A 72089-nucleotide genomic window follows, 5' to 3' on the forward strand; every position below is an offset into this window, starting at 1 on the left:
TGGGAGTGATATTTGGGAGATTTTTTGATCATAGGGCTTTCTCAAAGGGGGATGTACCTGACACCTTCTGGACTCACCTTTCATTATAACTTTTTTTTAAAAAAAGGTTCCCCAGAGTAATGATAGTCATGATAGTAATGATGGTCAAAGAGTTGCAGCTCTGCCTGCATCTGCTACAGTGGTCCTGTCCTTCTCCTCCAAATATTTGGGCAGCCATTAGTGAAAGAAAGGCATGCCATCAGTGAAAGAAAGCATGCTGTGCAATAGTGGTGCCCCATATGTCCGAGGTGAAGTGGATTGATTTGTCCAGCTGCCTTGGGCATCTTGGCCTTCAACAATGACACAGAAGACTGGTAAAGGGAGGACACTACAGTCCTGCTGAAAGTGGTGCAACAGGGGAGGCAGTAGTTGGGAGCGAGGGCCTCTAGCAGCTGCCTGAAGCGCTCCCTCTTAATCTTGGAGAAGGAAGCATGCAGCAGTCGTGTCACCTAATTTGACTGCTGCTTTGACATACCCCTTGAATGGAAATCCCCAAAGTGGTAGGCTGGTGAAGTGGGTGTTTGTGTCTCACCTATCTCTGGGAATCAGTCACACTGCTCAAGAAGGCTGAGGCTTCACCACTCCCATTGCTTATGCAGCTGCTGCAGGTGGTGGTGGCTGTTATAAGTTTGTTGTTGTCGCCAATGCCTTCAGTTCCCCCTTGAAGCAAAGCTGCACTGTGGTGTGTACGTATGTGTTGATTCATTCCAGAATTGGTGAAATGTCCATTCACCTTACCCCTACTCACTACCTTACAAAGCAACTTACACTCTACCCATCTCCCATTGTCTCATAATTCTCTCACATTTTACTATGACATTGCCCACCAGAGGTAGCAGTAGCATTAGTTTTTTGTTCTTTTTTTCCATAAATGCATTCGTGATGGTCATGCCAGTGCATGAAGGGTGAAACTGTGGCATAGGTATGCTGCTGCTGCTTCTGAACATAGAACACATTCAACAGAGAAACTAGAAGATGTGTCTCTTGCCTCCTTGTCTGACTCACAAACTAAATCCAGGTCACTGTCATCATCAACATTGTCATCAAAGATGACCATATAGTTTTCCACTTGGGTCCACACCTGCTGCAAGAATAGACCTTCCTTCTTGTTCCTCGCTATCTTCTAGGGCAAAAATAGATCTGCTTCTATCATCCGACAGTACCACTGTGTCACGCGCGCCACGGCTCCTACCTCTGCCGCTGTCACGCGCGCCGCGGCTCCTACCTCCGCCGCTGTCACGCGCGCCGCGGCTCCCATCGCTGCCGCTCACGCCGGCTTGTGAGACGCCGGCAAACCCGCCTTCGTCTCCTCCTGGAGGAAAGTAGCAGAATATGTTTGAAACATATTTTTATCTGATATTGTGAATAAAAAAAGTTACCATTTAAAATGTATCTTGTTAACCCCCTAGCAAGGTGGGTTGATTTAAATAATTGGTGAAACATGAATGTAACAAGGAATAAGTATTCTATAAATTCTCAGTCTGTCTTTTTTGACTGTTTTAGTAGGTAGTATGCCAGATTTTTCTTTAAATGGAAGACTTTAATTTAGACATACCAATAGATGGTATTGTTGAGCTGTTTTTTTAAATGCCAACTGATAGATTGTCCTGTTGATTTTAGCATATTAGGTTGGCATGTTTCACCTGACCAGCAGGGGATACTTGCAGAGTTATAGGCTCTAATTAGAAGTAGATAAGCTGGCCTTGTCGCTGGTTCAAATGTACCAAACCAAGTAAGGATAGTCTTGTTGATCTGAGCTGGACTCTCCTGCAAGATACTGGAGGTCTTCATATATGTTTGTATGGATGCATACCAGGGGACAGCTGGCAATTGCCCCATGGGCTGGTCTGATTTATCTAAAGAGTAAGAAAAATCTTAGATGGTATTTCTGTCATAACTGAATCCTTTTTCCTCACATTTAATAGGTTCTGTATACATTTTCTACTACCTTATTAAAAGACGTTTTGCTGGACCTGTCCCCCGGGGTGAATCTGGCCAGCCATCCCCTGATGCATGAAGGGCCAAAAAAAAAAGGAAGCATTTAAACTAACACTGCTCAAAGGCATTGGGAGAGATCCTGGCCTCAGCGCATTACATTTATTTATATAGAACCAACAGTTCAAAAATTGGTACAAAAGAAGAAGAGGTCCCTGCTCTTGCGAGCTTACAATATAGTTGGTTGTTGAGGGGTAAGTGAGATGATTGCTTGGACGTGGGTGATCTGTAGTGGATGTTGGTCATTCAGATAGCTTGATTTGGATGCTGGCTGAATGTTAGAAAGAAAGGTTTTACACTTCTCGAAAAATGTGGGTTTTCAAAGAGTTTTTGAAATTTGCGTACAAGGGAAAAAGAGCAGGTAAGGGAATTCCAGAGAAGGGGTACAGCACAAGTGAAATCCAGAATACGGAAGTGGGAAGACGTAATGAGATTAGAAAAGAGATGGCAGTTCATGAGAGGAACGAAGGGGGCAGTTTGGGGTGTATTTGTATAAGAAGGGAATGCAGAGTTGTTAAGGGCTCTGTAGGTCAGGGTAAGAAGTTTGAATTTCATTCTAGAGGTTATGGGGAGCCAATAGAGCGATTTGCACGTTGAAGCAGCAGATGAGGAACAGTGACAGAGAAAAGATTAGTTTAGCTGTAGCTGCAGAGGATGGATTAGAAGTGAAAGGTAGGAGAGGGGAGTTTATAGAATCCAGATGAGACATCACAAGGGAATGGATTCATATTTTGGTTGTTTCTTGCGGTTGTTTCTTGTGTGAGGACAGTTGGTGAGACAAAAAGAGAGGGTCAAAAGTCAGGAAAATGTAGAGGAATTTCAGAGGAAATGTAGATTAGGGTGTTGTCTGCGTATGGGTGCAGTGGGGCAAAAAAGTATTTAGTCAGCCACCAATTGTGCAAGTTCTCCCACTTAAAAAGATGAGAGAGGCCTGTAATGTTCACAATAGGTACACTTCAACTATGAGAGCCAGAATGGGGGGAAAGAATACAGGAAATCACATTGTAGGGTTTCTAATGAATTTATTGGTAAATTCCTTGGTAAAATAAGTATTTGGTCACCTACAAACAAGCAAGATATCTGGCTCTCACAGACCTGTAACATCTTCTTTAAGAGTCTCCTCTGTCATCCACTCATTACCTGTATTAATGGCACCTGTTTGAACTTGTTATCAGTATAAAAGACACCTGTCCACAACCTCAAACAGTCACACTCCAAACCCCACTATGGCCAAGACCAAAGAGCTGTCGAAGGACACCAGAAACAAAATTGTAGACCTGCACCAGGCTGGGAAGACTGAATCTGCAATAGGCAAGCAGCTTGGTGTGAAGAAATCAACTGTGGGAGCAATTATTCAAAAATGGAAGATATACAGGACCACTGATAATCTCCCTCGATCTGGGGCTCCACGCAAGATCTCACCCCGTGGTGTCAAAATGATCACAAGAACGGTGAGCAAAGATCCCAGAACCACACGGGGGGACCTAGTGAACGACCTGCAGAGAGCTGGGACCAAAGTAACAAAGGCTACCATCAGTAACACACTACGCCACCAGGGACTCAAATCATGCAGTGCCAGACGTGTCCCCCTGCTTAAGCCAGTACATGTCCGGGCCCGTCTGAAGTTTGCTAGAGAGCATTTGGATGATCCAAACGAGGATTGGGTGAATGTCATATGGTCAGAAGAAACCAAGGTAGAACTTTTTGGTAGAAACTCAACTCGTCGTGTTTGGAGGAGAAAGAATGCTGAGTTGCTGGAAACATCATGCTTTGGGGCTGTTTTTCTGCAAAGGGACCAGGACGACTGATCCGTGTAAAGGAAAGAATGAATGGGGCCATGTATCGTGAGATTTTGAGTGAAAACCTCCTTCCTTCAGCAAGGGCATTGAAGATGAAACGTGGCTGGGTCTTTCAGCATGACAATGATCCCAAACACACCGCCCGGGCAACGAAGGAGTGGCTTCGTAAGAAGAATTTCGAGGTCCTGGAGTGGCCTAGACAGTCTCCAGATCTCAACCCCATAGAAAACCTTTGGAGGGAGTTGAAAGTCCGTGTTGCCCAGCGACAGCCCCAAAACATCACTGCTCTAGAGGAGATCTGCATGGAAGTGTGGTCCAAAATACCAGCAACAGTGTGTGAAAACCTTGTGAAGACTTACAGAAAACGTTTGACCTCTGTCATTGCCAACAAAGGGTATATAACAAAGTATTGATATGAACTTTTGTTATTGACCAAATACTTATTTTCCACCATAATTTGCAAATAAATTCTTTAACAATCAGACAATGTGATTTATGGACTTTGTTGTCTCATTCTGTCTCTCATAGTTGAAGTGTACCTATGGTGAAAATTACGGGCCTCTCTCATCTTTGTAAGTGGGAGAACTTGCACAATTGGTGGCTGACTAAATACTTTTTTGCCCCACTGTATTGGAAGCCAAAGGATGATATGAGTCCTCTAAGAGAAGAGGTGTGAATGGAGGAGAGTAGAGCCCTATGAGCTGAGGGTGCAGAGTCAGGACAAGGACAGCAGAAGGACTGCGCAGAAATTTTAGATTTGATTGTTTCAATTTTATTTGAAGTATGTGGCAGAGGCAGTAGAGTTAGTGGAAAGGGTAGTGTGACGGAAGCCTCCATCACTGGGGCCACTGGAGAAGCCTGACTGCCAGCCTCCTCCCTATTGACTATGGGCCCTGGGTTTGTAAAGACTTCTGTGGCTACCCCCAGCAGTATCATCTCATCACTGGCTGAGGGGATTATCTCCAGCAGACAGCCAGGATCTGCAACCAGGGAGTGACCACCATTCTTTGATGTTTAATGTTGTATAAATCAGTCTCCCCCTATTGTATTGTTAATCCCGTTACTGCCCCTGTTGTCTCTGAGAGGCAGATTAAGGGGGCGGTTTGTGTCCCAATATCTTGTTTTATGTTAATGTGTGTTTTGCTGGATATATCCAGCTCTGTGTGTCTAAAATAAATCAGTCTTCATTTGGTTTTACCCTACACTGAGTCTCGGCTAGTGACTGGGGAACCGGGGAAAGTGTTGTCCTAGTCTAAGGGAGCACAAGACAGCGGAGGTAGTCGGTCGGACTAGCCAGCTCCGTGACAGGTAGTTATAGGGTGAAGAAGGGAATTGAAAGAATTGAAGATGCATTAAGGGTTATGAGATGGAAGAGATAACTGATGTGAAGTAGTTTCCTTAGCAAGGGGGAGAGCAGAGTAGTAGGAAAGTAGCATACATTTATAATGCAGGAAATCAGACACAAAATGAGACTTCTGCCACCTATGTTCAGCAGTGCTGGAACAATGTCAAAGGTGTTGGGTTAGTGTCGCTTGCCAGGGTTGGAAACACGACAGGGCTAGGGGGACGGTAAAACAGCCATGCATAAAAAGACAGGATAAAAATAGCTGGATTGCATGAACCTCAAATGAGCAGACAGAGGGAGTAGGTTGAAAGGTGCAAGTTGTGGAGAGTAGGAATCCTATACAACCAACTTGGGAGTGTGAGTGAGGTAAGAATGCTAAATGCTTTTTTGAGGTTGTATAGTCAGTAGGGTATTTAGTAGACTTGTGCATTTGTATTTGGGCGTTTTCATTGTTTAGCCCAAATACCGAACATATGAACATGGCAGCAGCAAAACGTATATGAAGACGAGGACACACAACACGAAGAATCTTCTTGTTCGTCTTCGTCTACGAATCTCCCTGGTCCCTTTCCCATCTAGCCTACCTTATCTACGCAGCATCGCAGGGGTTAATGGGAGCGGAAATCCATAGGTTGGTTGATGCCAGAGGAGGCCCCTGCAGGCGACTAATAGGCTCACTCGCACAGCCCTTTAACTACTGACGGCGTAACTTGGCCTGGGGAGACCATGCTCCAAGAGTAATGGTCTTTTGTATGGACCTTTAACTCTTGGAGCCAAGTTGCGGCACCAGGATTTTAAAAGTCTGTTCGAGCGATTCTATTGGTCGCCGGCAGGGGGCTCGTCTGCCATCAACCAATGGTCTCCCCAGGCCAAGTTCCGTGTCAGGAGTTAAAGGGCAATGCGACTGACTCCATTAGTCGCCTGCAGGGGCCCTGTCAGTGACCAATAGAGTTGTTCTTATGGCCCTTTAACTCCTGACGGTAAACCTACGGATTTCCACTGCCGTTAATCCCTGCGATGCTGCGTAGATGACGGGAAATCAGTAGGTTCACCGTCAGGAGTTAAAGACCTTTAATTCTTGTAGAGGGGAGACAGGCCAAGTTGCGCCATCAGGAGTTAAAGGGCTGTGCGAGCAACTCTATTGGTCGTCTGCAGGGGCCTCCCCTGGCATCAACCAATTGTATGGTACAACACCATACAAAACCATACCAAACTCATACACACATGCACTGGCTTACACTATAATATATATATACAGTATCTCACAAAAGTTAGTACGCCCCTCACATTTTTGAAAAAAAAAAATATCTTTTCATGTAACAACACTGAAGAAATGTCACTCTGCTACAATGTACAGCCATTAATGTCTAAACCTTGGCAACAAAAGTGAATACACCCCTAAGTGGAAATGTCCAGATTGGGCCCAAAGTGTCAATATTTTGTGTGGCCACCATTATTTTCCAGCACTACCTTAACCCTCTAGGGCTTGGCGTTCACCAGAGCTTCACAGATGGAGTCCTCTGCCACTCTTCCATGACGACATCATGGAGCTGGTGGATGTTAGACACCTTGCGCTCCCCCACCTTCCATTTGAGGATGTCCCAGAGATGCTCAATTGGGTTTAGGTCTGGAGACATGCTTGGCCAGTCCATCACCTTTACCCTCAGCTTCTTTAGCAAGGCAGTGGTCGTCTTGGAGGTGTGTTTGGTGTCGTTATCATGTTGGAATACTGCCCTGTGGCCCAGTCTCCGAAGGGAGGGGATCATGCTCTGCTTCAGCATGTCACAGTACACGTTGGCATTCACGGTTCCCTCAATGAACTGTAGCTCCCCAGTGCCGGCAGCACTCATGGAGGCCCAAACTATGACACTCCCACCACCATGCTTGACTGTAGGCAAGACACACTTGTCTTTGTACTCCTCACCTCGCTGCTGCCACACAAGCTTGACACCATCTGAATCAAATAAGTTTATCTTGGTCTCATTGGACCATAGGACATGATTCCAGTAATCCATGTCCTTAGTCTGCTTGTCTCCAGCAAACTGTTTGCGGGCTTTCTTGTGCATCATCTTTAAAAGAGGCTTCCTTCTGGGACGACAGCTAGGCAGACCAATTTGATGCAGTGTGCGGCGTATGGTCTGAGCACTGACAGGCTGATGCCCATCCCTTCAACCTCTGCAGCAATGCTGGCAGCATTCATACATCTATTGACCAAAGACAACCTCTGGATATGACGCTGAGCACGTGCACTCAACTTCTTTGGTCGACCATGGCAAGGCCTGTTCTGAGTGGAACCTGTCCTGTGAAACCGCTGTATGGTCTTGCCCACCATGCTGCAGCTCAGTTTCAGGGTCTTGGCAATCTTTATGTAGAGCAACAATTCTTTTTTTCAGATCCTCAGAGAGTTATTTGCCATCAGGTGCCATGTTGAACTTCCAGTGCCCAGTATGAGAAAGTTTGAGAGCGAAAGCAACAAATTTATTACACCTGCTCCCCATTCACACCTGAATGTAACATGTAACACTAACTGCTCCCCATTCACACCTGAATGTAACATGTAACAATAACAAGTCACATGACACCGGGGAGGGAAAATGGCTAATTGGGCCCAATTTGGAAATTTCCACTTAGGGGTGTACTCACTTTTGTTGCCAAGGTTTAGACATTAATGGCTGTGTGTTGAGTTATTTTGAGGGGACAGCAAATTTACACTGTTATACAGGCTGTACATTCATTACTTTACATTGTAGCAGTGTGTCATTTCTTGTGTCACATGAAAAGATATAATAAAATATTTTCAAAAATGTGAGGGGTGTATATACTTTTGTGAGATACTGTGTATATATATATATATATATATATACACACAAATAAAAATACACAATAACATTATGCACTACAATACAGTAGACATCTGGCACTATACATTACACACACTGACACTACATTACATACGCACATATACGCACATACACACTGACTCTGACACTACAGTATACACTACTCCTCCTCTCACCTTGTGGAGACCTGGCACGCCGCTGCCTATCTAATGCCAGTATCCTATGCTTTCTTGCAGGGAGCGGTGAAGCAGTTGCATTACGTGACCCTGCTGAGTGCCTCACAGCACTTGCTTCACCACACACCCGCTGGAAAGCATAGGATGCATTTTTTCACAATGGCAGCCCCTGCCAGTTTTTACCCCTTGCCTTGCAAAACCCAGGAAATGGTTTCTCCCTCCCCTGCTGCTGCTTCAGTGGGCCTCTTCGAAGACCCATGCCTTTTACTGTGCTGTGCAATATGATCTTTCTATATAAATGAATACAAAATAATAATTCTCAACTAAATGCACAAAAACAGAGAAAAACAGGCTAAGTATTTCAAATTTAACTCCAGGTCCCATCAAGTAAATAAGATCATTCACCTGTAAACTAAACACGTTGTGGTGCTTAGTTAAACACCACCTTTTTAGTGGCAGAGAAAAGTGAAGCAAATTCATTTTCTTTACTGACCTATTTATTAAAAAAATAAATAAATAAAGACTTTACTACCATTTCAAGGTCTAAGATTTGCAACTATGTTGAAAAGACAGGTTTGAACACTAAGGGTGGGTAATTAAGGCAACAGTATTCGATGATGTAAAGAGTGATGCAGTGTAAATTATTTTAAACAATGTAGGCATCATCCAGCTTAGAAACACAAATTAAGAAATGGGACAAAAAATGTAGAATTAAAGTAAAAAAGGATATTAGGGTGGTGCGGAACGTGTGAATGCTAATCGTGAAAAGTATGTGAATAGCTTGTCAAATATGTTTATTGAATACAATCATAAATATTAATATTTTAATGTTTGTGGTTACTATAGAGCAGCGCAAACACAAAGGATAAAATTTACCAGTGTATTTCTAGCGTAAGACACAATTCATTACATAGCGTTATGGCTCCATCTGGTGGTTAACAAAACCTACTTTTCATTTCTCACTATGTAGGTGGAAGGTAGCTGGTTCTCCAATGCTTCTCTCTAATCTAAACTCGCTGGTGTCTTCTTCCTTGTTTTCTCCCTAGAAGCTTGTTGGGGTCAGTTAGTGTTATGTGTATATACATAAATATTTATATATAATATATTATACACCTATTAATTATTGAATTCAGGTGTTTCATCAGACCCATTGCCACATGTGTATAAAATGAACACCTAGCCATCCAGTCTGCATTTACAAACTTGTGGAGAAGAGGGAGAAGGAAGGGAGAGAAGGAGGAAAAAAAAAAAAAAAAAAAAAATCTCAAGCCTTGTACTGTAACAGGATGCTCCTTTTTTTTCAATAAGTAATTTAGTGAAATTTCATAGCTGCTACATATTCCACGGTCAACTGTAAGCGGTAGTATTGGAAAGTGGAAAAGCAGCAACTCAGCTACGAAGCAGAAGACCACGTGAAGTGGGACACTGAGTGCCGAGGCGCATGGTGTGGAAAAGTCACTAATGCCCTGCAGACTCCATCATTTTCCTGGCGGATCAGCTGCATGCAAGCCTCACATTACCAAGTATAATACCAAGCGGTGTAAAGCACTGGACTTTGGAGCAGTGGAAACGTATTCTATGGAGTGATGAATCACGCTTCTTTGTTTGGGAGTCTAATGTGCCAGTCTGGAGTGGTGAATGCCAAGAGAACGTTACCTGCCTGACTGCATACTGCCAACTGTAAAGTTTGGTGGAGGAGGGATAATGGTATGGAGCCGATTTTTTGTGTTTGGGCCCCTTACTTACCACAACACGCAAGAGATACAGTATACATTTCTTTTGTACAAAGATGCTATTGGACTAAAACGAAGACAGGCATGATTTTTCCTAATGATATTAGATGTTAATGGCATAAAGCAGATGTGAAAAAAAGACATCCAGCCACATAGTGAAGTTTATTATTATTATTTTTTTTACAATATAAGTCATAAAAAGATCTTTAATCAAACTGCCAACCAGATGAAACGGCATGTTGCACGTTAAGCAGTGTAACAGAATTACTTTGTGTACAGCACAAATTCCCTTTAAAGCAAAATGATTTTCATTGCATTTAAGACCCCCCTTCCCCAGTCCCTCTCATATATATATATTTATTTTTTGTTAGAAGGCATACAAGCATATGCACACACACACACAGCAGGAATAACTTTGTAATGTTCCCAGTCACACAATCCACTATTTTAATCTACTTATCTTGAGGCAATCATACAAACTCAGACAGGACAGAGAAAAAGACAAATAGAGAGGGAGATTAAACGCGTGTATAAACACACAGTCTACAGAAAGTATCACACACAATATATCCAGTTCTTAACCAAGATACAGATCATTCTGGTTGTAAATATGCTGTGTGCTCCAATGGCTGGTCTTCAACAGGCGCAATGACTGCTTCCTGGTGCGGGGGTCACAGAGGCGTTCCATTATGCGGCTGCATTAACCTACTTAGAAACGTTGAATCATCGACTCCCTGGATTTACCTACTCCAATCCATTTGACTGAGAAGAGAAAAAGTAATGTTTATTAAAAAGGAACTATAAAGTGTTGGGGGGGGGGGTTTACATGGAAAACAAAATTATACACAGCTAGAGCCAGTAAATAGACCCAAAATATATTTACTTGTCCAGATTTACCTATGATTTAATCTAGTTTGGCAGTTACTCTGTTCAGAATCCCAAAATTAGACTAAAAAAATTCAATTTTATTTTAAAAGAAAGACATACCAGAGTATGTACTAAAACTGTATATGGTCTTTTTGCCACCAGTATATGCCGGATGTATTTTAAATTGCCATTTTTCAACATCGGCAGGTTATTGATTCTATTTCTTTCACAAACCATATTTGGTTGCAGAAGCCTATTTTAGGAACTTATAAGGATTGAAGTGTTGTGGTATTGGGTATTTTTTTTTTTAAAAGAAAATTAGATGAAATAAAAGTGCACATAGGGGCCATGGTACATTAAACTAAGCAGGACATCTGTATTACCTGTGTCCTCAATGGCAGTTCGTTAGCTTATACTTGAAAAGCAAATCATTGAGGGGACATGTGGGAGACAGGAATCCTAAAGGCATGTATGCCAATATGTATTTATTTTAGAAAAATTACAGCTGTGAGATACAGCTTGAAGCAACTGGCAATGCAGAGCCCACACAGAACAGTGAGACTGTTTCCCCACAATGCCAATACTTGTAGCACACCCTGCAGCTTTTTTTGTGTGCATTTTATATATTTTTTTTGGTGTTGGGGGACTTACATTTTCTTTTGAGTCGCTGACATTCTATTAGGGTTTCTTGGAGAAATCACAGGACCAGAGGCCCACTGCTCTACCATCCCTAAAATGAATTGAAGGTGATCTGTGCACTTTATTTCAGGGTTACATGCATGATATATTTTCCCTTTCCTTAAATTAAGAATGAATTGTGGTTAGTATATAAATAAATGTAGTGTATATCTGAGGTTAGTTTTGGGGTAGTATGGCTCCTATGTCAAAAATTGAATGTAATGTCTGCGACACCAGAATCTCACACCAAAATCGTGTACCCCTCTTAGGCAGTGTACAACCACTCCATAATCCCAATAAATTAAGAAAACTGCAGTTTTTTCTTCTAATGCTAAACAAAATCTCCACTAATAACCCATAGGGTACAATACAAATATACTATTCCACGTAGCAGAAAAAAACAAATCTGTATATTTATGCTTTCTGAAGAGTAACTGGACACCCTGGGGTAGCACAGGGTGGGGAAAACCAAGTTAAAAAAGAACCAACACATTCAACAACAAAACATCTCAGAGCTGGGCAAAAAATGCTTTTCTGGTTGCTGTGGAAATTACCCATGGCTCAACTTTAATTTTGCTTCCAATTCTCTAGAGAGAAAGAATGGCAGGTTTAAACAATATGATAGATGAGCGAAGAACTAACTACTTACTAGGAACACCAAGCGTTTCTTCAATAAACTGGACGTATTTCTTAGCGTTTTCTGGCAACTCTTCAAATGTTCTGGCATTAGATGTGTCTTTATTCCATCCAGGGAGTGTTTCATACTCAACTTCAGCTTTGTTCAAAACTTCTTGATTTGCTGTGAAATTTTACATACAGAAAAGATTAGTTTAGAGCATAATCCTATAATAGCTTTCAAATGATACCGTATTGTCCCAATTATAGACTGCACTTAATGTTTACTCAAGGGGTGTGTCAGATATTTTATCATAGAAAACATGTATTCTATATATTCTGTATTTTACATGAGCACAAAATAGAGTCAGAGCCATTTTATTTTACTTAATCATATAATGATTATTTCTTTCTGTCTTTGTTCCCTCTATAATTGAGAACAAAGAAGTATTCATGTATATAGATGTTTCAGTATATATGATCCAATTAACGTTATCTTCCATGAGAAAGTTAAGGAGTAGACACTACATATCCTTAGGAATGTAAATTGGAATGGGGGATACGTCATAAGACCACCAAAACCTAATTTACTACCTAGGAGGCAACGTCTGGAGATATGGGTGACTACAAAGACCTGATTTACTATCTAGGAGGTAACATCTAAAGATAAGGGTGACCATGGATAAATTCCAAACACATATGTAATGGTCTTAAGTTATTTCTTAGACCAGAGCGTCTCTCGGAGGTAAATTAAGAAATTACAACGGTGTAAATATGAGTAGAAGTCCTAATTATAATGGGTAAAACCCACCGTTATGATTGGAGATAATGATAATAAGCCCTGTCTTTAAAAGCTTATGTCTTTAATAATTGAGGAACTCACCCTGGAACTCACCTGAGAAACGCACCCTGAAACAGACAGACCCTGACGGACTCATTTAAATTTACCCCAGAGAATTTGAATCTTAAGATCCTGACACCATAATTTTACTCTTAGAGTTACTTTGAGTTCTAACCTATATAACTTTTAGAAAGTTATATTTCTTTCCACTTAATTTCTTGCCGCTGAACCTGGATTAATTTCTGCAAGGACCGGTTGGACCACAGCAACAAGTGGTGGTAAATATAATTGTTTTATTATTCTGAATAGAGATGAATTTTGTCTTCTTCGTATAGAATTCCCTGTTTCCGGGAAATAGTATATTGCATTATTGTATATGGCGGCTTGTGAGACTGCAGCTTATAACCCGTGATAATGACAATAATGAAAAGGTATTTTTACCTGTAGATGAAGTTTGACATTATTTGCATCTATTAGGAACTTCACTAATACTCTTAGACATTATTAAATTATTTTTAATGTCATATTAGTAGAACTAATATATAAAGTGAGTGATATTTTATTATTGCCCTGATGATGATTATTTTGGTTGCTGAGTGGACTGGAAATTAATGGTGTGTGTTAGACTCAAAGTAGTAATTCATATTGATAACTTTCGATTACTGTATTTGGAACTGATGTAATTTGACATGTTTTAAGAATTTTCTGTTTTATATCATGCACTGTATGACTCATATTTTATAAATTGTGTTTACAATAAATAATATTTTTGATTGATTATTGTGATAATATCTATCTAATTTGAATTATAATTTTCGGCGATCTGAAAGAATTTAGGATCGGAGATAAAATATAGGGTATCTCCTTAAATTAATATTGTGGATGTGGTCCTACAATGTTTGGTAGCGTCGTTATTTTGCGTGTGTGATAAAATATTGGTTTTACCTATTTTGTCTCATTAATATCCCTAACAGGTGCAGCATATACTTCAGGACTACAGGTGGTTGTAAAATGTGGCTCGATTATAGGCCGCACCCTTAAAGTTTGGTGCTATTTTAAAGAAAAAAAATACACAAATACGCGCAGACATCCACTGGCTGCCGGAGCGGAGGATCCAGGTCCCCTGCAGCGCTGCTAGGGATCCAGATCTTCACCCGCAGCAGGGCTTAATGAAAAAAAAAAAAAAAGCATTGGCCCGGTGCCCAGAACCGCATGTCCCGGGCGTCTGGCAATACAAATTGCGCATCCCTGCGCTAAACCCCGATTATAGGCTGCACTCCCACTTTAAAGACTTAAAGTGGGGGTAAAAAGTGCAGCCTATATTTGGCAAATACGGTATTTAGAGAAAGCAACTTGATCTTTGGATGTTACAGGCTGTTCCCCCGACCGACTAGCAACGTCCGCGTGCAGACAGGCTACAGACATTGGTCACTCGGCTTACTTGCACCTCCCCCAACACATTAATAAGGTTTTGGTAGCAGTATAAACTGATTTGTGTGCCCATTATATAGGAGGTGAGAGTTGGTTCTCACCCTATTGAGAGTGTGCCTTGATGTGGCCAGTAAGCTTAATTATGCTTTGGCCAATTTATATAATATAAATGAGAGGTTTTGGTTATGTTTATATATTTGTTGCCAACTTTATTAGGGTGAAGAGCACAGACAGTTTTTGTATACAGTGTACAGCCAATACATTATTTGCAGCATGCTCACATGTTTGGTAGGCATTTTACAGATTTGTATTATTAGGAGCCTGGGAATAGTTTAGCGCACCAACATTTTTCTTTCCCCTGATTGGTCACTGGTCTTCTGATCCATTCGCCTATGCTCCAGGAAGAATCCTAACAATATCCCTTCTGTCAAAATTATGTGACCCTTAATGTAGGAGTGAAGATCTATTTATAATGTATTATGTGATAAACGCTACGGCGGGTGCCTGGTACTTGGCCTAGCTCTGAAAGCAATTGGAATGTAATTTAACTTACCTGGAAAATGAGGTATAGTCTTCCCTTCGATTTTGTAGGAAACACCCACTTTGATTTCAGGGAAGACATCCAAAATGTCAAGCTTGGTAAGAGCCAGCCTACACAATAAAAAAAGAAAATTAGAAATTTTAAAATGGAACACATCCACTATAACAGTACAGTCTCAACCTGTGTATATGAAACTAAAAAGGTAAAAAGGTTTAGAAATCTTTTTTAAATACAACTTATTTTCAGCACGTATCCACAAGAATCTGTATAATTTCGCATTACCGATTAATGGATTGATATATGGCAAGGTATTGCTTTATTCAAGAATTCAGGTTTTCTGCACAAATCGCCGGTCTAAAATGACCCGCTGGAAATGGATCAAGTTTTTAGCAGATAGCACAGGCTCTATTATATAGTTATTCTAGTTATGGATAATATAGCAATAAAAACTAATTTTTACAGTGTTTATTTTTATTTCTAAACACCCGCACATATTTAGCCAGATATCAAATGTCCTGGTTAACAGAAGTATGCACTTTAAAAGGGACTATCTAGTCACTAGGATATTTAGATTGTAGACTTTTTTGGGCTATAATTTGCAAGCGTTCTAAGAATGCATATAACTTAATTACACACACACAAAAAAAACTCACGCTGTGAATCCATTTATCATATGAGCATATCGAAGCAGAACTAGGTCCAGCCACCCACATCTTCTTCTTCTTCCAGTAGTAACCCCAAACTCATGGCCACGTGTTTGTAGCAGATCTCCTATTTCCTATTAACAGAGATCAATAAGCATGCTAATAAAAAAAACTGTATACAGACTGCCCCAAGTGGTTCATGCTCCCAGAGAACAGAATTGTAATGACTACTCTGGAATATACTTAATATTTAACAATTTATTTGAAAAGTAAAAAACATTCTGTAAATATAGAACTGACCCTGTATTTATGGATAAGCCACTTTTAGTCTGGAGCAATTACAAAAATAGGTAAACCCTGTTTGCTGGAGTAGTTTTGAGTGTCTATGTTAATGCTATTTGCGTCAACCAATCAGCCACCCGGAGCTGACACATTTAGAGCATTGACCTGATGAGTTAGCATGGGCTAAGAATCAGTAAATCTGTAAAGCTCTAGAATAACCGATGTCTACAGGAGGTGACCATGTCTACCGTGTATGTTTTTGCAAATGAAATAAATAGCTTCTGTACAAATTTTAATATTGGTCGACCTATAGATTACCGATTGCCTTTAGGAGGTATGAATTAATATTTCCCTCCCCTCAATCTACATTATCTTTAAAGGCTTTTTGTTTAATCTAGATCAACAGATATGGGATATATCAACAATTAAATGTGACAGAATTTTCTCTTTTAGTGCTGTTGAAATTCACACTGCAAAGTAAAGCTTACATTATTTTGTTCGGTAGGAAAAGCACCAATCCCAACACGTGTAGTGTATGCCTTCACAACACCGTACACTTCGCCAATGCTCTGAGGTGGAATACCCAGGCCTGTACAGACTCCACCAACTGTACAATTGGAAGATGTTACAAAGGGGTACGTTCCTTAAAATGAAAGAGATTGTGGAAAAAAAACGTAAGTCTAATTGCAAGCACAGTTTACAAACCTCACAGAGATGAAAAACATTTAAGTGGTGAACTTTAGAGAGTTAATATTCTGTGTACCAATCTATAACTCTTCCAGATTAGCCATAAAATATATATTGTAAGGCTATACGTCCAATATATTTTTCCCTGCACTGATGCACTGCTGTTGGACCCAGTCAGGAGGGACATCAAAATATATTATTTTTTTTTAACCCCTTAAGCATGGGGCCATTTTTTTCAAATCTGATAATCCGGTCCCCATGTCTTATTTGGGACATCTTACCTTCATCAAAAAAAATATACTTGAAAATTAGACATCTCATCTTAGACTTTCCATGCATTCATTCTAATACCAGCATTTGTCAAACTTCGTGATAGTAACTTATTGTGTGTGTGTTGTACTTCGGGTACGAATTCAGAGATCCTGGTATACTTCCTGAGTACAGTGATACCACCCATGTATGGGGTTTTTTCAGGTTATTTGGGGGATAAAAGGCCACATTTGGGACATGCTGGGTTGTTTTAGGGGGGGAAGCAACCCCCTCATTTTGACATCAGTCTGCTTGCATGTCTCATTTGGGACTTCTTAAATTTACCCCATCAAACCATACATTCTTTTTTAAGCTAGACACCCAATGGGTATTTGAAATGCAAGTATTTTAAATTATTCCATGCCAGGATTTTTGGGAAGATACAATAAAAATTAACTTTTTTTCCCCATTGCTGGAACAATATGGTTCCCGTGGTGACATCACTGGAGAATTATTTTAAATGTTACCATATTTTTATTTATTGATCACATTTTGATTAGAAAGCGTGGGTCACTGGAAAGAGCGGGCACTAGTTACAAACAATTTTGGATTTTACATATCATGCAACAGAAGCATCAACATGACCATAAAGGGGCAGATCAATTTGAATTATAGGTATCTGCACCAACCTATAATACCATATTTGCTCGATTATAAGACAAGGTTTTCTTCAGAGCAAATGCCCCGTGTCTTATAATCAGACCTCAAATAGGTCTGACTATGAGACTAAGATCCAGATCCCAGCGATGCAGGGGACCTGGATCCTCCTGTGCTATGCCCCCCCCTCAACTTACCGGTGCTTCTGAGCCCCCGGTGCTTAGTCCGGGCAGCGTGTAGAGCTCTACGCGATTCGCGTAGAGTTCTACACGCTGCCCGGACTAAGCACCGGGTACTCAGATGCAGGGGACCTGGATCTTCCTGTGTTACGCCCCCCCCAACTTACCAGTGCTTCTGAGTCCCCGGTGCTTAGTCCGGGCAGCGTGTAGAGCGGAAGTTGTCTACGCGAATCACGTAGAGCTCTACACGCTGCCCGTACTAAGCAGCACCGGTAAGTTTGGAGGAGGGAAGGAGTGTTAAATGGGGGGCATAAGACATTTCTGGAGGCAGAGTGCTCTGTGAAATGCCTTTTAACCCCCTTAATGCCACTCTGCCTCCAGAATTGCCTTTTAACCCTCTATACGCCACTCTGCCTCCCTATATGCCACTCTGCCCCATAATATGCCTTTTAACCCCCTAAATGCCAGAGTGGCATATAGGGGTATAAGGCATTTCTGGTGGCAGAGTCGCACATAGGGGTCAAAAGGCAGATCATGGGGCACAGTGGCATATATGGGGTATAAGGCATTTCTGGGGCAGAGTGGCAAGCCTGGGGGCAGATGTGCATAACTGGGAGGGGGGCAGGTTGTAAAAAAAGGAAATAAAAACAATATTTTTCTCAATCTCAGCTTTTATTAACAAACAATTGTTCACATAGTTTACATGGATTATCATTTACTGGTAAAACGTTTTTCCTATAGGGTCGTCTTATATTCAGGCTTTTTTTCATAAATTAATATTCAGATTTTGGGGGGTCGTCTTATAATCAGGGTCGTCTTATAATCGAGCAAATACGGTATATACTATTATACAGTATTGTTTCTATTTTTTTTTTTAACAAATGCTTGCATTTTTAAGACATACTGAAAGCAAACCACTTCTGGTTAGAAGTGTGGCTAAGAGGCTTTATTAAGACTATTTGTGACTTTGTTACCTATCAGTAGTTATTTTTATTGCCACGCTAAACACATTTTATGCACGTTTATAAAGCACACTGTTGTGACTATTACTGTTTTTAAAAGGGATACTTGGGAAGCAAGCATCACCACAACCACTCTAAAATCTCTACTAAAAACACACCAAATAAGCGCAACACACCTACCTGTAAGCATGTGTAAGAAACCTCATTGTTTCTAGCATATTTGGGCAAAATGATTCATAAAAATATATATTTTCTTAACACATAGTGCCTGATTTGGATTTAATTTTTTTCATTTGTGGTGAAACAAAATGTTGCAAAAAAAGAAAAAGAAAAAAAAAAATAAAAAAAAAAATAAAAAAAAAAACTTACCAAAGTCTATATCCAGTAATGCTGCATTTGCCCCTTCTACTAATATTCTTCTTGGAGGGCCATGAAGAGCTTCATATATAAAATAAACACCATCCTTTACCATGGGTTTTACTCTGTCTGCATAGCTCTGTGTAAAACAAAAACAAATCAGTCCTGTGCTAGCCCTTTAACCCCTTCGTGACAAAGGCTGATTTTACTTTTTGTACCCTTCGTGACAATGGCCGTTTTAACATTTCTGCGCTGCTCGTGTTTAGCTGTAATTTTCTTCTTTCCCGTTTACTGAACCCACACACATTATATATTGTTTTTTTCAGGACAAGAAGGGCTTTCTTTAGATGACATTGTTTTGATTGTATCATATTATTTACTATTAAAAAAAGTATAAAATATGGTGAAAAATTTAGAAAAAAGACTGTTTCTAACTTTTAGTTGAAAAAAATCTTTTACTCATCTATAAAAGGTAATGAAAAAACCTGCTAAATAGATTCTACTATTTGTCTTGAGTTTAGAAATACCCAATGTTTTTATGTTTTTTTGCTTTTTTCTACACATTATGGGGCAATAAGTACAGGTAGCGTCTTGCTATTTCAAAGCCATTTTTTCCAAATCTGGTAATTCTTCCCCCCCCATGTGCCATTTCGGGTATATTTGAAGCCGGCCAATGCAATTTACCCCATCAAGTCATATATTTTTGAAAACTAGACAGCCCAGGGTATTCCAAATGCTAGTATTTTAACCCTTTCCAAGCACTAATTCTACCATCAGCCTTTGTCAAACTTTATGGTAGTAATTTTTTTTGCATTTGTTTTTTCACACACATTTTACTTCAGGTATGAATAAACAGGTTCTGGTATATGTCAGTATCATAAAACACCCCAATATGTGTTTAGCAACATCTCCTGAGTACAGCGATACCTCACATGAATGATTTTGCCTGGCTGTTTGGGGGCAAAAAGGGCCACATTTGGGACATGCGCATTTTTCAATGTTGAACTTTGGCATATGGGGATCCACTGCCCATGCCCTATTTGGTACATCTTTGAGCGAGGCCATTTCAGTATGCCCAACAAAACCATATATTTTTGAAAACTAGACACCCCAGGGTATTTTAAATGCTGGTATTTTAACTCTTTGCATGCACACATTTTACCACCAGAATTTTTTCAATGTTTGCAGTAGTATTCTTTTATGTGTATTTTTCCCCCACACACCTATGTAATGTATGAATTTACAGCTCCTGGTATATGCCGCTGTCACACGACACCCCAATATGTGTTCAGCAACATCTCCTGAGTAGAGTGATACCCCACATGCATGGGTTTGTCATTTTTGGGGGGGAACTAAAAGGCCACATTTGGTACGTGTGCATTTTTCTAATTGGAAATTAGATGTGTGGCCATCCTTCCCCCCCGTGTTAATTGGGACAGTGTTGAACCCGGCCAATTCAATATACCCCATCAAATCATACATTTTTTTTAAAGTAGACACCCCATGGGCATTTAATATGCCAATATTTTAACTCTTTCCATGCGAGAATTGTTTTAAGCTAATGTGCCAATTTTAGGACTTGCTCACAAAAATATATTTTTTATATATTTTTTTTGCCTTTTTTTTAAAAAAAATGTAAAAAAAAAATTTTCAACTTGAAGGTTCCCCTGATAGTGACATCAGTGGGAAATTATTTTTACATTTTACTGTTTTTTTTACTATTTTTTTTCTAATTATTATTAATTTTATTTATTTTTACTAATCACACTGTGATTAGAAAGCTGGGCTCCATTGACTTGCATGGTTGAATTCAGTACCTGTATTCAACCTGCAAGTGGAGCCAGAGTTCACTAGAGGGTCTGGAGACCGTCTAGCGAACTTTTTCATCTTTATTATTTTTTTTTTTTCGGGCCGCCACCATCTTACTGATGGCGAAGATCACCGGAAGATCTCCGGAGCGGTCACAGTCCATCTAGAGGTAAGTGTTTGGTGTCGCTGGATGCCTCCTGATCAAGGCATTCCAGCGACACCATTTAAGTTTAGGAGGTGATCGTTGATCTTCTCCTAAACGCTTTTAAAACGGGCGTCCGCCGCCATACAATGTATGGCGGTTGTTGACGCCCCGGGGAGGGGCCAGAGATGGCCCCTGGTGCCGATCGTGGCGTTGCTGAATGCCTCGAGGTCGAGGCATTACAGCAACGCCGTTTGGGTGCAGAAAGCGAACGTAGATCGCTTTCTGCACCCGTTTAAAGACGTGCCGGTTCTGGCACGTCATTTGTCGTAAACGACTTGTTTTTCCGTGTCGTGCCAGAACCGGCAATTGTCATTAAGGGGTTAATAGCGCTAAAAAAAAAATTAAAAATAAAAAAGAGGGAGAACAACAAAAAAAACACCCCAGACTTTTCTACATTTATAAGCTACTCAGCAGAGCAGGGGAGCAAGTAACACCGATATATGCCGCAGCCACTCCTTTGTAAAGCTGTACGCTATACAGCCAATTATATACATAAAAAAACATATCAATATATGTCACACATAAAGCAGAAGACTACCGCAGGAATTTCATAAGATTGGACAATTTGTGCATAATTCTATATATTTCCTGCCCATAGTGGACTGCCAATTACAAACACTATTAGAGATTTAATACAATAAAATAAATACCTTAAGCTTCTCCAGTTCACCTTCAATATTAATTTCCAGGGAGGGGTACATTGACTTGTACTGGTTAGCCAACAGTGTAAACCTGTTGAAAATGAACATTAAGATCTGTAACAACGCATCTGCTACTTTTATTTCACCTGATTTGGGCAATGCAGTAGATCCTACGGATACAACCCAATTTTTATACCTCACTAGGGCTGCAATAACTAACGAATTTCATTATCGATTAGTTGAATCGATTTTTATCGATTAGAAAATGAGGGTTTTTCAGAGCAAATGCTCTGAAAAATACCCCTCGTTTTATAATCCGTTTAGTCTGACTCACAGCAGCAGCTCCTACTTACAGTTCCTCCCTGCAGTCACTGCCGATTGGCCCGCCCACTTCCTTTTTCCAGTCCCTCCCTGCAAGGAGGGACAGGGAGAAAGGGGCAGGTCCAAACGGCAGTGACTGCAGGGAGGGACAGGGAGTAAGAAAGGGGCATGGCCAAAGTGCCTATACCGTTGACATGGCTCAAGAACTCATCTAACTGGTGAGTATAAAATTAATATTTGGGCTGCTGAAAGTTAGGGGCAGTTATAGTTAGTGGGGTGTTTAGGGTTAATTTAGGGGCAGTTATGGTTAATGGGGTCTTCTCTTCAGGGTTAATTTAATGCTGAGGACTGAGGGTTAATTTAATTAAATAAAGTTAATTTAAGGTGCAGTTAGAGGTAAAGGGGGGGCAAACTGAGGGGAATCTAAATACCGGGGGCAGTGAATATTAACCCTGTATTTATTTATAAAAGTATTGTGTCTGAACGAGTCTGCAAACCTATGAATGCACTATGGCACTCGGGGGGGGTATAAGGCATACCTTGGGAGGATGGAGTGACATATCTGGGGGTATAAGGCATATAAGGCATATGTGGGGAGGGCAGTGTGGCATGTCTGGGAGGGCAGTGTGGCAAGCCTAGGCTCAAATGTGCATAACGGGGGGGGGGGGGGGGCAGGTTGGGAAATAAAAACAAGAAATCCATTTTTATCAAAGTTTTTTTATTCTGCTTTGTTTTCTACATCCTACGTTACTTTATTAAATTTTAAATAAATGAAACATTTACATTTTTTTATCTGGTTAATCGATCGGAAAAAATAAAAATAAAAAAAATAACCGTTAGTTGCAGCCCTATACCTCACGCAGTCTAAGTAAAACCAACACAATGTATGTATGTATGTAATGATTTTGTAAATCATCACAAACAAGAAAACTACAGAAACCGTCTGGGTTAAATATATAGGTAGAGAATTTTCACAGAATTATTGATTTAATATTACATATTCGGTTTCACAGAAATAAAATCACAGAGGTTTTAGTCCCTCCTGGGCAGTGTTATCAAGAAAAATAAATCTTCTGTAGGTAAGGGAACTGAAAATATTAAGAGTCTTGATGGTGACAAATACAAACCTCTTGGAGAATTCATTAAAATCGGATACAAGGTCACACATTCTTAGACCACTTCGAGCAGCTTTTGAAGAGTACACAGGACCAATACCTTTCTTTGTGGTTCCTAAACTTTGAAATCAGAAAGAAATCAGGTTATTCAACTGAAAAAGCAGAATGAGTCTTAATAAACTGAAATTTAGTATAAATGCAAAACATGTATAGCCTGGAACTGCAATCTAAAGTACATGCTACTACTTAAAATAGCTCCAGAAATAGGTCACACTGGGGGTCCCAAAAAGTGTTTTTTTTTTCTATTCTGGTCCAATAACAAAAAAGGTTTCTCTAGAGAAATAATATCTATAAAACCAAGAGAAAACAAATCCTTTAGGGGGAGCAGACCTTCATTAAAAACACCCCATGATGAGTTCAATGTGTCTGAAGGTGTGTGGGCATCCATGGGGAGAGGTATACAAAAGCTCCCAGGTTTCTTCTGCCTTAACACTTGAGTGCCTACCAGAGAGACTAGGTGGCCATCATCAAAAATGTGGGGTATGCAGAATAGTTGTGAAGGACACCGGAACTTATTTTTTGTTATTTCGTTTACTCATATTTATACATGTTTACCATGGTTTACCACCACCACCACTTTTGCTGAAGAGATAAAGATCAAACTACATATCGTTTTATTGGCTTTGAAGCAGGAAGGCAATACGTGTAAAGCAAAGATCACGATAAAAACAAACATTTAGGGACAAGGTTCTATGAGGAATTTCAAAAAAGTTATGTCAGCTAAATGTAAACTGAATTAAATCAGAAGCGACTAAAGATTTGTATATTTATGCCACGGATATATAATGTACATCTTGATTTATTTAACCACATATTTAAATGTTAAGTGCTGTACACATACTTTTTACCAGCTTGTTCTTGTCTTTGTTGTTCCTGGATCCCATCTGCAGCTTGATGGAAGTCAAACACTAACAAAAGTAAAATATAAGTTATATATACATACAGTCCTACACATCATTACCTTTTGGTGTTATATTTGATTGCAAAACCAATTAGGAACATATTGTACAACATAAGCAAGTATTGCAGCCCTGTGAGCTCCAGTGTTAAAACAAATGTCTGGCTCGGTGATTAGGTCATTCATAGATGCAATCATTCATTAACGTCTCAAAGTGTAAAAATCCTCAGAAATTAGCCCCATAATCATCTTGATACATGCGGGAACACTGAACAAATTATAAAAGCCACTTCCATTCAATCTTGCTTTACACCTTAGTCGTAGGTTTACAAAGACATTTTAAAAAAAAATAGACACACTAATTAAACCCCTAAGTATTAAATTGTGAGTAGTGTTTGTCTCTGTGTGGCCAGACAGACTATATTTTTGTGCTCCTTAATTTATCAAAAAGATCTAATAGCTTTAAACATGTACAGAATGGGAAATCTATCTGGCTTAAGGGGAAAGTTTAATTTACCAGTCACAGCAGCAGCACAGGTAGTCTGAGCGCATCGCAGACAACTTCCGCCGGGGCTTGTATGACTGAGCATTGAAGCCCCAGCAGAAGTGGCGAGCAGCAGCAGAGGTTGTCTATGTGCATCGCGCAGACATCCACCGGCTGCCCCCGCTAGACACCAGGGAGTCTGGGGATGCATTGGTAAGTCGGGAGGGGGTCCTTAGAAATTGGCAAAACCAATAGCCGTTTTGTTTGTATATAACCTGTTGACTAACTGCATAATAGATACCAAAAATGTTAATACATATAATTTATTCCTGTTCATTAGATAAAATTCTCTTTTAGCATTCCACTTATGTGTATTTTTTCTTGAAAATTATTTTTTTCTTTTAAATTTGGTGCGGCCTATAATTGGGTCATTACAGTATATATTAATAAAAATAAGGACTCTGAGAACTTTACTATGCATTCTTCCAAAAATAAAATAAAAAAACACTAGAAGCTGCAGCAGATTCTCTCCTCCACACATTTATTTCCCAAACACTGCGTTCCCCAAGCCAGCGCTGGAGCAAAATGGACAACAATTTAATGCATATGACAACAGCCTGGCCGTGTTAAAGTGCATTTAATGGCTGGAGTGGTCCTTTAAAAGGGGAACGACTATTATGAATCACTAAAATAGGAACAAACTCCTTTAATGTGTCTGCTGAAGGATGAAAAGTGAAAAGTAAAATAAAAAACAGTGAAACATCCACAAACATTGCTTTTTTGTTCATGTAACTTTCTTCCGGAACTTGTACTGCCCTATTTGTCTGGGGGGTAGGTTTGGTATAAAAATCTCTCTGCATAAACCTATTGACTCAAAATATAAAAATGTTTTAGAGGTGAAACTTACCAATGTGTGCCCTGTCAGATATAACTAATCGTTTCTCCCAACCAGCTAAACCTGAAAAGACAAGTTTAACATTAAATATTACACTTTTGCAAAATGTAAAACAGTTCAATAGTCTATAATAGAAGCAGTCAGGTTGCTTACTTTGCCCTTTTCCACAGTTCTTCTCAGCTTCTTCGAATAGGCCCGGCAGGTGGATTACCACCCCATTTCCTAAAAAAATGGTTGAGAAAGTCATCATCATCAAAATAAATCATAAATGCGCAATAGTGGCGGACATTGAGAAACCAAAAAATGTACAACTTTATTTAGTCATAAATCTTGAGAGATACGAATTATCAGTAGTATATAATGTTGGTCAACAGCTACAGATTAAAGCAAGGTTATAATTGCCAAGATTACAAGCCGAATACCCTTGGCCTTTTGTGCAAGAAAAGATTGTAGGCTGGATCATTTACACAAAAATATAATTAAAAAAAATCCCTTGATACAGAATCTTAATTTGAAATGCCACCTACATTCCTTTGATCTGAAAATAACTAATGGCGAACATCAACAGCATCTTCTTATTTAACCAATTTGACTTGAAACTCAAGAATTGTTGTTTAAGTAAATGTAGTTCTTCCTATCATTCTGACATTATGGTACTACATGCGTCATGAAATAAACATTTCGAAACGACGTGAAAAATACTCCTTTAACACTTTATATCTTTGTGACATGGAGAGAGTGAAGAGAAGAATGAACTGCCATGCTGATTTAATGTTGTAGATCGCTGTGGTCCATAGTATGGATAGGAGCCTCCCCTTTTTTAACGCCTTAATGACAATTGACGGCCCGGACCGTCAAGACTTCAAAAGGGTGCAGAAAGTGAAATGCCTTGATCTCGAGGCATTCAGCTACACCAAAACCCCCACCCCAGAATGTGCTGTGATCGCTCCGGAGAGCAGTCACAACCGCCACTGCGAGTGATTTTGCCACTTGCAAGATGGCGGCGTCCTTTAAAAGAAAAAACAAACACAATAAAGTTTAAGAGTTCTCAAGAGTGTCTCTCCAGACCCTCCTGAGAATCTGGCTCCACTTTACAGGTACTGCATTCCTTTATGCACATTTAAAATCAGCCTGTCACGAAGGAGTTAAACTTAGGTTAAAAAAAAAAAACGTAAGGTAACCTAAAAAATAAATTTCTGTTTTATGGCTTACCTATGAAAGCAGTCACTTCTGGATTTATAATGCCACTTGGTAGAAGGTGGAAGTCATACTCTACAGAATCCACAACAACCGTGTGACCAGCATTGTTCCCTCCCTGTAAAGAAGAAAAAAAAATGAATGGTTAAGTGCATAATACCTTGCTTGTGTAGTTATTGGTCATTATCAGCAACCTGGGAATTTCAAATACATATTTTTTGCTGTGCATATTTGCAGGTTCTGACCAAACCCAAGAATTGCACTTTAAGACATGTTTTATTTCATAAAATGTTTAGTAGAAGCATTTAAGGGAAATAAAAAATAAAAATCAAAGCAAAGCATAAAAGAATAGAGTCGAGAAATGAAGTTATTTCAAGATCTTAAACTTCTCCTGGCACTTTCCCAGCTGGATATTTCAGTAAACGCACAAAAGAAACAATGCGATGCCTGTAAATGAAACTTGGCAAGCAGAGATATACTTCAGTTTCAATGGCTAAAGCTAAATATGTTTTCACAAAGGCAAGAAACAAATATATTACTCATCCAAGAATGTTTGATGTCTCACTCCCTCAGCAAGCTGAACAGTTACAGAACTTGTTTAAATTATCTCCCGGGCTTTTCTCTCTCTGTGCTTGGTCCAGCTCGCTAGACAAAATAGGTTACCTATGACAGCTCTACCACTTTAACCTCTTCAGTCCCCTATGGACTTACCGATTCGTCCAAAAAAAAAAAAAAACGCATCCCAAGAATCCCCTATGGACCGATGCAGCGGCAGGGACACACAGAGAAGATGAGTCACCTTTTCTAGGAAGGGTAGGAAATTACAAAACCCACAGAAACTCCCTCCGCCTTACTTTTGGAATATTTGAAGGGCCTGCAAACCACTCAGGGAAGATGGTGGGGGCTTTATTTCTGCCCATTTGCATCCTTGGGGGGGATCATTTACCATAGGTAGTTCAGAAGGATTGTGGTGCAGATCGATATACTTACTGGTGACTTACATGGAGACAGTCATCAGGATGCATATCTCAGCACTCATATGCAAGATCCGCTTCTGGTATTTGGCAAGTTGGGTTTCCACGTTGCAGATGAGATATTGCTCATCCGCTGTAGAAAGACAGGCGCCGTTTTGCCTTCCTGTATACTGAATGGAAGTTATTACTGTGTAATTTTCAAGTAGGTTGTAATTCTTTCATATTGCTACCCATTTTTAAATTAACCCCTTCAGCCCCTTATTGGCGTGCACGTACGTCCTAAAAAGCCTTTAATAAACCCCTTTAGGACGTACATCAATGTCCTGGCTTTCTTGCAGCAGCAAGGATTCCCCCCAGTCAGCATACATGCTACACGGGAGATCCCCTGGACTCCCCCCCCCCCCCCCCGTTGGTAATCTGTTACATAAAGAATGCCCTATCCAGAAGAGAATGCCTGATTGCGAGGAGCCGTCACTGCTGACATCAACCAGAAGGTCATCAGAAGACAGCATATCCACTGTAAGGTGTGTCTAGATCCTACTGGCTTATCCAATTCTGATACTCAAATTGCAATCCCCAACCCAAGTCCATGAAGACTGCAGGGGGATCGCAGGGAAAACTGAAGAAAAAAAAACAAAACAAAACAAAAAAAAAACACGATTGGGGAAGAAAACTCTAAAGTCAGGTCCTGAATTTTTTGGCCAGCTCCTAGACCCAAATCATGTTTGTTGATCCCTGTGCTATGTGGTTTCAAAGAATGTCTCCATCCAAATACCCTAAAGGTTCATGTCGCTGCACTATGCGGATTTCCGAGCAGTTTACAAGACTATTCTTCCATTAGTCGTACATCAGCTGCAACAGTGGCAAGCCATTTCTATGCGAAAGCTTTTAAACAGAGTTGCAGTATGACGGTCTCCTGAATTGTAACCTAAAGTTTTTTCACCTTTTTATTTGAGGGAATTGCAACTGCATTCACTGGACATGTTTAGAATGAAGCAGGGATGAAATCATCAAACATGTCGTTGGCATATGCATGGTCCAGGAAAGGACATCATTTTTTAGAGCATCTTTAGTTAAGAAAAGCTTAGAAAGCTGCCGAGAAAGAACCTCCTCTGGGACCGAGAACACATTCTACAGGTAGCCGACGTCTCTGTGGACCAGATTTACAAAAACTACAGTTTTTGAAAGGGTCACATTCATAGGTTAAATATACATTTATTAATACAATTGGCTTAAGGTTACAGATTGTGTATACACACACACACACATTACTGTGCTAACGTTTTAGACAGATGTGAAAAAAAAGCTGGAAAATTTAAATATTTATTTTTATCACACGGTGATCAGCAAGCATGGCAATAGACAGCACGATCTCCTGTGTAACGGCAGATAGATGTCCCTATAATAGAGGTATTCAACAACACCCAAAACATTTGTATATTATAACATTATTGTGGGCCAACGAACAGGAATTGCAAACATTGTTCGTCACTAAATTAACTTGCCGAGTGCCCAACTGGAAAAAAAAAATTAGTTTGTCGTCAGAACGGTGTATTGGAATTGCCAAGGGTGCAGTAAAAAAAGCCACCTGCAATTTATTGAAAATCTGATAACTGGAAGCCATGAGCATTCACAAAATGTTAAAAAGCACATATGCTCATATAAAATAGTGCACTTGTATTTTAATCTATGGGTGCACAAAATGTTCCGTTCAAATGCAACTGTATGGCAGTTCCTCTAGAGCTACAGCTGAAAAGGCAGTCAAGGCGAAAGCTATTCATACCCTGACTCGTGGTTGCGTAGTGCCCTCAAGTGAAACAGTTTAAAAACCAAATGTTGTTCACAAGCTGATATGCACTGTGCCTGTTGGATTTATTATCTAGTGTGTATACCACACAATAATAGATCATTCAGCAATGTACAGGTTAACCCAATCTTGGGTCTACATGGATTTATCTGGCTACCCAGAGACCCTGAAAGTTCTGCAGCAGCCAGTCTTCATCAGACTCGATAACATCATAACATCCAAGTTACCAATGGCAATCTTAATAAACATTGCCCTTGGCTGTTCTCTGCCACACTCTGATTGTGAGTCAAAGATAACCAGAAGAACTAGTTACAACGTGTTCCAAATGATATGTGTACGTTACAAATGTAATTGTAAATAAAATAAACTTTAACGTATTTCTGAGAGGTTATGCAGTAAATTAGGTTTTATTTTTAAACATTTACGTGTATTTAATATTATATATATTTAAGTCGTCGTATCATGTTTTAGCTTGTGTTACTTAGGAAGGGAGCGATTAGTTAGCAGGAAACTCAGAGTTAAGGACACTTTAGTGGCAGTCAAGTCAGATTTAGGCTTTAGTGTAAGGGTTAAAAGATAGGTTTAAATTAGCACTGGGAATTTTATGTCTGAATAGTTAAGGTTGATATCAGGGAATAATAAACAATAGTTATGTTTTAAAACAGAGTGGGTTTATAGCGAGCAAGAGAGGGTAATTCCAAAGCAGGTTTGGGTTGCTGACCGGCATCAATGTGCTGAGCCTCCAGCTAAGATGACGCTAGTAAATGTCAGAAGGGTTGATTGCGAGGAGAGGGCAGCTTCATGCACTTCCACGACAAGTGTCTTCCCAAACAAGACCCCCAAATATCACCAGCTAGATAAAATCCACCCTCTTAACATGGATCTGCCAGAAAGTTTCCAGAGATTCACACAAATGAGAATCTGCGCAGATGAGTGCGTAATGGACAGTAAAATTAAAACCATAACTTGCTGTCAAAACAAGGTAATATTTGGGGTAAAACGGACCACTCGGCTAACATTTGCATTAATGTGTATATGATTGATGCAGTTTTAACGGAATAACTATTACAGGACACCGACACATCACCATAAGGCTTACAGTTATTCTTCATTTGGAAATGCACCAACCAGCACAGATGCTACGGCTACATAAAGACTGTATGTTATTGATTGACCCCTGTGTCCATGATATATATATATATATATATATATTATACACACATTTATAATCTCTCTCACCACAGTATCAATTTTAAGTTCATGAAAATATAATAAAAAGTGGCTTCTCAAACTGTTCTAGTCAGTATGCTGGGTTACCAATACACCGAATTGCACAGCACCACTCCATTACAAACGAATTTATTATGCTTGCTGTTGGAGCGCTCCTCATATGTCGATGTCAAAATTGATTACTACACTTGGGCATCACGACTCCTTAAAGTGGGCCTACACAAAATTAAATTCATCCAGAATACAAAATGACCGCCGGGTTTATTCAAATATCTACAATGGTACCCAAAGGAAACGCTGCAAATAAAAAAAGTTTTATCCTCAGTAACAGTCGAATTCAGATAAAGACTCCCGGGCCCCCTGAATAAAACGGGTACATGATTTTTACGATGTTCGGTAAAACTACGGGCCAGGTATGACAATGTGAGCTTTGTGGCATTCATTCGCGCCATGCCTTGGTTCTGTCACCATCTCATACGTAAGCTGCCATCGCAGATGACACAACACGGAACGAGGAAGCGCATGGCTGCTTCCTGTCAAGGTGACTGCGGATCCATGTACTGGAACATGCTCTTTTACAAACTCCCGGTCTCTGCTCCGTAATGAAAACACGGTAGCGTAATCATTTAACAAGCGTTAGCGCTCCCGACGCTTAGTAATTCGCCTAAATCGGTATTTGGGGGGGAAAAAAAGAAGAGAAGACCGGAGGTGGTACGGAGAAGTGTTCCTCCACCTCGTGTGCCCTCATTAGAAAGCCGCCATACATCCCTACGGCCAGACCCCAAACAAGTCCATTGAACACCGTTTCCGGTCGTCTCCGTTTATACTTGTCAACGCTTGTATTAAATGAGGAATTCACATTATTAGATCAAAACACCGGAACGAATTTCGCGCTGCCACATCTTAACGAAATCAGGTATAAACGACGTACACGTAAGAGTTTTGCGTTTGTCTACGGGTCCCAGCACTCACCTGACATCTACATACGATGTCTGCCTCCTGAGCTATCAAATCCACAACCTTTCCTTTGCCCTCATCGCCCCACTGGGCTCCGAGTACCACGGTCACTTTGTTTCCAACGGCAGGTGAACGCAGCGCGGTTCCTCCGTTACTCATCGTCGTCGGTCCGAGCGCTACGGTTTCCGAGGACATAATGCCCAGTTTTTTTCTATTCTCTCAGAGATGGCTGCAAAATAATGTGACGGACAGCAAAGCTTTACTTCCTGCAGGTTTCGTCAACCTTAGACTGCACACAAACCAAGTAACCCTTCCTACTCCTCCTTCCCGCTTCAAGTCTTAGTGGTATATGAAGAGCTTATATTTTCATCCATTGCAACCATTCTAAAATATGGCTATCGCCACCTGGTGGTTTTTGGAGGAAATGTCCTTTTGAATTCCACAGTATGCTCACACATAACTACATGGAAAATGTTGTTTTTTCTATTAATGAACCATGTCTCGTCGAGTTAACGTCACTTTTCTTACATACTGCTCGAAAAAAGCCTGTCGTTTTAAAATTAATTTCGAAAAGATTGGCGCCTCTATCTCTGCCTACACTATTAAAATCATTTATTTATATAATGCCAACAGATTCCACAGCACTCTTAGGGTGAGATCACACATACAGTAATACAATATTAATAGACAGAAGGTGAAGACCACCACTCCTAATATCACAAACCCTCACAAGTTATATTTTATTTCAGAACAAGATACAATTTTTTCGATCATATCTAATTTCCTATGAAAAATAAATAATAAAATAAGGTAAACAAAATTGAAAAACACTTTTTCTTTTATTTAGGAAATATTTAACTCATCTACAAGCTAATAAAAAAACCTGCTAAATAAATTCTACTATTTGACCTGGGATTAGAAACACCCAATGTTTTTATGTTTTTTGCAGGTTATAGGGCAATAAGTAGTGTTTTTTGCTGTTCCAAAACCTTTTTTCACATCTGGTAATCCTGTCCCCATGTCCTATTTGGGACATATTTAACCAATTGCATTTACACCCATCAAACCCCAAGGTATTCAAAATGCTAGTATTTTAACTTTCCATGCACTAATTCTACTACCAGCCTTTGTAAAACTTTGTGGTAGTAATTTGTTGGGTCTTATTCACCCACATTGCACTTCAGGTATGAATTTACAGCTCCTGGTTTATGTCATTGTCAAGCAACGCCCCAATATGTGTTAAGCAACATTTCCTGAGTACAGTGATACCATCCATGTTTGTTGGTTTGTTTGTTGGCTAAATACATTTTTTTTAAACTAGACACCACATAAGTATTTCAAATGAAAATGTTTTAACTCTTTCCATGCCAAAATGTTTCTGAAGAGCTAACTTTAGGACTTGCTCATAAAAACTTTGAGTGCTTGTGACCCCTCTCCGGAGCGTTATAATATGTCCTGGAGTGGGTTTTCGGTGTCGCTGAATGGCTTGATATCAAGGCATTTCACCAACAGCATTTAAGCTTCTTTTAAACAGGTGGCCGGCGATATATATTATATGGTGCACATTGACGCTTCTGTGGAGCGATCAAACGGGGCCCCTGCTTCAGATTTCGGTTTTGCTAAATGCCTCGACATCGTAGATCACTTTCTACACGTTTTAAGTCATGACGTGTCAATTGTTGTCAAGGGAATATGTGAAGAAAGTGACCTTTGATTGCGTTCTAAGCTTATTTAATGCTATGAGGTGCCAGGCACCACATTGGTTGTTAACGGACCGTTTTTCTGTGACGTGCATGTAACGTTATTGGTCATTAAGGGGTTAAAGACCAAGCATACGCAATGCTGTATTCTACGTCATATAACATATAAAAACCTTTGTTAATAAAATTGATTTTCAATTTTTTTAAACAGCCTGACATATTTTAGTAAAACAATATCAAACATATGACTTCATCATTCACCATTATTAGCATTATCATAGCAATGAACAGATTTAATGAATATGTCAAACAATAATACAATGTTGTCTACAAGCCATAACTACCATGTTAAAGAAATACCAATAAAGTAAATATTTCCTGACGGAAGACATCTTAAGAATTTTACTGGAGGTACAGTAAAATAGTAAAATAGGACTTCACTCAAATATATGTTTTAATGAAGACGTTTAAAGAAAAGAGAATTAAGCTATGCCTTTCCAGCTCAAACCCTTACACAAAAACACATGCAAACTAAATGCAAAGTCAAAGTAAACGTGTGTAGTTTAACATAGATACCAAATAAGTTCATGTTTATGTATGTCCAACACCCTCATCATGTTTCAGATTCCCTTCCTCCACAAGATTGCCTTTAATTTTTACACCAGCTGCTACAGCCTCCACCCAACCCACCTAGATGCAGTTTGAGCATTAAGGGAGTTCTAGTCCACAGCACGAAGAATGACAGAAATAGATTGCTAAAAATTACCTTGCCGTACGTAGTTGTGGAGCGTAACTACCGTGATGGTGAGACCATGTCCACTTCTTTTCCAGTGATTACCACTGCTGTTATTTAGGGGTCATGAAAACATGTTTATTCATAATGCCAACCACCGCTCTTTTTTGGCATTTATATATTTGAGAAACGGGGGTTGTAGGCTTCCTCTTTTGCTAAGCCACACATCCAGCCTGCATTAACTACCCACCAAACTCTAGCTTAAAATATGCTACAAACATTTAGCCATCTTCTGCCTCATCCCTGCTGTAGCTCCCGCAGCTGACAAGTTGGCCCTGGTCTCCATGGCCCCAAACATTCATCTTCTTAAGCACTCACTGCCTTGCTGGTGTAAAAGGAGACACTGGTTATAATTAGACTTTGGAGGTCTTTTACTTAAACGTAACAATATTGGAAAAAATATTTTTTGCCACAAACATAAAATAGGTTAGTATTAACACAAAAGCCAATTTTTTTTGTCAATTTGTTCAGCTTCCTTTATTTGTTGACCTGTAGGTTACCCTTGTTGTCAGTCATATGAAATGTATCCCTGCTGAAACACAACACTAAGCTGATTCTCTATGGCAATGGTAAATCACTTCTGCTTGGTAAGGTAACGGTAAGGTTGTACAAGCATATATGCAGACCGCATACAAACCCCATGTACAGTAGTTGATCTAAGGCTGCCCGATCTAATGATTGGACCTATATTTAAAAATTTTTTGCTAACAGAAGCTATGTTTGGCATTCTCTGCTGTTCAGGGGAACCCAGTGCATTTAAGAGTAATTCTGCAGCTTTCATCTTAAATGAAGACTTTGCATGATTAATAGGCAGAAGTATCAAAAAGAGGGGAATTGGGTTTGCAACACTGGAAAAAATAAATGCCAAATATGTCAATTTCATTCGCTTTCCGACAACTTTCGGGAGGACTTGACACCCAGCAGGTGAATACCTTACATATTTGCGCCCAACAATGGTGCTTAGTCATAGCCATACCGACTGTATAATTTTCTGTGTTTACCAAAGTACTCCACAATTTATAGTACAACGTACATAGTTTAAAGTGCAACATATATTGTACAAGTTATATGGAATAAACGTCTATATCACATCAATTTTAAGGGTTGTTATTTCTAGGTAAAAATTAGATGGATACATAGAATTAGTTGCCTTGATAGCGAGGCATTCAGAGACACCAAAAACCCACCCCAGGATGGAGGTGGGTGAGAAGTCACAAGGGCTACTGCAAGAGATTTTGCCTCTTGCAAGATGGCAGTGCCCTTTAAAAAATAAACAAGTTCTTAAGAGGGTTTCTCCAGACCCTCCTAAGAACTCTGAGCTCTGCAGGTTGAATACCGGTATTGCATTCAACCATGCAAGTCAATAGAGCCCAGCTCTTTACATTTAAAAAAAAGAAAAATGGATAAAAAACATTGGTAACATGTAAAACTAATTCCCCATTGATGTCACTATCAGGGGAAACATCCAGTTCCAACAAAGTGTTAAAAAAAAATAAGTCCACACATATGTATAAATTTACCTATTGGAACTCCTTGAAATGTATGTCTTGGATTGCAACTGGTTCCAAATAATCGATTACCTGCCGTCGGTTTTCTATAATTTCGCTGTTATTATGGTTTTACTGATTGCATTCCCTCCCAATCTGAAATCCAGGTAGTAGATCTCTACTGGATGTAAGTTAGCTGTACAAATTCTAATTTAAGTTATTTGTATCTGCATAATCCACAAATAATTTGGCCCGTTGTTCTGTGCCCTTGTATATTATTATTATTTATTGTTTTATATAGCAACAACAAACTCCATAGCTCTGTACAATGGGTAGACAGGACATAACAAGTAACATAACAATTTGACTTACAGAAACAACAGGTGAGGAGGGCCCTGCTCAAACAAGTTTACAATCTAGAGATAAGCAACAGATCATTGTTGTATCTACCATACTAATGGATACAAAACCTAAATTGATTTTCATCTCAGCTATGTCATCATTTCCAACAGCCTATGAACAAGTTTGCATACGGTAGTGCAAAGCGAGCACCCATGGCTGTGCCACGGCTTTGGAGATAAAAAGTATTATCAAACACAATATATGTATTGCCTCTATTATAAATTCCTGTAAACCTAAAGAGTAATATGTAAATCTAGATAAAGAGAATCAAATGGTTCTATTCCTTCTTTACATGGAATACTGGAATAGAGTGATGATACATCCATAGTTAACCATGATATAAGTGATCATTCCAAATGTTATTCATATGATTTATGTCCCTAATATAGTTTTTTAAGACTAGTGGTTGCAGATGTTCATCTACTCACTATGACCAACGCTCACCCAATGCCCCTACCCCTGAAATGATGGGACACCCCAGGGGGTTAGTAAGAGATTTGCGTATCTTTCGAACATGATAAAAGGTGGATATTGAACATATAGGAAATCAAATTCTTTGGAGTTAATTACTCTCATATATTGTTCCAAAAGTTGGCTTAGAGTGGACTGAAATGTTAAAGTAGGGTCATTTAGTAAGTTGCTATATGTTTTTGTATCATTCAATTGTCTAAGCTTAATTTACTTACATTTCCACATCCTGTATGACAACAATCTTGCCACCATTATCTGATTGTTTTAGAATTACCTGTATAATTTTTTTTTATAGCTAGGTGCTTTAGCTAATTGGTTTAAATCTCTTTCCAACAACTGTTGGAACAAATTTTCAGATTTGCCCCTTATATGAATTGGATTAAATGTAGAAGGCTTGTGTAATGATTTGTATGTAACATATTGATGTTAGCAGATGGCTCTTCACTCTATGTGCTCTGAGCAGAACATTGATGTGTCCAACCCATTGAACAGTGTAATGAGCATTAATGGTCAGGAAGTGGCAATCCTAAAGCCATTCAGGGATGTAACCAAGAATTTAAGCCAGATCACTGCCAGGTCTTCCTCTACTTACCTACCTGATTCAGAAATGCATGACTTCCTGGAATGAGGTCTGGGCGGCAGACCTCAGAGACCACAACTTTCAAGACACCTGGTGGCAGAGCAGGCACAGGTCTACATGGGGGCACAGATCTAGATGAGGGGCCTCCTCTGCTTGTCCATTCCACTGCATTGGAGGCGCCTCCACGCAGATCCGCTGGAGGAGAGCGGGGCCAGTTGGGGAGAACGTGGATCTCCCTTCAACCACCCCTCACAGTTCCTTTGCCATTCTGCTGACACCGGCAGATGGTGTCATATCCAGTAGGGGGAATGCAATGGTGAAATTGCTCCCCCCAAGATAGATAGGCGGGTGGAGAAGGAGGCAGGGTCACATAATGTTGCGTTGCATGACCTTGCAGGGGCAGCACGGCAGCTCACAGGACAAGCTGCATCCAAGACAGGTTGAGGCTTCCTGGGTTGTGAGCTGCATGTATGTATGTATGTATGTGTCTGTGTGAGTTTGTTTGTCAGAGTCTGCCTGCCAGGGTATGCAAGTGTGTGTCTGGGTATTTTAGTGTGTGTCCCTTTTGTTGGAAAATTCAGTCCCATAACCTATGACTGGCTGTGTCTGTCTGTCAGTGCCTGCCCACTACACTACTGTTGCTGACACTTTTTATCACCTTCCTTACTCTGAGGGGTCAAGTCATAAAAATGGTCCAATTTTTGGTGATTTTGCACTGCGTCTTACCTACGGTATCCTCCTCCATCTTGCAAGCATCCACGAATTGCATGGGCATCAACAGTAAAAAAGCACCAAGCAAATCCTTCAGTGCTTGGTTATACACTCACCTTTCCCCATCTCCAGTGTATAATATAGTTCCTATTTGACCACAAATCTTGCCACCTTCCCCAACCTGTACCTGTTTAACATTGAAGAACCTGATCTTTGGACTGTCAGATCATTTTCTATTTTTTCCCCTGGTACCATGTACTGATCCCTGGCCTTCATGCTTCTGCTGCCAGGTTTGTGGTTTTACAAGGAGAGCCAATTCTTCCTTCAGTGATCCACAACACTAATCACTTGAGCTGACAGTAATATAGCTCCACCGATCCAGGTAGGGCAGGGACACTAGAAAATCCCAGAAACCCTGCTTTACCCTCAGTGAAATTACTGAAGCTAACTTGAGAAACACATATCAAAAAGATGTTTATTGGGGTTGGTAGTAGGTTGAACAAAGAAAACAAGTTCTCAGGTAAGAATATAGTGATTCCATGTAATTGCTGGTAGCTAAAACAAAGAGCATAAGGTTAGTGCAGAATTGACATTCCTAAATAATTCTCATTTGATCACAGATCTTCCATGCAATCTTTATCATTTCCAAAGAATGCATCAGGAGTTTTTAGCACAGGTCAAACCGATCTGTCCCTGGGCTTCAGATCAGCAAAAAAAAGTTTGCATTCCTTTTTGTTAATACAATGTATATGCCATGATTTGGTTACAGATTAAAGATTTTCTCATTATTGTGTCACATATTGAAACAGAACATGTAACCAACTAAATCTTAATGAAGCTTCTCCATGTTTCCCACATCTATAAATATTAAATGTGTTAACTTTCTACCAAATGGCTGTGTTTTCTCTGGGTAAGGTAAGAATAAAACAATTCATTCACACTTCTATATTTATTTAACTAAAATATATAAACCAAAAAATCACAAGTACATTTTCATAAAGAAACAAAATCCATATACCATGTTTTAGACGTATAATTCTTCCTCTAAGCACGGTTTTGCTTTATTGTATGTGAGGGCACAATGTTCTCAATAAAAATCCTTATTTGTAAAAGATTTTTTTGTGATAGTTCAATGGCTTCATTCCACCTGTTCTTGTCCACGCTAGTGCATGTTGACAAATTTTCTGTGTACTGTAGTATTGACTTAGCATACCTGTAGTCAGTAGGAAAGTATAAGAATAGTATTTAAACCATAAAGGATATTAAAATATTATGTTAAATACATGTGTATTTCTTAAGACATCTCCCCAAAGAATGAAGCATTATATTAGAATATTGCTATTGCAGGTAACTGTTGAAAAAGATGTAAGGACCAGCATGTGTCGCTCTCTCCTTAAATGGTGTCTGTTGCGCTGACCAAGATAGCTGCTGTTGCTAGATGTCTCCATCCCCAAAATGGAGACAAAACTAGGACATAGGTCTTGGAATAGGTCATATGACTCAGCCTTCTATTTAAGGAGACACTCCAGTGATCATATGCACTTTAGTGTGGTCAGTTTTGCAAATACACGGGTGAATTCTGCAGAATCCTCCCATATGCATTTGCCCCCTCAATGATGTTTTTACACTCACCGCCAACAAAATAAAGAGCTGTCTCTGAGAAAGCCAGTGCCAATCAGCAGCAAGAACAGTTGGACCATGGGAGAGGGGGGGCTGCTGCAGTTGGACTCCTTAAGTGCTTTATTTTTTCATTGTTTTGGAAGAATGTATATTTGTCTCTTAAAGATCGAGGCTATTTGATGCTACAGGACTAGAGCATTTCTCGTGTATTTTCTATTTTTTCCTTTAGCAGTTATTTTCCTTTTTCTTACTTTAAAATATATATATATTTATTATCTGGGAGGCAAGTAGAGCTTTTTTTTTTTTTTTTTTTTTACCAAATAATAGATTAAAAAAAATAATGTAAAAATGGGTATATAAATGGTAATACAAATGGGAAAAAAATAAGAAAAATATATTTGTTAACATGTCTTGATTTGGACTGTTTTATCTAATAATGAACTTCAGGCTTCTTTCTGATATTTTTCTCATCTTCTATTATGACTAATTATGACTTTTTTGTTTGGTTTTTAACTGGATCCTATCTCAGTCTCTCCTTGGCAGCATTATTGTTTTTTGTATAATATACAGTCGTCTACTTATGGTGTATACTACAAAACTACTGGTGCATTCTCTAGCAGCCATCAGGTGATTGTGTTTAAACACATTGGGTATATGAATAAAATTGCTGCAATTGCAAAACTGCAATTTATAAAGCTGTTTGTGAAAGATTTGTTTGTGACACATGGGCAACATTTAGGTCTGTGGGTGAAAAGGTGCAGTTACACCATTGCAAGCTGATGGAAAATACCTTGCTTCAGGAAACTTTGCTTGGAAATGTAGCTGCTGTGGCCTCTTCCCAAGTGGCCTCTTCATAAGTGGGCAATTAAGAGTTACACTGGACTATCCAGACATCCATCCCTTGTCTTCATGCTTTCATCCAACTACTCCTCTGGCAATCACTGTCTGCCATATCTCCTTCTCTTCAGGTATGACCATAACATATTTCATCTGAACCCCTCATCTACTGCTGTTACCCCTGTTTTCCACTCGGTATGTCTTTATCGTACATGTCTCCATACCCTATAAATTCCTAGGTCTTGGAAACAAGCTTGCTTGGAAATGTAGCTGCTGTGGCCTTACCCCCAGTGGACTCTTCATAAGTGGGCAGTTAAGAGTTACACTGGAGTTAAACTGGAGGGAAACCACATACCAATACCACTCCAGAAAGCACTCCGCCTGTGGAATTCCTTTCCCCGTTCCATCAGGCTTTCTGCCTCATACGCAACTTTCAAAGCCTCTCTGAATACCCACCTGTTCAGGGAAGTGTACAACATTCCTTCCCAGTACTCCCAACCATCATAATAAAGCCATCTGAACAATCAACAGCTTCAACACATCATCGGAACAAGATCAACTCATCCCCATCCAAGCAGTCCTCTCCTATTGTCTCACCTCCCCCTCAACCACCGACTAGATTGTAAGCTCGCAAGAGCAGGACCCTCCTCTCCTTTGCACCAGGTTTTGTTGTGGCAAAACAAATTGCAGTTAACCACTAATTGCAACAAACCCGACAACTGCAGAGCAGTACATGGTGCTTCCCTTTAACCCCTTGAAGACAACTGATCACGGGAATTCATCCTGTTGACGACAATTGATGTGCCTGACACGTCATGAGGATAAACAGGTTTTGTAAGCGATCAAAGATCGTTTTCTTCTCTCAAGCAGTGTTGTATTGCCTTGATATCAAGACATTAAGGAACACCGACTGCAGCAGGGGCCACAGAGCAACAAGGTGCACCATATTAAAGATGGTGCCGGCTGCCTGCTTTAAAAGAAGTAAGGAGGTGATCAACTCCCCGGAGAACAGTTCAAATAATTTCATAACTTATTCTGTCTCTCACTGTTCAACTAAACCTACCATTAAAATTATAGACTGATCATGTCTTTGTCAGTGGGCAAACGTACAAAATCAGCAGGGGATCAAATATTTTTTTCCTTCGCTGTACATGTTCTTTTAACATACATTTAGGCATTACACCAATTATGCATTTGCAACACGTGTGTGCTGTGAAATGGGGGATACGTATTATAATCAAGGAGCCTCAAGGAACTGTACATTAGTATTCTAAAAATAAAATAGGTCTCACTGTCCACTCCTGGGGTTTAACCCCACACCTTACAATATATGTTGAGGGCAACGATATATACAGTTACACTCATTTATTCCTTTCACTGAATCCAATAAAAAAAATGTTAATCAAAAGATGGACCTACCGCAAATACTTGTTGTATTCCAGTGGCGTCTGCTCTGCGATCTTATATATATTGTGAAGATCCAAAACCATCAGAGTTATAATTAAACCCAGGACCAGGGACAAGGCTTTAATGCTAAGGCAAAAAGCAAATAAACCCAAAAATATATTAAATTCTTTTTTGGCATTGATGCCCTAATGTCACATAAGTGATTTTATACATAGATGTATTTACAATTAATAAACTAATGATACCTTAATTTTACATTTCACGTATAGACTGCAAGCAGATTCTTTGGCACTAGTCATGCAATACAACAGTTGAAACTTTGCAGATGTAAACGTGCGGCAGTTAAAATTGCAGCAAATTAAATCAATAAAAAAAATGGTGTTGACTGTGGGGATCATAAAAATAGTGATTTAAAATTCCATGTTGCCCTCCTTCATTTTAAAAGTATCCACAGATGCTCAACACTAAGCAAAGGCATTTCATAAAGTCACATTTTTAGGGATATAAAGGACATTGATTTGAGGTTGCTGTTGATGTTACCGCAAAAGGTTAGCGCTGGTTGTTTTTGTAAAATTTTGAATGAGGCTCAATGTAAGTGGCAAATGACTTTATATGCATACAAGTTCACTTTGTTCTGAAGTATAATGGACCATCTAGGTCTCTGCTTCAGGTTTATTATACATTTGAAGCAGAAATTGCCCATACATACAGATACAAAGATTGTGAATGGAGGTTAAATTTGTGTAGCAATGTTAAAGCAAATGTATGCTTTATTAAGTGTGTTACTGTGATATGTAGCATTTGGTGTGAGTAGTCCTTTTTTACCACAGACTACGTGTGGCTAGTATGACAAAAATTATTTAGCATGATTTAGGCCTGCATTAATGGTGTAAAATTTTACGATGAGTGTGTATTCCATACCTTCCTTTCTCTCTATGTCCTCAGATATTGTGTCTATTTTGTCATAAGGTGTGTCTGTCCGTTTTCTGGTCACATACTTATTTTAGTCTATGTAAATTCATCAGCTCTTTTAGGATCTGGTCTGTTTCATCTACGTATCCACCAGTATTGGGACAGCAAACACATATTATGGGATATACCATATTGGATGACTTGCATGAGAAGACTATTCATTTTTGTACTAGTAATTATTGTAGGCCTGTATGTATAATTGGTACCATGTCTGTGGTGTATATGTGTGTAAAGTTTCACACCTTTTTTTAGAGATAGGGGAACCCTTTAAATGGCCATTGTGATGATTCAATTTAGTAACTCGCCAACTGTGTTACTCAAATGGCTTTAACCCCTTCAGGACCGACTTTTGCAAACTGCGTCTTCCCTTGAACACCGCAGTTTTTTTTAAAATATTTAAATTCCGTGCTCGTGATTCGCTTGTGCACGGAATTGAGGGGGAGTGGCTGACCCAGCAGTCAGTAGCAGCCGCCCTTTGCGATCCCAGCGTTCATAGCGATGCTGGATCGCGCATCATCGATGACGTACCTGGTACGTCCCGGTCTGCCGGTGACCTTTGACCAGGAAGTTCCAGGTACGTCCCGGTCTTGAAGGGGTTAATACTGGCCTTAATGGAAACCTTGACTTCTCATTATTTAAAGACATACTTAATTTTGTCCTCTGTATTGAAGCAGGGACCTCAACCATAACGTACTAGCAGCAAAAGCACCAGTTGGCACTCATATATGACCACAGCAGTGTAGATTAGGAAAGAGTCAGTTCCAGTGCTTGTGACCCTGGGAATCTGCGATTTAACCCTAACACCCTGACATTGGGGCAAAAACCCTGAGACTCAGGGTCAAACTCTGAGAGTTCTCAGGTATGTTTGTATGTTACCAAGGGTATCCGATCATTATTCTATGCCTCTTTCTATTTCAGGAGTTCTTGTCTCTGTATGTTTGTTGCTCTCTTTATTTGACCATTTGTCAGTTTAGTATTATATCCTAGCCCAACCAAGTCGTTCCTGAGATCTTTTTGTTCCCCATCTCTGTGTCTGGGATCAAAGCAAATGCAATTGTATCTTATGGCCTGGCTGTAGATTTTTTGTGTGTTCCCGGTGCAAATTGTTGCTGTTGAGGTAACTGGGCCTGTCTGTTGGATTGAGGTATAAGAAGGCTTGTATGGTGTTGTTATTGACACTAATTGTTGTGTCCAGGAATCTGATGTGGGTATAGCTAAGTTGAAGTTTTACTGTAGAGTGGGTTGTAGTTTTTGCTGTCCATGAAATACTGGCTAGACGGATTTTAAATACTCCAAAGCAATTTCACAATTGGTGCGAAATATGTTTTGCAAACAAAAAGGATTTACATTGCGTAATGCATTGTACGCATGACAAACATAAAAAGACACAAATTGTGTAATACATCATACTCAACACATAAATTAGGAGCAGGGGTATGCCCAAATGAAGTGAATCTTCTATGGGAAGGGTGAGAAATAATACACTTGCATTGATCCTAGGTCCCTACCTATTTTGTGGATTTCCTATGGACTACTACTTCATATTTATGATCGCAACCACTCGGTATGTATTGAAGACTCTCAACTCTTTAGTCCATTCCATCGGCTCAAAAGACCTCTGAAGTCCCAAAATCTTATGTGACTCATTATGTTGGAACCTTTTGATCAATAAACTGTTTTCACTGAGCAACTAGCAATGTTGCTTTGCAGACAGTGATCCAATAGGCAATATTCGGTCACTGCTTCTGTGCATAGATACATTTAGGGTGGGTACTGCTCAAGGTCACAGCCAGGGTGATGCCCCCAGGACCCCCCTCTATGGTTGCTGTCCTCTATGAGTGTTCTACTTCAGAAGGATGCATGGGCCTAGTTATAAGGTACTAGGTAGAGTGTTCCAACTGGACACTGATCTCCGCAGTACAAATGGGCCAGTTGAGGACATCAGGGATCACATACCAGGGAGTCTGAATATTGAACAGGGTGGCCTGCCCTTGGTTTTGCAGAAGATGAGCTACTGCCAATGCCGACTTTCAGCACTGGGTCTAGTTAGTCTTTGTCAATACATTCTACTGCTCATTCAATGAGATGAAATTGCTCACATTACATCGTGCCTCCAGCTATTCAGCTATCAGGTACAGAAAATTGGATGAAACACAGCACTTGCTTATGGAGAATAACTGGCTAGTTCAGAGGGTCAAGGCACAATTTGAAAATATGCAGGTTGATAGCTCGAAACATAAATATTAGTAAATATTCACATACACTAACCTACTTAGCATTCGGAGATAATTCTGTCTTTGACGAGATCGCAATGTCTTGTCAAGCCACTGTTTATATCTGACCTCCGATATGGAAAGAACATTATCTGACGCAAGGATGCACTGCTTAACCACTTTCCTTAGAACACCAACTGCTTCAAGTACCCATCGATGACAATACAAGTTGTGAATGTGTATACTGCACAGCGTACAGATATTATTAAACCACCTGTTAAAACAAGCTTTTATTCAATATAAATTAATTACATATATATTAAATATTATTTATATTTACATAAAAACTAATTATATTTGTTATGTTAGTATGATTATTGCATTTGTCACAATGATTATCCAAGGTATTATTAGGTAGGTCTATAATAGATGAACATATTTTAAATGTTTATAGGTTCATTGAAGGTAAACAATATTTTTAAAAACATTCAAACTAAACTTTAAGACACAAATACAATAAAAATTATTGTCTTGAAGAAAAAGCCAAATATCTTTTTTTTAAGCAAAACACATGATGAGTATCTCATTCATGTGAGAAGACTAGTATTATGTACACTATGGATGTCTTGCTTTGAATCACTGTAAATAAATAACATGGAAAGCATTACACTATAACATTTTATATTAGTAATAATTATTATTGCATAATACTTCTCTGTCAGAAGCCAACTGCTAATGTCATCAATGTGAAAACGGTCATCTTTCTGGAGCTGAAGTAGAGATAGAATATATGTGATTTCATGAATGAATGTGACCCCTAGTTCTGACATCTCTCCACACCTTAAAATTAAAAAGGGAGATAGAAAAAATGATAGTTTATATCTTTTAGTGTTGCACAGCTAGCATCTCTATTCAATCTCCTGTCTTTAATTTATCTCCCTCTGCTAAACCTAGCTCTACACACATTGCCTATGAATAACTATAATCAACTTGACAAAAGGGAAGCAACTTACCTGCAGAGTTGATAATAGGATTTGTAGGGGCAAGAGAGTGATCATTTGTGTGATCTCCCACATCAGGATCATGTAGGAGGGTTTCATTTTAAGCTCTTTGGTCCATGCACCAATTGCATGAGATTTTAGTATACTATATGAAAATTTTCTGGAGATCTCCCAGCCTGTGACCAATCAGCAGTCTTTTCCCTCTTATCGTCAGAGCCCACACTTCTACACTCAACTTGCATGTGTACATTTAAATATGGCAGAATTATAAGCAGCAGCCTGAGAATTGACAACCAAATTATCATACCTGGGCACATGTAGAACTAGCTACATAGTGGCTAGTCCCAGTCAGACTTTATAAAGGTAAGAAGTGGATGGGGTGTCGGCAGGAGTTGGCAGAATCATGGTCTAGAAGTGGCCATGATCAAACACCGCTCCCCACCATAGAGCATGGAGACACTAACAGGGAGCCCCATTATTTTCATTTAGCTGAAAATAATACACTAGGTTAAACCCATTAGGTTGCTTACTTTCCCCACTATATACAAAAAATATCTTTTACAAGCAACATTGGGTCCACTTTGCCAAAATCCCATATGTCCTTGGCCTGAAAGGGTTGGTAATCATTTGTTTCCCTTAGCCCTTTATGAAGCAGATTACAGCATGACTACTAGCCCTCCTGCACTCCACGGAGTGAAAGGAGAATTAACAGGCTGACAGACAGCTTAACAAATAAAAGGAAATTCTCATCTTTTAGGATAAGTAAATTCATTTATTGAAACTACCTATGAGGTCACACAAAATCTCTGGTCCTTGCTGCAAGCTGTTTTTGTTTTGGATCAGTATGGTTGTGTCTTGAAACATATTACCAAATAACATCTTATACACTTATATTATGTAAACACATTCAGTATTAGTATTTATTAATTTATATAGTGTTGTGTTGTATACCTTGTCTATGCTTGATAATACAATATTACAGATGTTATCAACATAAATAGAAAAATAAGAAATTACATAATTCAGCGATAACTATAATATAATCTTGTGAGATTTCTTGATAAAATGGAAAAGGTTTATACGATTTTGCCAAAATGTCCCAAACTGCAAAATTAAATAATGTACTAGAATAGATATTAAATCCTTCTGTAATCCTACATTTTTTCCCTGCTGCCAACAGAAAAAATCTCAAACATAAGCCTTTAACAATCCCAATATATAGAATATGGCATGACAGTGGATCTATACATATGAAAAAGCTGCTGTAACAAATATATATAAAAAAAAACAGAAAATGGTCACTTACCCAGTGACTTGCTGAAAATAACTAAGAGAAGGTATAGGCCAGTTTCGAAGACTTTCACAGCACTGCAACAACTATGAACAAAGATTCTTGATTTTTTTTCCCAAACTTACTAAATTAAACAATTGAGTGTCAGACTTTATATATTTAAGAAGCCATAATAAGCTTCAATATATCAGTAATTAAAATTTTTATTATAAAGGATCAGCTCAAACAGTGGTTAAGGAAACTTTGGAAAAGTAAGTGGAACACACAGCCCAATAGCTGGTACGTAATACTGCAGTGTTCCTGTTTTAAGGCAACCCAGACCTCTCAGCGGAACAGGCACACTTTATAGTATATTCACGAAAGATTAAGTTTGCAGAAGGGTTGGAAATCACTGATTTCACTATGCATTCTCAAGGGCAAAATTGAAGTCCTCCTGCAAAAAGGGCTTAGTTGATCTTGCAAAAAAAGACCACATCTTGCAGTACATTGTGCAAGGAAAAGAGTCATATAAATTCTACAGTAAATTCTATGCAAATGTTCTGTAATTTTGTTTTTTTGTGGAATACTATGTTGTTGTATGCAACTGTGTGGTAGAAAGTGTGTACTCTGTAGAAAAGTAAATTGTGGCACCTAGAAGAGCTGTGCAAACCAGCTCATGCAAGCCCAAACCCCAGGCTTACCTTGTTGACCCAAGTGCAAGCCAGACTTACCCACAACTGTGATACAGTAATATTCCCCCCCCCCAACAAAAGGAGAAACAAGTCTATTATGTTTGTTTTGCCCTGATTGTTGACTTTAATATGCATATTTACACTAATAATTTTATTTTTCTCAATATGGACTAGCATTGTGTCTCGCATTATTGTTACAAGCAGTTTAACCATTGCGGATTCTTGTTGTGTTTGCAATGCTTTTTAGAATATTGGGATCATATTAGCATTTCTCCAGTCCTGTAGCCCTACGCATTTTACTGCATACAATCTAAGCATGCATTGTATTCTTATGTTAGTTAGAACATTAAGACTTCTGTCTCATTTGCCCACTCCACCTGTCTTGTGATAGCTATATCAAAAATGCCAGTGAATACAACTCACACACAAGCAGCATCACCAAATCTTTACTACAAGAATTTATTATTACATTTTAGTAATATTTCCAAATACCTGGTTTTGAAGAAGAGCTATTGGATGAAATCTAGACGTGTAGCACTCTGTAGCAGCGATGAGTGGTTGCAATGTGGAAGTATCCTGCTTTAAGGAACAAAAACTAAATTCTCAAGTTACTAAATGAGCATAACTGGGATCATGTTTACGCTAGGAGAAGTAAAATATGAAATAAGAAACAAAACTGATCAAGAACAATATAAGAAAATAATACTAAAATATACAGAATCACTACCATGCAATAAAAAATGCATAGGACAGAAAGCCTAAGAACCCCTAATAGTTTAGCTGGTGCCCTCAAGAAATGTACTGAATCTTCTTACAGGAAAGCTGTCCTCAAGGTCTCTTCCTCTGAACATGGAGCTGAAAGGATGGCGCTTAGCTGTGGGAGATGGTTCTAAACACGACAATGCACAACTCTTCATAATGCATAGTGTCAAGGTGTTGAAAAATGCAACTCCCGGCATAGTGAATATACCCTATCATACCCCCAAGTGTCCGTCTTGAGGAGGGGCAGTTCCTTTCTTGGCCCAAATCATTATGTACTTCTCCCTTGATGTATGAGTATGATAGCTATGAGTGTTTTACAGTTTCAAAAGACCTACACGTGACAGTGTTGTTTTAAAGCATCTGCAGTGTTGCCCACCCCGATAGCCTTGTGACTGCTCGGAAGAGCAACCACAAGTGCCATCATGTAAATGACGTTACCGCCATTCACAAGATGGCGTCAACAATAGAAAACTGAATGAGTTCAAAGAGGGTCTATCCACTCTCGAGCTCCTCCTGCAGTTTGAATGCAGGTATTATCCTTGGACCATTGTTTTTTTTTACTAGCTTTACTAGCTTCCTCTTACAGGGTAAGAGACTGCAGTTAGTGCTTATTTTTCTTGCATATAAACACATCCCTTAATAACCTTCAAATGAATGAATGCAATCATAAGTTAGCTTTATACAAACACAAATTTATGATCAAGGTCTATGATAGGAGCAATTAATGCCATCTTTACATTTTGGAACAAAACTATTCATAAACATAAATAAAATGTACCACCACAAGGCATGGCATACAGCACCCTATTTCCAATATAACTGGTCAGTCTGACATTATTAGCTTTTATTTATATAGCGGCAACAATTTACGCAGCGCTTCATACAATACATATGACAAGACTAGAATTGACAGACTAAGACAAACTGATACATTAGGTGGAGACAGCCCTGATGTATTTTAGGGAGCTTAGACTTCAAAAATGATTTGTTCTTACCTGGGTGAGGACATGTTCTGTTTCTAAGTGTTTTGATAAGAGTACAACTGTGAAACACAATAACTGATTGGCAACTTCTCTCGGAAATTTGTTCAGCTGTATTTCTCCATGGCTTAGATGATCTCTGACCCGAGGTCCTTCCTGATGATTCAAGAAGTCCCAAAGAAACTCCTGTTAACATAAACATAATTTAACTAAACAGTGATTATATATACTGATGAAAGTCAGTAATGACTGAAACGTCGACTTGACTTTGAATAAAATGAAATTGTCAATTTAAAGACCTGGAGTGCTGACCATCTTTTTGAAAGTGTTTTGTATGGAAACTGCTGGTTACTAGCACCGGGCTTGGAATATTTGGAATGGTGTGCAATGGACTCTGTGAGTAAATATATTATATATATATATATATATATATATATATATATATATTGTGCCTTTAATATCTTGTTTAGTAGGTGAAACCACCAGAATGTCAGTATGTTTGTTTTACTACAGAATATCTGGTGTTTTATGAAATCTCAATCTAATGGACTCTCTAAGGCCACCTTATAGGGAGAAGAGCCTATGATAATGGGCTGCCCTGGCAGTACTGTACATTGGAGGCATGTGGATGCCTCTTGGTGGCTGCATAGTTCATCTGTTAGCAAGTCTTGTAGGTGGTGCTCCATGGGTTTCTTTTTAGGGATTAGAGCCTCTCTTGAAGGTCATACTAATTCAATGCATTCCCATGGTTTCTCTTGGGAGTTCCTTCTAATCTGACATTTAACCCTTCTGTTCCTGCCAGTCTTGTTTGCAATACATGGCTGCTCACCCAACTTCTTGACCTGTACCCTGCTTTGCTTACTGTGAGCAGTGGTGATATAGTTGATATTATTTAATAGGTAGCACAAGATCATTGTTAATCTAAAAGGAGTCCCTAACACCCTTCACCTTGTAGAAGGGAGGTCACAATACAGGTTTTTAAAGTTCCTGCATCTCAAGCTATATTCCTATTATTTTATTATTGCTGTGATAAACTTATTAAAACATGGTGCTGTAATAACACCCTTATGAGTGTCCTCTCAACTACTTAAGGTGATGTGGGAGAAAGGCCCAACCAGTGGCCATGGTGTGCCATTTCTCCCATATCTCTCTTGATCTACCATTTTCAGGCTGACCATCACTTCTACATAGTAGCAACCTTAAATTCTTCTGTTGCACAAGCTCACTGGCCAGGGTGACCCTGACCAGGTCTGAATTTTTATTATAAAAGAGCTCAATTTGTCATCCTCCTCCCTTCTAACACATGTAAAACAAATGTCATGTGACCATGAGGCCACACTTGCACTTCCTTTTGCCCATAACCAAGTGTTCACCCAATGGTTGCTCCCAACCATTCACTGACATTGACATCTAACCCCAGTGATGTAGCTCCTAGAACAAACATTCACAGGCAGGTGCTGGTAGTTATTTTAAAATGGTACCTTCCCATTGTTATCTGGGTTCAGATCTGTTCTACCATAAAAACATTAGTTATTCACATTTTGCACTAATCATTTACACTGGCAAATTTTCTGAAAGATTCTGAACTGAAGCTGGCAGAATTCTTGGTTAAAATAGAATCTAGCCATTTACATGCACTGCCCCTAATACTTCACTCACTAGTTTTCTGCATCTACAATAGAAACAAAAACAAATCACCATTGTTGGTTCCCCTAGAATCTGTGGGACTTGATTGTCAAATTCATTCTCCACTTGTTTTGCCAAAATCTGGAAAGAGATTTGGAAATGGTATACAACATATTACAGATCGTATACACCTTATGTAAAGCAGTTATTATAAAGAAAAGAGAAACATTAATGTGGACATGTCAGCGCAAAATCTTTCATAATTAAAACACATATTACATTTCCCTTACACATTAACTTTACATTTTAAAGTAGGGGTGCCACATACAGGCGAGAAGAGAGAGAGAGGGGCGCCGAGTGGTTTTATCTTACCAAGTTGTCAGTACCCGCTCGACGCCCCTCTCTCTCTCTCCTCTGCGAGCACTCTAGCTCGGTCTCGTTGCCGGCTTCTAATGTTGAGCGCCGGAAGATGACGTCATTTCCGGCGCTTAGCATTACAAGCCGGCACCGAGACCGAGCAGGGAGACTCGCCGCAGGACTGCTGAAAGGTAAGTACAGAGGGAGAAGAAGGGTAGATAAGGGGGGGGCGGCATTTTAAACTTCGCCCCAGGCGGCATTTTGTCGTGGGCCGGCCCTGCATACAGGATCCAGAGAACTGCATCTCTTCCAACTGTTCCTAAAATCCGTCCCATTACACTGCTACTCCCAGATATTGGATACCCAGATATTGGATACCCATGGCTCAGAGTCCCCAGTTATAGAGTGGGCTCACTAACTCGTATCCCTAAATGTTTTATTTAATCCCATAACAGCCAACAATCCCGGCCCTCATTCTTATATAGACATCCTGCACCTTGACTGGTACTCATCATTTAAGACAGTATTACTATTTGTCACAGTAGCTCAGGCATATTCTATAAAGTTAACACTATGTGATCAAATATTTTCACCACAGACTTGGAGCAATAACTGATGCAGTAATGCCAATATCATATTGAACATCACAGCATTACCCCATGACTGGTAATTCCCCCTTAGACATGCCCTTATTTCCACCATGGCAAACTGCATCTTCACTCCCCATCTTCATACAGTAACCCATTCAGTTTCCTATCTCCACCACACCACATCATCCTGAGCAAAACAGTACACCCATATTGGACCTTCACTTTTAGCCCTGCCCCATATTTCTGACAATATATACAGTGCCCTCCACTAATATTGGCACCCTTGGCAAATATGAGCAAAGAATGCCGTGAAAAAAATTGTCTATTATATTTATCTTGTATTTATATAACACCAACAACTTACGCAGCGCTCCTTACAATACATATTAAATTATTTTATTTTTTATTTAAAAAATACTCTGCTCTTATGGATATTAAACAATTGCAAACACAACACAAGTTTATAAAAAATTTTAAATATTTGTGTGGGACAATTATTGGCACCCTTTTAGTCAACACTTTGTGCTAACTTCCTTTGCCAAGATAACAGCTCTCAGTCTTCTCCTATAATGTCTGATGATGTTGGAGAACACATGAGGTACTTTTCCATATGGCTACCTCTCTGTGTGCACCAAACCCACCTCTGGTGCTTACTGCAAAAAAGCCCCTTTGGTTTCATCTGAGCATAGAACCCGATCCCATTTGAAGTTCCTGTAGTGCCTGGCAAACTCAAGATGGTTTTGTTTGTTTTTGGATGAGAGTAGAGGCTTTTTTTCTTGAACCACTTTCAAACAACTTCCTGACCCAAAGAAGCAACTAACTTCTGCAATTCTGCAGCTGTGATCTTTGGAGCTTTTTGGCCTCTCAAGCCATCCTCTTCGGAGTGCGTTGAGACAATATAGACACACGTCTATATTGGCCTATATGTTACCTAGTATTTATATCCCTTTGAAACCCGGCGCCCAAGTCTATTTAATAGTAATGTAACACCATTGATTCCGCTCCATACCTAGCTATATAGCCATGTTAATATTAGATAGGACATTCAGAAATGCGAGAGTGAGACTGAATCCTCAGCATTTATAGGATTAGCACTGTGTATCTTCTGCGTGTGTGTTCATGCCTTATTTCATTGTGTATTGGTCATATCAGCTGCACCCCAAAAACTGTAGTTATATTCTTGTTAGGCGAACGCTTTAACTTTTGTATTTTTCAAGGCTATTATGGCAAATGCTTCCAAAATCAAATATGAGAATGCTTACCTCATCAAAAGTGGTGTACAAATGTGCAGACTATAGGGAAAGAAACAAAAATAAACATAAACATGACTTATTACTATAAAGAAATTTTATTTGATTCACTTTATAAAAAAAGATAGACAATAACCAATGATTTAAAGGTAAACTACAATTTTGTTTATTGCTAGTGTCAGATATATTTTCAAAAATATTGTGTTTTCTTATCTGGCCCTAACACCCTATCATACTGCCTGAGGTAAAGAATGGAAAGGCCCAGTCATTCAACCAGATGAACGTATATGGAGAAATTGACTTTATTATTACCGTATTTGCTCGATTATAAGACGAGATTTTTTTCAGAGCAAATGCTCTGAAAAATACCCCTTGTCTTATAATCAGGGTCTGACTATGAGACGACTAAGATCCAGATCCCCCGCAGCTGCAGGGGACCTGGATCCTCCTGTCTCCCCCCCCCCCCGCCCCACTTACCGGTACTTCTGAGTCCCCGGTGTGTAGCTGGGGCAGCGTGTAGATGTCTATGCGATTCGCGTAGACAACTTCCGCTGCAGCAGGAAGGAGGTGTGGCTAGCAGCGGGGGTTGTCTGCGGCCACCGGTGCGGGGAACTCTGATCTCTGACAGTCGGGGAAGGTCTGCGGGATGGAGGCAGACAACCCCCGCTGCTAGCCACGCCTCCTTCCGGCTGCAGCGTAAGTGCGTGGGATCTACACGCTGCCCCGGCTACATGACAGGGAAGTCAGAAGCACCGGTTAGTTGGGGGGGAGGCGGGGGAGTGTTAAATGGGGGGCATAAGGCATTTCTGGAGGCAGAGTGCTCTTTTAACCCCCTTAATGCCACTCTGCCTCCAGAAATGCCTTTTTAACCCTCTATACGCCACTCTGCCTCCTGAATGCCTTAAACATCCCTATATGCCACTCTTCCCCATAATATGCCTTTTAACCCTCTAAATGCCAGAGTGGCATATAGGGGTATAAGGCATTTCTGGAGGCAGAGTGGCACATAGGGGGTCAAAAGGCATATCATGGGGCACAGTGGCATTTAGAGGGTTAAAAGGCATATCATGGGGCACAGTGGCATATAGGGGGTATAAGGCATTTCTGGGGCAGATGTGCATAACTGGGGGGCAGGTTGGAAAATAGAAGGAAATAAAACCAAAATATTTTTCTCAATCATAGCTTTTATTAAAAAAAAAAATAGTTTAGATGAATTAACATTTACTGGTAAAACTTTTTTCCTATAGGGTCGTCTTATATTTAGGCTTTTTTTTTTTTTCCTAAATTAATATTCAGATTTGGGGGGTTGTCTTATATAATAATCGAGCAAATACGGTATTACCATAAAGAATAGGTTCAGTATGGTGTTTGAGCAGGGAAAGTCACCCTCTGTAGCCCTGCTGATCACACATGTGATCCTCAGTGATCAGTCACAGGGGTGTCAACAGGAATCCTATCAGAGCCTTTGAGGAGTGTCTGTTAAATGCTTTCTGCATTATCTGCTTTGACACCACAGGAAGGGAATCCTTTCAGCGTGACTATTAAATCGAACTGATGCTGGTTTTGCTGACAGGCCGTCATCAGACAGGCCTCTCCAAACTATTTGCACAGCAGCAATTGTAATCCAATGATATAACGGGAGCATCATTCTTCATCTAGTGATGTTTTTTTGGGGGACGTACCTGGTATGTTGTTCCTTAAAGGGTTAAAACACATGCCAAAAAGTTCATTCTGATCAATAACATGTTACATCTGTGGATATTAAATGGGTAATTACATAATATTGATGATGCAGCTGGAAAAGGGTCTGCAAGCAGAAGCCAGATGATAAAGATGTGGCCACTGTTAGGATATTATAATTACATGGAGGTTTTTTAGGACTATAGCTATAGTATCACAGGTTCTGCGACAGCAATCTATCCTGCAACAGGAAAAGTATTACCTGGTCCAGCAACATGAGCTGCACACCAAAAGAAAAGGCCCTGTATACTTGTCACGCATCGCGCGACTGACCCATCCGCACCGCCCGACCGCTGGTGGAGCTCTCACCCCCATGACATGTCCCGCCAGGAAGAGGGCCGCCCCCACACTCAGCGTCCCGTCTCCCTGGCAACCATAGACGCCAGGGAGACACACACAGCCGCTCTCAGTCTCCACAGGTGTTCATGGATACCAAATTTCTGCCTGGACATGTTGAGAACTGCAACTGGATTCCTACTTGAGATCGTGACAATACTAAAGGAAAAGGCCAAGAATATGCTGGACCAAAGTTATTTTGCTCCATAGCCTTTGGAAGTAACCCATTTTACAGTGCTACGGAAATTGATGGGGCTATACAAAACAATAAATAATAATACAGGAGGACGTTGACCTTTTAGTTTCCGCCATTGCAGGCCAGCAGAAATTATTATGCGCCTTTCTCCATCCTTGGGTTACTCACAGATATGGAAAATAAAAATGTAGTTATACCCACTTTCTGTAAAAAGTTTGTGTTTTCTTTGTTCTCTATAAACATTAAGCCTGAGTGAAACATGAGTGCTAGCAACATGTGTTTCTGATCATGTGACATCACTGTCAGTTTTTTTTCTGTAACGCAAGTATGCTAGTTGAATGATCCAATAAGATTAGGAACACATAGCCTACAGCACCCAAGCTTTCAGTTTGTTTATTTGTACTCATTTCTACTCAAGAGGTTGCCTTTGTAGGCGGCTATGTAACACTATGTTCACTACTCGTATTAAATTGAGCTGATAAATATGGCAAAGCTAATGATGTACTGCATCATTCTGGGTTATTTCATCATTTACCACAAGGCCATATGATAAGGATTCATTGTGTCTAGTAGAATGTGCTAATAGAAATATAACACATGAATATGTCAACAAACATAAGAATATGTCAACAAACATAAGAATATGTCAATATCATGCGAAAACTATAAAATTAACAATATATGAAAGCTGTTTTTAAGTGAAAGTAGCAAAAAACTATAGTGTGAGTTCCCATTTATTGAAGATGTTTGATAAATTAAGTGAGATTTGTAATATTCACTTACCTCAGCAGTGAGCATTCTGTATGGGCACTTATTAGCTATGGTAAAGATCAGACGCAGGCCAGTTTCAAGTTGAGGAAGTAATAATATAGTACAATCAGCATACCTAAAAAAAATTAAACTGCTATAGCTCTACTACTATGTAACATCAACAATTACCTTACATGAAATCAAACCAATATCAGAAAAATACATTAAATAAAACAGCAAAGCCAGAGTTGACTCCACAAAACACACAAAAGCTGGGAAACACACTTTGAGCTACACACTCAAATTTGCTGTGTTGATGACATCAGACATGACATCACGAATGGCATTATCAATGACAATCACAGTAGAAAAAGACAAAAGGAAATAAGTAAAAAAAAAACCCAATAGCTAGTATTTAAATGTACTATTATAAATATAATTTTCAACATTAGTCATAGTAAATACAATTAATTGCGACAAGTTTTCTTTTACGTTGTTCACTATTATATTTCCTAATTAAGTGCGAGAAATAGGACAAGAAGTGGTAACACTATTAGTCTTTCTCCTGCAAACTGTCCCAACTACTCATCTTTTTTTAATCTTGCAAGTTCATCTTGGATAGCAGCACCTTGCTGGTGTGTTGTTGCACAACATATAGTTTTAAAGTCTAGTTGCTAACATTGAATTTTATCAAATACTTTGCATGCATTTTAGTAGCTGACGGTCACACACTTAGCATTAGACTGGCCACGTGAGCTGTGATGAAGATGTATCAAAATGTTATCAGGCACTCCATTTTCTTAGTCATATTTAAAGCAATATAAAGGCATTTTACAAACTATATTGATTTTAGTGTATACATCACAAGATACAATCTTGTAGCATATTCCCAGATCATCTCAACTAAGTGTTCATGAAAATATGAACATGTTAGACGTGACATATGGTTGTTTGGCGTTATATATATATATATATATATATATATATATATATATATAATGTATCCTGTAAGCTTATTCATATAGTATTTGAAGTAGATAACATATAATACAGGTGGTTGAGTGAAGGAATATCACTTTAGACATCATCTGGGTAATTAGGTAATTAATACATTACTCAAGATTGAAAGCCTTTGCTTGTCATGAGAATACAAAATAGCTTTAAGGTCACAGAAATTTGGGTTTTTTTAAATTTTCATTTGTCTACACTGAGTTTCTTTTCTTCAGCTATCGGTGTGTAATTCATCTCACCATATTGCAGCTTACCTTCTCTGTCTGAAAGCTGAAATAGCTTCTATCCAGAAAGGTTTCATGTGTTGCAGTACAAATTTTGATTTTTCAATCAATTTTTCAGCCACAGAAAGCTCTTCATCATAAAGATCTGTAAACAAACAAGACAACATAGTGATGTGTCAGCCTAATTGTATGGGCAAGGGTGGCTAGATGTCAAGATGACTTGATTTATACTTCTACAAGTTCTACTTACATTTGTCAGACAGGTCTTCAGGGCATCTACACGTGTGCCTTCATGTGCTGCCAACCCGGCAGCCTTCGGGGCCGCCCTAGGGCTATGCCCCCAGCCGCTGCCGCCACCTCCTCCTTCGTGGTTGGCATACAGGTACAATAATGGAGCTGTGTGTAAATGAGGCCTATGGAGGCTGTGCTGAGCCGACACAGCCTTTATCAAGTAAAAAGGCCAGTAGGGGAGATCAAAGATACCTGGACCTGCGGCCCTAGCATACGTAACTGAACCCATTGAACCCATGGACATTTAAATAGTAGATAAAAGAACAGGCTTCCAGTATAAGTGTTATAGGTTAGCACACTGTAGGAACTAAAACCTGCAGGGGATAGACGTAATGCTATGCCGAACATAAGACAAGACCAAATAAGGTCTTATATTGCCCCTAAATAAGGTCCCTGCCCCTAAAAAATAACAAAGGACAGATAATTATTCCTCCTCTTTCAGCCCCTGCGCTGATTGACCAACAGTTTGCACGGTGCTATATATACACACAATTTTGCCCATATCATTATTTTCAACATAACATGACTATGGAAAGCTACTGTAGACATTTACCTGGGAATATGCACATTTCCTCTAGATTGTGGAACACAAAGTATGGTCGATGTTCTAGTGACAACTTATTTTCATGGAAGTATGTTTCAATTATCTGTCCAAGTCCAACTGTTAGCAATAAAAGTATGGAACAATATCTGAGAAAACAAAACAAAACAAAAAAAAACTATATTGCTACGGGGAATGGAAGGAAAATGGGAACTAAATAATTATTTAACTGTGACATTGTTCTTAACAATGTTCTTAACTCTTTGCAACAGGGGTCTTTTCACTAAAGAGGGAGTTGAGAGGAGAGTTGTGTTTCAGCTCCTTGATTTCACTATTAGGTGCACTATGATTTCACTATTAAGGTGCATTAAGTTTCTGCCACAAGAGACGCTTTGCTGGCCCTGTATATGCATTGTTAAATTAATGAGATTTGTTCACCCTTTCCAACTTTTGCCAACTTTCCTGACAACTCTCCCTTTAGTGAATGAACCCCATGCAGAAGCTTAGAAAACAAGGTCGGCATGTTGGCAATTCACCAATTGGCAGCGCATACCACAGAACAGCAGTCATTCTCCAATTTGGAATTTTTACAAGTTCATCTACAATAGCTACATTTTCAAATGACGAAGCAGGGACAGAACCCAATGTACAAACCCCAATGTCAGACGAACAAGAGAACACAACAGGGAGGCTTGTCTGATCTGAGAAGAAGAAACAGGGACGTCTCCTAAAGGGCCTAACTGTTCCCGGTAGGGATGAAATCACGCAACACTCTAATCATGTCACTTATACTAGTGTGGTGGTAAATGGTGGCACTTTAAAATATATTGAGGACAATGGGGTACTTGTTAGGAATTTTCAAGATAATTGTAATATAACAACTTCTGAAACATTAGATATGGAATGCAATAGATCCTGTGAATTACTCGCTTCTAGGTATATTTAAAAAATAAATCTAATTTTTACCCAATTCAATCCAGAAAAGAGAGTGTTAACTTATTTCAAAACATTGTAGAACATAAACTTTTGCTCTTGGAGGAGAAGAGTAAAATACAAATAATAGGAACTACAATAACATTAACTTAACCTTAAAAAACCTTCAAGACAATCAAAATATTGTAATACGTAATGCAGATAAGGTAGGATGTGTTGTAGTTTTTGATGGAGAATACTATTATACGGAAGCATTACGTCAGCTTAATATTACTGATACATATACTAGATTGAACAATTCAGTCATTTTCTTAAAGTTTTTTTGAATTGTGCCCTCTCTAAAGGCATTCTAATAGAGAAGGAGATAGAACATATTTTTGTGCAACATCCTATTGTTCCTGTTTTTCATAATCTCCTCAAGATCCATAAAAACCTTACGCAACCTCTAGGCCGCCCAATTAGGGCAGGCATGGGCTCTCTTGGTGAACTTACATGCAAAAATATAATTGCTTTCTACTCCATTACAAAGAAGTTCATGTAAATGTTGCCTTAACTAACGATGTGCCAGTTAAAAAATGGACAAAGGCTGGCGTTAGAATTAGAGCTTGGAAGGAGTTAAAGTTCCACCATCTGAAATACTCTCAGGTGTTGTTTGGCAGTGACACATACCAGAAGCTGTACATTCATACTTGATTTACAATTTTTGTGAAAAATTGGATAGTGTTAAAAAAGGACATAGGGGCAGAGGGACTAGATGTTAAAAAACTTAATTATGTATGTCCCAAATGTGGCCTTTTACCCCCAAATAACCTGACAATAGGTGGTTCATTGTACTCAGGAGATGTTACTGAACACATATTGGGGTGTTGATATATACCAGGAGCTGTAAATTTATACCTTAATTTTGTGGGGGGTTTTGCACAAAATTATATTCAAAAATATATGATTTGATGGGGGTAAATTGAAATGGCAGATGCACATTTTTTTTCTTTTCATTTTGCCATCTGGTCCGTCTGCACCAATGTCCTATTTGAGAGATCTTTGAATCCGGCCAATTCAATTTACCCAATCAAACCATGGATATTTCAAATGCTAGGATTTAAACTCATTCCAAAGTGGATGGTTCCCCTGGTGACATCACTGCATAATGATTTTCACATGTTAACACAGTTGTATTTATTTTTTTAACCTTGTTTATTGTAGACAAGGGTGGATACACTATTGTAGTAAGTAGAACAGTGTGGATCAACAGCAATTGAAAAGTCCTTGGTTGTGACAGATTCATGTAACCAGATACTTAGGGTGTTATCTTCTTATGTGTATGGAAGGGCGAGTAGTGATTCATCCTGTGTCGAGTGGTATTGGGTATTATATACCCTGGATAGGATCTTGTTGCTGGATTAGTCATAAAATGTTCAAGGCTTTTTTTTAAAATGTTGATTTGACCGCTATCCATGTCTGTGGTGGAAAGGAATTAATGTATCTGTCTCTTTTGTTTTTTTGTGTTGTCAGCCAAAGCATTCTAAATAAGTAATATAGTTTGGCATGAAAGAGGGGCAATGGTGATGGTGTGGGTTTGATCCAACAGTGAAGGGTTGTTTTCAAAGTAACCGCCCCTAGAATGCGTTGCAGCTGTGCCCGTCTAGTGTTCTGAATAGGGCATATTCAAAGTTTAGATTCAGTGTAATCCTAAGGGTGGATATTGCATTTTTTTTTACATACACACTATAAATGAGTAGCCCCCCGCACACAAACCCTTCCCGATCGCACACAGTATGGAGTAGTAGCTTCATGCCCCTAAATAGCCCCCTCACATACTATGAATATGCAGTAGGCAGAAGAAAGAGAGGGTACAGAGAAGAAATGGGGAGAAAAGAAAGATGAGGGACAAAGAGAGAAAAAAAATTGCACATCATTTTTACGACAGGCATATACGCTAGTGAAAAGGAGAGGAGCATTCTAAATATAATAGACAATAAGGTAAATTGTTACTAGGGTTCTTGCTTTATTAGCTACAGTTGCTTTTTTAATGAGACTTACTTGTGTGGAATCTCATGTGGAGATGCAAATCCATGCCACAGGATGTTACGAAGATTGAGACTTTCTGGGGAGCCAAGAAATATTCTGAGAATATTCATCTGTTTTGGAAAAAAAACATCAGAAATTATGAAATGCGTTTAAAATAATCAGAAAGAAAAAAGTCTTTACTAAATGACAAACTAATCATTACTGTTAAAATACACCAAGATGTTTTCAATCGGTTACAATAATTTATTTGTTTTTTTACAGTTATTAATATTTATTTTAATACATACATGTATTGATATCACAAATGTAAAAATGTATTTTATCTAAAATGTATACATATTATACACTAAATGGACAAAAGTATTGGGGCACCTGACAATTACAGCAACAGGGAGTAAATACATAGGCATTCATATGTAGTTGGTCCCCTTTACAGCTATAACAGCTTCCACTCTTCTGGGAAGGATTTCCACAAGATTTTGGAGTGTTTCTGTGGGAATTTTCACCCATTCATCCAGCAAAGCATTAGGCACTGATGTTGGAAGAGAAGGCCTGGCTCGCAAGCTTCGTGCCAGTTCAAAGGTGTCCAATGTTGTGGAGGACAGGGCTCTGTGCGGGCCAGTAAAGTTCTTCCACATAAAATCCATCCACCCATGTCTTTATGGACCTTGCTTTGGGAACAGTCATTCTGCAATAGAAAAGGGCCTTTCCCAAACTGGTCTCACAGTTGTAACCATTGCATTGTCCAAAATGTCTTGGTATGCTGAAGTATTAAGATTTTCCTTCACTGGAAGTAAGAGGCCTAATCCAACCCCATATCATTATACCTCCTCCACCAAACTTTACAGTTGGCACAATGCTATCAGACAAGTAAGGTTCTCCTGGCATCCGCCAAACCCACTGCGTACGTTTCCTCTACACAATCTATCTATTTGACTGGCTATTATATTATGTTTCTTATTGATTTTATGGGACTATGGACCTGAATAAAAACGAAGATTTTCACTTGACCATTGTTTCAGTCTTGTACTCTCGGGGTGCAGGTGTCCTCTAGGTTTTGCAACACGTTTCCACAGCTCCAGAGTCCAATGGCTGCATGCTTTACATCATTCATTCTGATGCTTGTCATTGTACTTATTGAAGCTTGCATGCAGCTACTCAGCCATGGAAATTAATTCTCAGTGGAAGGTATGAGCTATTTAGCTATGGAATCAGCAGAGCGTTGTTTTTTTTGTTCCATGTGTTTGTTCCTCTGACTACCATGTCCACACTTCACTCAAATGCTTATCTTATGACCCTGTATTTAGGAATCCACTATGAAGGAATCTGGGACTATGTGAATTATGAATACACAAACTGCAAATGGATTGATATGTAAAGATATTCTTCCATAGAACTTTCACGTTTTCGTCAAAAACAAAATTAATCACTTAACTCACCACAGGTTCACTGAAGACTTTGACTAACTCTGATGATGCAAGTAGGTCCCTCAGCAAGAATGGACAGTTTTTCCCAACTGTTAAATACACCTACAATGATATAATATAGCAGATGAAAGGTATGTTATTTTCAGACAAAAACATGCACATATATCTATATACATACGCACAAAAAATGTAAAATTATTTCCCGTCTTGTAGCTGTTCTGAAACATCCCAAGCCCTCTGCAGACCACCATCTGAAACAAAGCACTAACACACACACACCTCTCATTTTATTTACACATCCTCTTTTGCATCCACTTAGCCCTAAATTACTCTTCTACTAGATGTCAAGGAATAATAATAAGTATATTTATACCATAATACAATACTTTATACAAATACCACTACATACATTCAGAGTCTCTCTTATCAGAGAAAGATATATTGCAATTGTGTATGTTGTGATACACGCAATGCTCCATTCATAATGGAAGTGCTGCTTGATGGTGGAATCGAGCAAGAGTTCTGCCACTAGGTTGGTCAACGGTAGTTCACACCACTACTTTGTTCATGACATTTCTTGCTGGATTAACAGGTTAAAGAATTCTAAAATATTGTGCATGCATTAGATAAAATGCACACACACATATATAAATGGAATGTTTACATAATTGTATGGGATGTGGCACTCTGAAAAAAAATATAAATATACTGTAAATATAAAAATATAAATGTACTGTATATGCTTTATTTGATTGGACTTTTCTTCTACCAAACCGCTTTGCTGGGGATGTCTTTTATGGAACACCGTTGTTGATGGAATACGAAAGCATTTGACTGGATGTCAAACGAAAATCTTGCGAAACATCATAATCATACGATAATGTGACGGAAGCGGAAGAATAACGGGAAAACAACGCGCGCATTTAAAAGATGAAGACTGCAGACCCACATCACGCCTGGTCGAAGCCTTGAACGGGTGAAATGCGTCGCGTAGATTTTTAATTTGGTTCGTTAACATTGTTTTATTGGATATCTTTCATGTCTGATGCTGATGGGGATTTATAGAAGACTACACTAATGGATATGTAAGATATTATTTTCTTCAATAAAATTTTGGATGCTGATTTTTCTGCTAGTTGGTGCCTCTCCTCTTTCTTCTACTGAGTTGAGTGGCTATTATATACAACCTGAGCAATGTATTCAAAATTGGAGCAAGCATTGCTTTTCCTTTGTGGTGTGCAACCACAATTGCAGGTGGGTTCATTGTGTTTAGTTGTACCGCACTATTATTTTTGTATTTGTTTTTATTTTCTTAAGAGATTTCTTTTTTAAGAATGGGAAAACATTGAGTATACCATTATATCAGGTTCTGTTTGCTGTTATATTCATTAGATTGCACTTGAAAGCACGTTATCACCATTTTGAGTATATTGTATGTTTTTTTTAACCTAAACTGTTCGTGTGCCTACCTTGCCCTATTCGTTGTGTTGTTGTGCAGTGAAATGAGTGTGTCATGTAGTGTGAGCTGCAGATTACAAAGAATATGCAAAAACCTATACATGTCGGGTATTTCTGTAATCGGGAGATGCAGATGAATACATTCTGGTGGGTTTCTCTGTAGTTGCACGTAATATATGCAAACAGTCCTAAGAAACATGGAAATGTTGGTGAAAAATCATCAATATTAAAGTTACGGCCAGAGATTGATGACCAAATGGTTGCAAGATAAGTGCCCAAATGATCCTAGTGAAATACCCTGACTTGTCTTCTATCCAAAAATATATACTTTTGAGATGGTGGGCCGCTAAGCAGTCCCAAATCAGGCCTAACGTAATACAATTTTAAAATTTCAATTTTGGCATCTGGACACCAGTGGAACCCATCCAACTTGAAGGAGCTGGAGCATTTGTGCCTTGAAGAATGGGCAAAAAGTCCAGTGGCTATATGTGCCAAGCTGATAGAGACATACCCCAAGAGACTTGCAGCTCTACACAATAAAAAATATTTTGCATCTAGAAAGTGGTAGGCATGTTGTGTAAATCAAGCCCCTAACAAATCCATTTTAATTCCAGGTTGTATTACAATAAAATAGGAAAAATGCCAAGGGGGTGAATACTTTTGCAAGGCACTGTATCCTCAGAATCCTGAAAGCTTTCATTAAATACTATTCTCTGCTAGCGACTAAGAGCATTGCTTTTACTCAACTTTTTGTGATATCTTTATTATTTCAATACACTGATGATCTAACGCCACAGTGGTTTATGTGTATTAATAGCTGTAATATATAGCTTTATAAGAAAACTAAAGCAAATAGGGTAAATGAGAATACATGATTTCTTACTCACATCTCCTAACGACCTCTCCAAACACGATGACATTTTCATTATACTCGTGGAAATCTTTGCATCATTCAAGCTCTTTATGGTGTCCAAAACACTGAGAAATAACTGAGAAACACATACTTGAGACACATAGGTAATAAAAAAAATTTACAAAAATTTCAAAAAAGGTTGGAAAGTTAAAGGATTATTTTGCATTTACAAAAAAAAACATGAGTTGTGTAACTTCACTTAGCATTTCTGTTTTTTGAAACATAAAATTATATATTATGAAGATCTGTAAGTCAACATTAAGATAACTGCTGTTTCACACATTGCATTCATTCTATTTCTGTTCCTAAATTAACCATATTGTGCCACATTTGTACACATTGCTTTATCCTCCCCTGTAGCCACCGAGAATAATTGCTGCTCTCGCCCACCATGTTGCCATGTATGTGAAAGACTGAGAGACAGAGATGGAAACTTGTATGCACATTAGCACCCTCTGTTTGAACACACACTTGGTTATTAATAAAGCCTGAATCTAGTACAACCTCAAATGTTGGGTTATTAGCCATGACACCTAAGGGTCTAGGGAAATAAAACAAGAAATTATTTAGACACTCTAATATCCACAGAAAAAATGCTATTGTTGGAGGCTGGGCAACATACCCTACTCCATAAGTATAAGACATAGTTAAGAAATAATCAGTTTTGGTCTTTGTAGGATGAATGCTGGTATATGCTCTGTTAGAACAGGTCTCTGTGTAGGAGCATATGGATGAATGTATCAAAGTAGAGGAGAGATGTTTATTTTGAAGGTGGAGGTACAATATTAGATCAAGAGGTCATAATCTAAAAATAGGGAGACACAGTAAATAGAGTGAGAACTTTAAACATGCATGGTGCAGGCGTAAAGCTAGCCTGAATCTAACAGAAGACCAATGGAAATGCTTTCTGAGAATGCGTGATGGGGATCTCATTAGAACCAGCATTGGAGGTTGCTGGCAGTGGGTATAGCTCACATGAGCTTTGGCAAGCACACGTGAGATTGGCTGAACCCCTACATGCTTAGGAGCTGGGGGGGTTGTACAATCCTTCCATGCATTTGCTAGGGGACACTCAGCTATCTTGTGCATTCAAGTGTACATGATGGCAGGAGTGTACCTTTAATCATTTATCTGTTATATTGCAACCATTTTTGAAAAGCACTAATCTCTTAGGACTCTTACCGTGGCATTGTTAGTCCACTGGAAGTACATTCCAAAAGCGTCCTCAAATTCAGCATCCGAGAGGCAGGTGATATGTTTGTGTACTGCTTCACAAACTGGTCCAAGCTGTCTCACACTTTGTGCATAATCTAAATCCTGACCTGTAAAAAAATAAACTGATTATTCTCATTGAGCATGACTATATTTACGTTTGTCTTATGAACATTATACACGTTCTTTCTTGGTGAAAATATTTGGTATACTAGTACTCTGCGGGATGTAAATCACATTACAGGTCTGTGTTTAATCTTCGCCGGCGGCGAAAGCAAAACAGGTTTATGACAAAACATCTGTACTGACAAAATAATGTATTCTTGTGAAAAATATGACACTAGCAAAAACTATTTAGTTCCCCTTGAAAACGAAAAGCAGACAAACTTCAGTCATAGACCCTCATTACTACAACTATTCTAAAAAAACCCCATCTTTTCTATTGACTATGGCAGATCAATTTGAATGTACTGTGTGTAGTTCTTCTAGATTTTTGAAATTTAGAGATTAACATGAGAAAGATTGCATGTATCAAAGGCATAAGAGTAACAATTTGGATTTGGAGATTTAAAACTAACCTGAAAAAACAATGTTTTCACATAAGTTGCTCCAACATACTTTATTATCCATGTTTAAGATTTTTCTAATATCAAAATGGTCTTGTATTTCAAATCCAAGCGTACAAACCATATTTTGTACAGTAGAAGAAAGGCATGTGGTTAAGAGAAAAGGTTCCAGCATCTGGAAAAAAATATTAATTAAATACATAAGAAACATGACAACATAAATATGTTTTTATTTTTTTTATGATATCGTCTGGTATAGTATTGTTGACAAAATTTCCAAATTGATGTATAATATTTTTCATTTTTTAAGGAATATCTGCCATTAAAAAAAAAGAATAGGACATGCTTAACAAAAACACACAGCTAGTTCATATCCCCATCTACATATCAATCTGATCCTACCCAAAAGGGCAGTCCAGAACCAAAATGAGATTTCCTTTGCACAAACCTCAGACGTACGTTTCGGCCTTCATTAGCCTTATCGGTGGGGTACAGTGGGTATCCCCCTGTAGGCACAAGAGAGGAAGAAGGTCTACGTCTGGAATCCTTTTTACACTTGAGGTGAACCCCAAGAGATCCCACTAAGGGGGATATGCCATACAAAATGAATATGAGATGCTCACCAAAAACAGAGAGCTGCTTGATAGCCTGCCCTACGGTGCATCTCAGTTTGGGAGCATCTCAAATTTTTAACTCCCTTGTGCCATTACAGAGAAAAAATCTTCATCTACATATCAGTCTGATCCCACAAAAACAACTGTACACTTAAAAAGAGCAAAACAACAAAAGATACTGAAATGTTTATCCATGCTGTTCAGTTCTCTGGCACCATGGTTAACAATAATAACGACCTCCAGACTCCAAAAAATCCAAATCTGAATGTAATCAGTCTTTCCGCCCCCCCCCAATAGGCCATAGGCATTGATTTCTCACATATTCACAGCTCAGTTAAGGCTGTATTGGGCTACCTATGCCCTAAATGAAGCCACTCGCCCAAAAGAGGGAGAGCTACAGTTAGCCTGACCTGAGTTATATATATGGCGTACTTAGGTGGGATGGGGAGCCGTTTCCCCTATCAAGGGGACACAAATGCCCCTGGGACGGTCCAAAATTGTTTGCAAAGGGCCAGTCCAACTCGGCCTTTGTAACAATCTGGGACCAGCCCAGGGAGGCAGGAATGCAGCAGGGTCACGTAAAGCAAGATGTGCGAGCTCCAGGAAGGTACGGGATAAGGGAGTAGCGAGAGTGTACAAGTATTTGTGTGTGAGCATGTATGTATGTATGTATGGGTGTCAGCATGAATGTGTATGTGTGTGTGTGAAGAGCCCTGCCGCCTAAATAGCGCTGGGCGACATGTAGTTGTGGGGATAGGTTTTGGGTTCACACAGAGGTCAGCTATTAAGTGCAGAGGTTAGCTATCAGGTATAGGGTGGGGTCAAAAGTTCAGTCAGCTGCTTTTAAAAAAAATAAAAATAAATAGATGAGTTATATAACCTAGAAGCTTTGGAGTTGCGCGCGCCGCTTAGTGGTTTACCGCCTTTGCCTCGAGGACGCTCTAGAAGCATCTTGAGGTGGCTCGCGCCGCGCAAAAGGCGCGAATTGGCACTATAAATAGAGGTGTCTGTAGTGCTAGCGTTCATGCCACAAGGCGAACTGCTAAGCTGTTGTTACTTACCTGTCAAGGCTAGTATACTCGGCTGTGCAGGAGAGCCGCGGGCGAAGAAGATGGAACTGCTTCTTGAGAAAATCCGGGAGAAAGCACTGTCTGAAGGAGGAGAAGCCTGGCTGAAGAGCTGCCTTGGAGTCCATGCTGAAGACGACTTGAATCATGGCTGGTTGGGAAGCGAACAAGAAGTCGTCACGGAGGCGGAGTTTGAAGAAGTAGCAATTTCTCGGGTGGTGCCGGCTTCACGGGATGAGTCATCGCGGGAGCTGCATTCGTTATCGCGGGAGTTTGCCGGAACATCGCGAGATTTGGAGGGGTCTTCAAGTGAGCTGTCTGAGTCTGCCAGGAGATCCAGCAGACGAAGAAATGCTAAATCCCCGGTTTGTGAGGAGCGGGGGAACCAGGGTAAAAGACCGGTTTCCAGCAAGAAAAGGCCCCTACCTCGTTCGCCGGCCATTAGAGGGGTAGGGGTGAAGAAGCGTTTGCTGCTACAGAGCAACGAAGAAGAACAGGAAAAGCTTCAGGACCGGTATGGGCATCAGGTGTTGGCAGCTACCGGTTCTGGACAGCAGCAGGAGGATTTGGCAGAGATTGAGCAGGACAGAGGCAGAGCTGGGTCTAGCAGGGGTGAGTATGCAAATGAAAATTTGAGTAAATTGAATGATTTAGTGGGTTCTTTAGTGGGATGCTTAAAGGATTTGCAAGGTGCCAGCCCAGCTCAGGCTTGGGAGAAGTCTGCTAATGTACAAAGAAGGAATGTGATTAATGAAGCCTGCATGAAAGAGTCTTTACCATGTGAATCTTCAGCTTTAGGTTTTCATTTGAGTAATGTTTTGAAGGAAAAAATATGGAGTAATGATTATGTGGATATTTTGTCTTTACTGCCTGCCTCTAAGGATTTTCTCACGAAACATGATAAAGAAGAGGATAGACGTAGACCGGTAGCTAGGTCTTTTAATAATTGGTTGCAGGCTTTCTGTATTTATGCAAGTGTGTATTGTGAAAAACATAGTTCAAAGAGTTCTGGTTTATTTCAACATTTAGAGTCGGTCCTGGAGGCTTATAAGAATTTTGGTGGGTTAGCGTGGTTTAATTATGATGAGGTATTTCGTCAGAAATTATCTGTTCATAAAAATCTGGATTGGGAGATGAAGGACGTGGGTACGTGGATTAGCACTATGCTGCCTCAGAGAAATACTTCTGTTGTGAGATCTCAGAGTTTTGCAGGGCAGCAGCGGGCTAAAGGGGTATGTTGGGCATTTAATGATTCACAATGCAAATGGCCCAATTCGTGTAAGTTCAGACATGAGTGCTCAATTTGTGCGGGTAGCCACCCGGCAGTGCGTTGTTTTGGTAGAAACCAGTCAAAGGAGGTTCAAAAAGGCGGAGACGCCGGTGAGGTGGCAAAAAATGCTCCCCTTTTTAGAGCAATATCCAAGCAGACGGAAGGCTGAGTTATTGGTTTCGGGGTTTTCAGAAGGTTTTAGAGTGCCAGTTTTTTCGGGTGATGAATGTATTTTGGTCAAAAACCTGAAAACGGTGAATGAGAATTTAGAGGTGGCTAGAGTGAAGATTCAAAAAGAGTTAAGTTTGGGTAGATTTGAGGGTCCATTTTCAAAGCCACCATTTGCTAACTTCAGATTATCGCCGTTGGGTTTGGTACCTAAAAAAGAGGCAGGTGCATTCCGGTTGATACACCACTTGTCTTACCCTAAGGGTAGTTCGCTTAATGATGAAGTGAAGCAATTTGAGTTTCCAGTGCATTATGCTTCATTTGATGATGCTTTAAAGTGGGTGAAGTATTTGGGCAGGGGTGCACTTTTGGCGAAGGTGGACATAGAGGCAGCTTTTAGGCTCTTACCTATACACCCGGATTGTTTTTGTTCCTTAGGTTTTCAATTTGAAGGTAAATTTTATTTTGACAAATGTTTGCCCATGGGTTGTGCAATTTCCTGCTATTATTTTGAGGCTTTTTCAACATTTTTAGAATGGGCAGTAGTTCAGGTTGCTGGTTTGGTTACGGTTATTCATTATCTTGATGATTTTTTGTTTTTAGGTAAAGCGGGTAGTTCAGATTGTCTAAGGTTGCTTAATTCATTCTTGGTGATTTCAGAATATTTTGGTGTTCCTTTAGCAGCTGAAAAAACAGTTTATCCAACAACTAGATTGCAATTTCTGGGTATAGAGATTGATACTGAGAAGATGAGTTTTAGGTTACCGGATGAAAAGATTAAGAAATTAAAAAGTAAGATTCGTTTGGTTTTGTGTTTACGAAAGGTTACGGTTAATTGCTTTCAATCGTTGTTAGGTTTGCTGACTTTTGCTTCAAGGGTGATACCGATGGGTAGGGTATTTTCAAGGCTTATAGGTAAAGGTATTTCGGGTAAGAAGGAGCTTTATCACAGGGTGAGAGTGTCTAAGCAGATAAAGGAAGATTTACTGGTTTGGAGTCTGTTTTTAGATAAGTTCAATGGTGCTGCGGTGTGGCAGGAGGATTTTGTTACTAATGATCAATGGCAGTTTTTTACTGATGCGGCAGGAGCCACAGGTTTTGGAATCTATTGGCAGGGAAGGTGGGCGGTTGACAAATGGCCAGTGCAATGGATAAAAGCCGGCTGGACAAAAAATATGGTGTTACTAGAGTTATTCCCTGTTGTGGTGGCGCTTGAATGTTGGGGTAGCTTATGGGTAAATAGAAGGTTGTTGTTGAATTGTGATAACATGGGTGTTGTTTGGGATCTTAACACTTTAAGAGCAAAATCGTTGCCGGTTATTAACGTTTTAAGGCGTTTGGTTTATTTATGTTTAATACACAATATATGGTTAAAAGCTAAACATATAGCTGGTAAAAAGAATGTGTTGGCTGACGCACTTTCACGTTTTGATTTTAAGACCTTCAGGAGGTTGGCGCCGTATGCAGAGAAGGAGGGACTGATTGTTCCGAGAAATGTTTGGGAAATAACTTCTCCCAGATAAGTGCCTTACTTTCTAAGCCTTTGTCTAAAGGGACTTGGAGTGCCTACACGAAGGCGTGGAAGTTTTGGTGTGAATTTGTTAAAAGCAGGAATTTAGATGAGTTTGATGACAGACAGGATTTAGCCTTGGACTTTGTATTGATGATGATTAATAACGGTCATTCTAGAGCTTTTATTGATAGGTTTTTATTGGGCATTTCTTTTTTCTTTACGTTAGCTGGGAAACGCGCAGCTTTTAAGGAGTTTTTAATTAAACAGGTTTTAAAAGGGTATAATAAGGTGAATAAGGGTGTGGATACCAGGAAGCCAATTTCTTTTGAGATCTTGGGAAAATTAGTAAATGTTTTAAGTGAAGTTTGTTGGAATGATTTTGAAAGGCGTTTGTTCCGGACGGCTTTTATTATAGCGTTTTTTGGGGCATTCCGGATAAGTGAGTTAGTGGCAGCTAACAAGACTGGGGGTTCAGGTTTGAGGAAAGCAGATATTTTTTGTGGGGAGCATTTGCGTATATTTTTACGATCCTCTAAAACGGATCGGTCAGGAAAAGGTTGTTGGATAGAATTGTATAGGATTGAATCGCAATTGTGCCCA

The 72089-nt window shown here is 39.4% G+C and overlaps 3 protein-coding genes across 3 annotated transcripts; all 3 read right to left on the minus strand.

Moving 5' to 3' along the window:
• Positions 1-10636: 10636 nt before the first annotated feature.
• On the minus strand, positions 10637-21632 carry LOC149283372 (adenylosuccinate synthetase isozyme 2). The gene is made up of 7 exons (XM_089497595.1): positions 21582-21632; positions 18930-19056; positions 16315-16469; positions 15554-15678; positions 14913-15010; positions 12122-12271; positions 10637-10689 (listed from the first exon to the last, which is right to left on the minus strand). Exons 1-7 carry the CDS (start codon positions 21630-21632, stop codon positions 10637-10639), a joined length of 759 nt encoding a protein of 252 aa, XP_089353721.1.
• Positions 21633-22914: 1282 nt separating this feature from the next.
• Positions 22915-31669, minus strand: LOC149283373 (adenylosuccinate synthetase isozyme 2-like). Its single transcript, XM_089497607.1, has 5 exons — positions 31526-31669; positions 26558-26660; positions 25358-25408; positions 23910-23976; positions 22915-23128 (listed from the first exon to the last, which is right to left on the minus strand). The coding sequence occupies exons 1-5, from the start codon at positions 31667-31669 to the stop codon at positions 22915-22917; spliced, it is 579 nt and encodes a 192-aa protein (XP_089353733.1).
• A 16600-nt stretch (positions 31670-48269) lies between these two features.
• On the minus strand, positions 48270-68422 carry LOC149283374 (endoplasmic reticulum membrane-associated RNA degradation protein-like). Its single transcript, XM_089497609.1, has 14 exons — positions 68392-68422; positions 67317-67438; positions 66870-67032; positions 66262-66401; positions 65054-65155; positions 62721-62810; positions 61294-61391; positions 58333-58469; positions 57519-57633; positions 56287-56389; positions 53244-53273; positions 51107-51175; positions 49424-49594; positions 48270-48308 (listed from the first exon to the last, which is right to left on the minus strand). The coding sequence occupies exons 1-14, from the start codon at positions 68420-68422 to the stop codon at positions 48270-48272; spliced, it is 1410 nt and encodes a 469-aa protein (XP_089353735.1).
• Positions 68423-72089: the final 3667 nt, after the last annotated feature.

The sequence above is a fragment of the Sceloporus occidentalis genome, unplaced genomic scaffold, assembly GCF_023333645.1.
Source record: "Sceloporus occidentalis isolate IW3139 unplaced genomic scaffold, rSceOcc1.0.p SCAF_105, whole genome shotgun sequence".
Lineage (NCBI taxonomy): Eukaryota > Metazoa > Chordata > Lepidosauria > Squamata > Phrynosomatidae > Sceloporus > Sceloporus occidentalis.

Excerpts from the sequence above, each read along its gene's own strand:
- LOC149283372 (XM_089497595.1), bottom strand. The coding sequence starts at position 21,632 with ATGTACCCCTCCCTGGAAATTAATATTGAAGGTGAACTGGAGAAGCTT. Across the intron at positions 15,679-16,314 it reads TTCCTACCGAACAAAATAAT|GAAATAGGAGATCTGCTACA; the intron begins GTAAGCTTTACT and ends CTCTGTTAATAG. Across the intron at positions 10,690-12,121 it reads AGAAACGCTTGGTGTTCCTA|TCAAATGGATTGGAGTAGGT; the intron begins GTAAGTAGTTAG and ends TTCTCTTCTCAG.
- LOC149283373 (XM_089497607.1), bottom strand. The coding sequence starts at position 31,669 with ATGAGTAACGGAGGAACCGCGCTGCGTTCACCTGCCGTTGGAAACAAA. Across the intron at positions 26,661-31,525 it reads ACATCGTATGTAGATGTCAG|GGAGGGAACAATGCTGGTCA; the intron begins GTGAGTGCTGGG and ends TCTTCTTTACAG. Across the intron at positions 23,977-25,357 it reads ATCTGACAGGGCACACATTG|TGTTTGACTTCCATCAAGCT; the intron begins GTAAGTTTCACC and ends TACTTTTGTTAG.
- LOC149283374 (XM_089497609.1), bottom strand. The coding sequence starts at position 68,422 with ATGCTTCTAGAGCGTCCTCGAGGCAAAGGCG. Across the intron at positions 53,274-56,286 it reads ACAGAATGCTCACTGCTGAG|TCTGCACATTTGTACACCAC; the intron begins GTAAGTGAATAT and ends CTTTCCCTATAG. Across the intron at positions 49,595-51,106 it reads TTCTAGGGGAACCAACAATG|GAGTTTCTTTGGGACTTCTT; the intron begins GTGATTTGTTTT and ends TTATGTTAACAG.